Source organism: Gymnoscopelus microlampas, assembly GCF_963454915.1.
Source record: "Gymnoscopelus microlampas genome assembly, chromosome: 18".
NCBI classification, from domain to species: Eukaryota; Metazoa; Chordata; class Actinopteri; order Myctophiformes; family Myctophidae; genus Gymnoscopelus; species Gymnoscopelus microlampas.
In genome coordinates this window covers 551,908-623,996 of record NC_139955.1, presented here as the reverse complement: position 1 = coordinate 623,996, position 72,089 = coordinate 551,908, and positions in this window count along the sequence as shown.

Here is a 72,089-nt window from a genome sequence, read left to right as displayed (position 1 = left end):
TATGAACATGGCCCAGGCTGCGAAATATGAAAACTAAAAGTTTACATTTGTAGCCCAGTTGCGACATGGTCTGCTCTAGCAGTTGATACTTCAACACTTTAGTTATAAAGGCTTCTTCTAGGCTGTGGTCAAACGTACAGCCAATCTCTAGAATGAGAACCTCACACACACACACACACACACACACACACACACACACACACACACACACACACAACACACACACACACACACACACACACACACACACACACACACACACACAAGGAGATGTGTTTGTCCTATTCCTGAGCCAATAATTCAATATTTGACTGATTGAAGTTAATAGGAGACCAATCTTAAAAAGAGCTAAACTATATTTAAAGCTTTTAGTTTGAGTTTGAGTCCATACATTTGATATCTATATGGTATATATATGGTGACAGATTACAGTTTTTCACGATTGTTTTCACACGTTTCACAAGGCAGTAGCAGATTTCTCAATACTGCTCACACAAAACTGAAAACTATTCACACAAAATGCTAAACCTGTCACTCCCTTTGCAAGAAGACTCTTGCCATCAAATCTCTTAACTCTGTTCACAAAATAGAACTCATGTTTTCATTTGGTACACACATCCGTATTTTCCAATGACACATACCATTCATTGAGCACAAACAACTAAGCATGTGCTGCACACTACCAAGCATTTACAGCACACTATAGTGCAAAACTGAAAACTTTGTCGTAAAATGTAACACACCATATGAATGACAATTACTGAAAAATTAGCAATTTATGCTTTTTTAAAATGACTCAGTGTAGGCCAACTTTTTTTCATAGACTAACATAAAACAGCACAACAAATATCCAGCCAAAAAAAGGTTTTACATCATCATCATCATCATCATGCCTCGTCATGCCTCCGATTCCTGTCAGGCCAGAGGGCCTCGTCAACGTCACAGGCAATATTCTCCTTATCTAGGCACCGCTGGAAGAAGCGCTGACAGGCCTCAATGCTGACATCACCGCAGGCCTCTTCCATGGCCTGTAGAAGTGGGACCTAGGTGTGTGGGTTCCTTTCATAGACCTGAGGAGCAGAGGGAGAGAGAGACAAATGAAGAACAAGTTTCATATACAGTAATGTGCCTGACTACTGTAAAACAGTAAAGAATTATTACAATATTATAGTATTACCTTCCACCTCCAAGCAGAAAAAAACTCCTCTATTGGGTTGAGGAAGGGAGACCCAAGTGAAAAAAAATGTTTTTTTTTTTTGTGCTAAAGTATACTTTTAGCACAAAAAGTATGTTAACACATTAACCGCCAAGACCGTAGTCCTACGGTCCATTAAATCCAACTGTTAAGCGCCGAGACCGTAGTCCTACGGTCCAAGGTCTTTTTAATGGTTTACATTAGATTAACCCCTCAGGCACATTGTGGGTTAATCTCTTTAATGAAAATGACGTAGAAGTTGAAAAAAAAAATAATCTGAACAGTCTAAGTGGCTGCTGACTGTGTGACTTGGCTAAAAGTGGCCAAATAGAAGCCCAATCCACAATACATGAGCCCAAAGGCCTTCCTTATGACTAAACTGACACCCATTTCTTAAAAATATCATGGGTCTAAATAGCCTTTTCAGGCTGAGAGAAGCACTTTGGTGACATTTGGCTGTAACTTGTTCCCAGTACATTCTGAGTGGTTGGTGTGTTGTACCTAAAAGTGCCCAAATAGAATCCCAATGCACTATACATGGGCCCAAATGCCTTCCTTATGACAAAACTGGCACTCATTTTCTTAAAAAAATCATTGGTCAAAATAGCCTTTTCAGGCTGAGAGAAGCACTTTGGTGATGTTTCACTGTAACTTGTTCACAGTACAGTCTAAGTGGCTGCTGACTGTGCGACTTGGTTGAAAGTGGCCAAATAGAAGCCCAATCCACAACACATGAGCCCGGAGGCCTTCCTTATGACTAAACTGACACCCACTTTCTTAAAAATATCATGGGTCTAAATAGCCTTTTCAGGCTGAGAGAAGCACTTTGGTGACATTTGGCTTTAACTGGTTCCCAGTACATTCTGAATGGCTGCTGGCTGTGTGACTTGGCTAAAACAGGGCAAATAGAAGCCCAATCCACAATATATGAGCCCAGAGTCCTTCCTTGTGACTAAACTGACACACACTTTCTTAAAAATATCATGGGTCTAAATAGCCTTTTCAGGCTGAGAGAAGCACTTTGGTGACGTTTAACTGTAACTTGTTCCCAGTACATTCTTAGTGGCTGGTGACTGTGTGTTGTACCTAAAAGTTTCCAACAAGAATCCCAATGCACTATACATGGGCCCAAATGCCTTCCTTATGACAAAACTGGCACTCATTTTCTTAAAAAAATCATTGGTCAAAATAGCCTTTTCAGGCTGAGAGAAGCACTTTGGTGACGTTTCACTGTAACTTGTTCCCAGTACATTCTGAGTGGCTGCTGACTGTGTGACTTGGCTAAAAGTGGCCAAATAGAAGCCCAATCCATAATACATGAGCCCAGTGGTCTTCCTTATGACTAAACTGACACCCACTTTCTTAAATATATCATGGGTCTAAATAGCCTTTTCAGGCTGAGAGAAGCACTTTGGTGACGTTTAACTGTAACTTGTTCCCAGTACATTCTGAGTGGCTGGTGACTGTGTGTTGTACCTAAAAGTGCCCAAATAGAATCCCAATGCACTATACATTGGCCTAAATGCCTTCCTTATGCCAAAACTGACACCCATTTTCTTAAAAAATCATTGGTCAAAATAGCCTTTTCAGGCTGAGAGAAGTACTTTGATGACGTTGAACTGTAACTTGTTCCCAGTACAGTCTAAATGGCTGCTGACTGTGTGACTTGGTAAAAGTGGCCAAATAGAAGCCCAATCCACAATACATGAGCCCAAAGGCCTTCCTTATGACTAAACTGACACCCAATTTCTTAAAAATATCATGGGTCTAAATAGCCTTTTCAGGCTGAGAGAAGCACTTTGGTGACATTTGGCTTTAACTGGTTCACAGTACATTCTGAATGGCTGCTGGCTGTTTGACTTGGCTAAGACTGGGCAAATAGAAGCGCAATCCACAATATATGAGCCCAGAGTCCTTCCTTCTGACTAAACTGACACACACTTTCTTAAAAATATCATGGGTCTAAATAGCCTTTTCAGGCTGAGAGAAGCACTTTGGTGACGTTTAACTGTAACTTGTTCCCCAGTACATTCTGATTGGTTGGCTGGATGTGTGACTTGGCTGATAGTGCCCAAATAGAAGCCCAATCCACAATACATGAGCCCAGAGTTCTTCCTTATGACTAAATTGACACCCACTTTCTTAAAAGTATCATGGGTCTAAATAGCATTTTAAGGCTGAGAGAAGCACTTTGGTGACATTCGGCTTTAACTGGTTCCCAGTACATTCTGAATGGCTGCTGGCTGTGTGACTTGGCTACAACAGGGCAAATAGAAGCCCAATCCACAATATATGAGCCCAGAGTCCTTCCTTGTGACTAAACTGACACCCACTTTCTTAAAAATATCATGGGTCTAAATAGCCTTTTCAGGCTGAGAGAAGCACTTTGGTGACGTTTAACTGTAACTTGTTCCCAGTACATTCTGAGTGGCTGGTGACTGTGTTTTGTACCTAAAAGTGCCCAAATAGAATCCCAATGCACTATAGATGGGCCTAAATGCCTTCCTTATGCCAAAACTGACACTCATTTTCTTTAAAAAAATCATTGGTCAAAATAGCCTTTTCAGGCTGAGAGAAGCACTTTGGTGACGTTGAACTGTAACTTGTTCCCAGTACAGTCTAAATGGCTGCTGACTGTGTGACTTGGTAAAAGTGGCCAAATAGAAGCCCAATCCACAATACATGAGCCCAAAGGCCTTCCTTATGACTAAACTGACACCCAATTTCTTAAAAATATCATGGGTCTAAATAGCCTTTTCAGGCTGAGAGAAGCACTTTGGTGACATTTGGCTTTAACTGGTTCACAGTACATTCTGAATGGCTGCTGGCTGTTTGACTTGGCTAAGACTGGGCAAATAGAAGCGCAATCCACAATATATGAGCCCAGAGTCCTTCCTTCTGACTAAACTGACACACACTTTCTTAAAAATATCATGGGTCTAAATAGCCTTTTCAGGCTGAGAGAAGCACTTTGGTGACGTTTAACTATAACTTGTTCCCATTACATTCTGAGTGGCTGGTGACTGTGTGTTGTACCTAAAAGTGCCCAAATAGAATCCCAATGCACTATACATGGGCCCAAATGCCAATGCCTTCCTTATGCCAAAACTGACACCCATTTTCTTAAAAAATCATTGGTCAAAATAGCCTTTTCAGGCTGAGAGAAGCACTTTGGTGACGTTTCACTGTAACTTGTTCCCAGTACATTCTGAGTGGTTGCTGGATGTGTGACTTGGCTGATAGTGCCCAAATAGAAGCCCAATCCACAATACATGAGCCCAGAGTTCTTCCTTATGACTAAATTGACACCCACTTTCTTAAAAGTATCATGGGTCTAAATAGCCTTTTCAGGCTGAGAGAAGCACTTTGGTGACGTTTAACTGTAACTTGTTCCCAGTACATTCTTAGTGGCTGGTGACTGTATATTGTACCTAAAAGTGCCCAAATAGAATCCCAATGCACTATACATGGGCCCAAATGCCTTCCATATGACAAAACTGACACTCATTTCTTTAAAAAAATCATTGGTCAAAATAGCCTTTTCAGGCTGAGAGAAGCACTTTGGTGACGTTGAACTGTAACTTGTTCCCAGTACAGTCTAAATGGCTGCTGACTGTGTGACTTGGTAAAAGTGGCCAATTAGAAGCCCAATCCACAATACATGAGCCCAAAGGCCTTCCTTATGACTAAACTGACACCCACTTTCTTGAAAATATCATGGGTCTAAATAGCCTTTTCAGGCTGAGAGAAGCACTTTGGAGACATTTGGCTGTAACTTGTTCCCAGTACATTCTGAGTGGCTGCTGACTGTGTGACTTGGCTAAAAGTGGCCAAATAGAAGCCCAATCCACAATACATGAGCCCAGAGGTCTTCCTTATGACTAAACTGACACCCACTTTCTTAAATATATCATGGGTCTAAATAGCCTTTTCAGGCTGAGAGAAGCACTTTGGTGACATTTGGCTGTAACTGGTTCACAGTACATTCTGAATGGCTGCTGGCTGTTTGACTTGGCTCAGACTGGGCAAATAGAAGCGCAATCCACAATATATGAGCCCAGAGTCCTTCCTTCTGACTAAACTGACACCCACTTTCTTAAAAATATCATGGGTCTAAATAGCCTTTTCAGGCTGAGAGAAGCACTTTGGTGACGTTTAACTGTAACTTGTTCCCAGTACATTCTGAGTGGCTGGTGACTGTGTGTTGTACCTAAAAGTGCCCAAATAGAATCCCAATGCACTATACATGGGCCTAAATGCTTTCCTTATGCCAAAACTGACACCCATTTTCTTAAAAAAAAATTTGGTCAAAATAGCCTTTTCAGGCTGTGAAAAGCACTTTGGTGACGTTGAACTGTAACTTGTTCCCAGTACAGTCTAAATGGCTGCTGACTGTGTGACTTGGTAAAAGTGGCCAAATAGAAGCCCAATCTACAATACATGAGCCCAAAGGCCTTCCTTATGACTAAACTGACACCCAATTTCTTAAAAATATCATGGGTCTAAATAGCCTTTTCAGGCTGAGAGAAGCACTTTGGTGACATTTGGCTTTAACTGGTTCACAGTACATTCTGAATGGCTGCTGGCTGTTTGACTTGGCTAAGACTGGGCAAATAGAAGCGCAATCCACAATATATGAGCCCAGAGTCCTTCCTTCTGACTAAACTGACACACACTTTCTTAAAAATATCATGGGTCTAAATAGCTTTTTCAAGGCTGAGAAAAGTGCTTTGGTGACATTTGGCTGTAACTTGTTCCCAGTACATTCTGAGTGGCTGGTGACTGTGTTTTGTACCTAAAGGTGCCCAAATAGAATCAAAATGCACTAAAAATGGGTCCAAATGCCTTCCTTATGACAAAACTGAAACTCATTTTCTTTAAAAAAAATTATTGGTCAAAATAGCCTTTTCAGGCTGAGAGAAGCACTTTGGTGACGTTTAACTGTAACTTGTTCCCCAGTACATTCTGAGTGGTTGCTGGATGTGTGACTTGGCTGATAGTGCCCAAATAGAAGCCCAATCCACAATACATGAGCCCAGAGTTCTTCCTTATGACTAAATTGACACCCACTTTCTTAAAAGTATCATGGGTCTAAATAGCCTTTTCAGGCTGAGAGAAGCACTTTGGTGACGTTTAACTGTAACTTGTTCCCAGTACATTCTTAGTGGCTGGTGACTGTGTGTTGTACCTAAAAGTGCCCAAATAGAATCCCAATGCACTATACATGGGCCCAAATGCCTTCCATATGACAAAACTGACACTCATTTTCTTTAAAAAAATCATTGGTCAAAATAGCCTTTTCAGGCTGAGAGAAGCACTTTGGTGACGTTGAACTGTAACTTGTTCCCAGTACAGTCTAAATGGCTGCTGACTGTGTGACTTGGTAAAAGTGGCCAAATAGAAGCCCAATCCACAATACATGAGCCCAAAGGCCTTCCTTATGACTAAACTGACACCCAATTTCTTAAAAATATCATGGGTCTAAATAGCCTTTTCAGGCTGAGAGAAGCACTTTGGTGACATTTGGCTTTAACTGGTTCACAGTACATTCTGAATGGCTGCTGGCTGTTTGACTTGGCTAAGACTGGGCAAATAGAAGCGCAATCCACAATATATGAGCCCAGAGTCCTTCCTTCTGACTAAACTGACACACACTTTCTTAAAAATATCATGGGTCTAAATAGCCTTTTCAGGCTGAGAGAAGCACTTTGGTGACGTTTAACTGTAACTTGTTCCCAGTACATTCTGAGTGGCTGGTGACTGTGTGTTGTACCTAAAAGTGCCCAAATAGAATCCCAATGCACTATACATGGGCCTAAATGCCTTCCTTATGCCAAAACTGACACCCATTTTCTTAAAAAATCATTGGTCAAAATAGCCTTTTCAGGCTGAGAGAAGCACTTTGGTGACGTTTCACTGTAACTTGTTCCCAGTACATTCTGAGTGGTTGCTGGATGTGTGACTTGGCTGATAGTGCCCAAATAGAAGCCCAATCCACAATACATGAGCCCAGAGTTCTTCCTTATGACTAAATTGACACCCACTTTCTTAAAAGTATCATGGGTCTAAATAGCCTTTTCAGGCTGAGAGAAGCACTTTGGTGACGTTTAACTGTAACTTGTTCCCAGTACATTCTTAGTGGCTGGTGACTGTGTGTTGTACCTAAAAGTGCCCAAATAGAATCCCAATGCACTATACATGGGCCCAAATGCCTTCCATATGACAAAACTGACACTCATTTCTTTAAAAAGATCATTGGTCAAAATAGCCTTTTCAGGCTGAGAGAAGCACTTTAGTGACGTTGAACTGTAACTTGTTCCCAGTACAGTCTAAATGGCTGCTGACAGTGTGACTTGGTAAAAGTGGCCAAATAGAAGCCCAATCCACAATACATGAGCCCAAAGGCCTTCCTTATGACTAAACTGACACCCACTTTCTTGAAAATATCATGGGTCTAAATAGCCTTTTCAGGCTGAGAGAAGCACTTTGGAGACATTTGGCTGTAACTTGTTCCCAGTACATTCTGAGTGGCTGCTGACTGTGTGACTTGGCTAAAAGTGGCCAAATAGAAGCCCAATCCACAATACATGAGCCCAGAGGTCTTCCTTATGACTAAACTGACACCCACTTTCTTAAATATATCATGGGTCTAAATAGCCTTTTCAGGCTGAGAGAAGCACTTTGATGACATTTGGCTGTAACTGGTTCACAGTACATTCTGAATGGCTGCTGGCTGTTTGACTTGGCTAAGACTGGGCAAATAGAAGCGCAATCCACAATATATGAGCCCAGAGTCCTTCCTTCTGACTAAACTGACACCCACTTTCTTAAAAATATCATGGGTCTAAATAGCCTTTTCAGGCTGAGAGAAGCACTTTGGTGACGTTTAACTGTAACTTGTTCCCAGTACATTCTGAGTGGCTGGTGACTGTGTGTTGTACCTAAAAGTGCCCAAATAGAATCCCAATGCACTATACATGGGCCTAAATGCTTTCCTTATGCCAAAACTGACACCCATTTTCTTAAAAAAAAATTTGGTCAAAATAGCCTTTTCAGGCTGTGAGAAGCACTTTGGTGACGTTGAACTGTAACTTGTTCCCAGTACAGTCTAAATGGCTAAGTGTGCTAAGTTTGACTTGGTAAAAGTGGCCAAATAGAAGCCCAATCTACAATACATGAGCCCAAAGGCCTTCCTTATGACTAAACTGACACCCAATTTCTTAAAAATATCATGGGTCTAAATAGCCTTTTCAGGCTGAGAGAAGCACTTTGGTGACATTTCGCTTTAACTGGTTCACAGTACATTCTGAATGGCTGCTGGCTGTTTGACTTGGCTAAGACTGGGCAAATAGAAGCGCAATCCACAATATATGAGCCCAGAGTCCTTCCTTCTGACTAAACTGACACACACTTTCTTAAAAATATCATGGGTCTAAATAGCTTTTTCAAGGCTGAGAAAAGTGCTTTGGTGACATTTGGCTGTAACTTGTTCCCAGTACATTCTGAGTGGCTGGTGACTGTGTTTTGTACCTAAAGGTGCCCAAATAGAATCAAAATGCACTAAAAATGGGTCCAAATGCCTTCCTTATGACAAAACTGAAACTCATTTTCTTTAAAAAAAATCATTGGTCAAAATAGCCTTTTCAGGCTGAGAGAAGCACTTTGGTGACGTTTAACTGTAACTTGTTCCCCAGTACATTCTGAGTGGTTGCTGGATGTGTGACTTGGCTGATAGTGCCCAAATAGAAGCCCAATCCACAATACATGAGCCCAGAGTTCTTCCTTATGACTAAATTGACACCCACTTTCTTAAAAGTATCATGGGTCTAAATAGCCTTTTCAGGCTGAGAGAAGCACTTTGGTGACGTTTAACTGTAACTTGTTCCCAGTACATTCTTAGTGGCTGGTGACTGTGTGTTGTACCTAAAAGTGCCCAAATAGAATCCCAATGCACTATACATGGGCCCAAATGCCTTCCATATGACAAAACTGACACTCATTTTCTTTAAAAAAATCATTGGTCAAAATAGCCTTTTCAGGCTGAGAGAAGCACTTTGGTGACGTTGAACTGTAACTTGTTCCCAGTACAGTCTAAATGGCTGCTGACTGTGTGACTTGGTAAAAGTGGCCAAATAGAAGCCCAATTCACAATACATGAGCCCAAAGGCCTTCCTTATGACTAAACTGACACCCAATTTCTTGAAAATATCATGGGTCTAAATAGCCTTTTCAGGCTGAGAGAAGCACTTTGGAGACATTTGGCTGTAACTTGTTCCCAGTACATTCTGAGTGGCTGCTGACTGTGTGACTTGGCTAAAAGTGGCCAAATAGAAGCCCAATCCACAATACATGAGCCCAGAGATCTTCCTTATGACTAAACTGACACCCACTTTCTTAAAAATATCATGGGTCTAAATAGCCTTTTCAGGCTGAGAGAAGCACTTTGGTGACATTTGGCTGTAACTGGTTCCCAGTACATTCTGAGTGGCTGCTGGCTGTGTGACTTGGCAAAAAGTGCCCAAATAGAAGCCCAATCCACAATACATGAGCCCAGAGGTCTTCCTTATGACTAAACTGACACCCACTTTCTTAAAAATATCATGGGTCTAAATAGCCTTTTCAGGCTGAGAGAAGCACTTTGGTGACATTTGGCTTTAACTTGTTCCCAGTACATTCTGAGTGGCTGGTGACTGTTTGTTGTACCTAAAAGTTTCCAACAAGAATCCCAATGCACTATACATGGGCCCAAATGCCTTCCTTATGACTAAATTGACACCCACTTTCTTAAAAGTATCATGGGTCTAAATATCCTTTTCAGGCTGAGAGAAGCACTTTAGTGACGTTTAACTGTAACTTGTTCCCAGTACATTCTTAGTGGCTGGTGACTGTGTGTTGTACCTACAAGTGCCCAAATAGAATCCCAATGCACTATACATGGGCCCAAATGCCTTCCATATGACAAAACTGACACTCATTTTCTTTAAAAAAATCATTGGTCAAAATAGCCTTTTCAGGCTGAGAGAAGCACTTTGGTGACGTTGAACTGTAACTTGTTCCCAGTACAGTCTAAATGGCTGCTGACTGTGTGACTTGGTAAAAGTGGCCAAATAGTAGCCCAATCCACAATACATGAGCCCAAAGGCCTTCCTTATGACTAAACTGACACCCACTTTCTTGAAAATATCATGGGTCTAAATAGCCTTTTCAGGCTGAGAGAAGCACTTTGGTGACGTTTAACTGTAACTTGTTCCCAGTACATTCTTAGTGGCTGGTGACTGTGTGTTGTACCTAAAAGTGCCCAAATAGAATCCCAATGCACTATACATGGGCCTAAATGCCTTCCTTATGACAAACTGACACTCATTTTCTTTAAAAAATCATTGGTCAAAATAGCCTTTTTAGGCTGAGAGAAGCACTTTGGTGACGTTTAACTGTAACTTGTTCCCAGTACATTCTGAGTGGCTGGTGACTGTTTGTTGTACCTAAAAGTGCCCAAATAGAAGCCCAATCCACAATACATGAGCCCAGAGGCCTTCCTTATGACAAAACTGACACCCACTTTCTTAAAAGTATCATGGGTCTAAATAGGCTTTTCAGGCTGTGAGAAGCACTTTGGTGACATTTAACTGTAACTTGTTCCCAGTACATTCTGAGTGGCTGCTGACTGTTTGACTTGGCTAAAAGTGGCCAAATAGAAGCCCAATCCACAATACATGAGCCCAGAGGTCTTCCTTATGACTAAACTGACACCCACTTTCTTAAAAATATCATGGGTCTAAATAGCCTTTTCAGGCTGAGAGAAGCACTTTGCTGACATTTGGCTTTAACTTGTTCCCAGTACATTCTGAGTGGCTGGTGACTGTGTGTTGTACCTAAAAGTTTCCAACAAGAATCCCAATGCACTATACATGGGCCCAAATGCCTTCCTTATGACAAAACTGGCACTCATTTTCTTAAAAAAATCATTGGTCAAAATAGCCTTTTCAGGCTGAGAGAAGCACTTTGGTGACGTTTCACTGTAACTTGTTCCCAGTACAGTCTAAGTGGCTGCTGACTGTGTGACTTGGCTAAAAGTGGCCAAATAGAAGCCCAATCCACAATACATGAGCCCAGAGGTCTTCCTTATGACTAAACTGACACCCACTTTCTTAAAAATATCATGGGTCTAAATAGCCTTTTCAGGCTGAGAGAAGCACTTTGCTGACATTTGGCTTTAACTTGTTCCCAGTACATTCTGAGTGGCTGGTGACTGTGTGTTGTACCTAAAAGTTTCCAACAAGAATCCCAATGCACTATACATGGGCCCAAATGCCTTCCTTATGACAAAACTGGCACTCATTTTCTTAAAAAAATCATTGGTCAAAATAGCCTTTTCAGGCTGAGAGAAGCACTTTGGTGACGTTTCGCTGTAACTTGTTCCCAGTACAGTCTAAGTGGCTGCTGGCTGTGTGACTTGGCTAAAACAGGGCAAATAGAAGCTCAATCCACAATATATGAGCCCAGAGTCCTTCCTTATGACTAAACTGACACCCACTTTCTTAAAAATATCATGGGTCTCCATAGCCTTTTCAGGCTGAGAGAAGCACTTTGGTGACGTTTAACTGTAACTTGTTCCCAGTACATTCTTAGTGGCTGGTGACTGTGTGTTGTACCTAAAAGTGCCCATATAGAATCCCAATGCACTATACATGGGCCCAAATGCCTTCCTCATGACAAAACTGACACTCATTTTCTTTAAAAAAATCATTGGTCAAAATAGCCTTTTCAGGCTGAGAGAAGCACTTTGGTGACGTTGAACTGTAACTTGTTCCCAGTACATTCTGAGTGGCTGCTGACTGTGTGACTTGGCTAAAAGTGGCCAAATAGAAGCCCAATCCACAATACATGAGCCCAGAGGTCTTCCTTATGACTAAACTGACACCCACTTTCTTAAAAATATCATGGGTCTAAATAGCCTTTTCAGGCTGAGAGAAGCACTTTGCTGACATTTGGCTTTAACTTGTTCCCAGTACATTCTGAGTGGCTGGTGACTGTGTGTTGTACCTAAAAGTTTCCAACAAGAATCCCAATGCACTATACATGGGCCCAAATGCCTTCCTTATGACAAAACTGGCACTCATTTTCTTAAAAAAATCATTGGTCAAAATAGCCTTTTCAGGCTGAGAGAAGCACTTTGGTGACGTTTCACTGTAACTTGTTCCCAGTACAGTCTAAGTGGCTGCTGACTGTGTGACTTGGCTAAAAGTGGCCAAATAGAAGCCCAATCCACAATACATGAGCCCAGAGGTCTTCCTTATGACTAAACTGACACCCACTTTCTTAAAAATATCATGGGTCTAAATAGCCTTTTCAGGCTGAGAGAAGCACTTTGCTGACATTTGGCTTTAACTTGTTCCCAGTACATTCTGAGTGGTTGGTGACTGTGTGTTGTACCTAAAAGTTTCCAACAAGAATCCCAATGCACTATACATGGGCCCAAATGCTTTCCTTATGACAAAACTGGCACTCATTTTCTTAAAAAAATCATTGGTCAAAATAGCCTTTTCAGGCTGAGAGAAGCACTTTGGTGACGTTTCACTGTAACTTGTTCCCAGTACAGTCTAAGTGGCTGCTGGCTGTGTGACTTGGCTAAAACAGGGCAAATAGAAGCTCAATCCACAATATATGAGCCCAGAGTCCTTCCTTGTGACTAAACTGACACCCACTTTCTTAAAAATATCATGGGTCTCCATAGCCTTTTCAGGCTGAGAGAAGCACTTTGGTGACGTTTAACTGTAACTTGTTCCCAGTACATTCTTAGTGGCTGGTGACTGTGTGTTGTACCTAAAAGTGCCCAAATAGAATCCCAATGCACTATACATGGGCCCAAATGCCTTCCTCATGACAAAACTGACACTCATTTTCTTTAAAAAAATCATTGGTCAAAATAGCCTTTTCAGGCTGAGAGAAGCACTTTGGTGACGTTGATATGTAACTTGTTCCCAGTACAGTCTAAATGGCTGCTGACTGTGTGACTTGGTAAAAGTGGCCAAATAGAAGCCCAATCCACAATACATGAGCCCAAAGGCCTTCCTTTATGACTAAACTGACACCCACTTTCTTAAAATATCATTGGTCAAAATAGCCTTTTCAGGCTGAGAGAAGCACTTTGGTGACGTTTAACTGTAACTTGTTCCCAGTACATTCTGAGTGGCTGGTGACTGTTTGTTGTACCTAAAAGTGCCCAAATAGAAGCCCAATCCACAATACATGAGCCCATAGGCCTTCCTTATGACAAAACTGACACCCACTTTCTTAAAAATATCATGGGTCTAAATAGCCTTTTCAGGCTGAGAGAAGCACTTTGGTGACGTTTCACTGTAACTTGTTCCCAGTACTGCTGCTGATTGCTGACTGTGCGACTTGGTTAAAAGTGGCCAAATAGAAGCCCAATCCACAATACATGAGCCCAGAGGTCTTCCTTATGACTAAACTGACATTCTGAGTGGCTTGTGACTGTGTGTTGTACCTAAAAGTGGCCAAATAGAAAGGCCTCTGGGCTCATGTATTGTGGATTAGGCTTCTATTTGGGCACTATCAGCCAAGTCACACAGCCAGCTGCCACTCAGAATGTACTGGGAACAAGTTAAAGCCAAATGTCACCAAAGTGCTTCTCTCAGCCTGAAAAGGCTATTTAGACCCATGATATTTTTAAGAAAGTGGGTGTCAGTTTAGTCATAAGGAAGGCCTTTGGGCTCATGTATTGTGGATTGGGCTTCTATTTGGCCACTTTTACCAAGTCACACAGTCAACAGCCATTTAGACTGTACTGGGAACAAGTTACAGTTCAACGTCACCAAAGTGCTTCTCTCAGCCTGAAAAGGCTATTTTGACCAATGATTTTTTTTAAAGAAAATGAGTGTCAGTTTTGTCATAAGGAAGGCATTTGGGCCCATGTATAGTGCATTGGGATTCTATTTGGGCACTTTTAGGTACAACACACAGTCACCAGCCACTCAGAATGTACTGGGAACAAGTTACAGTTAAAAGTCACCAAAGTGCTTCTCTCAGCCTGAAAAGGCTATTTAGACCCATGATATTTTTAAGAAAGTGTGTGTCAGTTTAGTCACAAGGAAGGACTCTGGGCTCATATATTGTGGATTGCGCTTCTATTTGCCCAGTCTTAGCCAAGTCGAACAGCCAGCAGCCATTCAGAATGTACTGTGAACCAGTTAAAGCCAAATGTCACCAAAGTGCTTCTCTCAGCCTTAAAATGCTATTTAGACCCATGATACTTTTAAGAAAGTGGGTGTCAGTTTAGTCATAAGGAAGGCCTCTGGGCTCATGTATTGTGGATTGGGCTTCTATTTGGCCACTTTTAACCAAGTCGCACAGTCAGCAGCCACTTAGACTGTACTGGGAACAAGTTACAGTGAAACGTCACCAAAGTGCTTCTCTCAGCCTGAAAAGGCTATTTTGACCAATGATTTTTTTAAGAAAATGAGTGCCAGTTTTGTCATAAGGAAGGCATTTGGGCCCATGTATAGTGCATTGGGATTCTTGTTGGGCACTGTTAGGTACAACACACAGTCACCAGCCACTCAGAATGTACTGGGAACAAGTTACAGCCAAATGTCACCAAAGTGCTTCTCTCAGCCTGAAAAGGCTATTTAGACCCATGATATTTTTAAGAAAGTGGGTGTCAGTTTAGTCATAAGGAAGACCTCTGGGCTCATGTATTGTGGATTGGGCTTCTATTTGGGCACTTTTTGCCAAGTCACACAGCCAGCAGCCACTCAGAATGTACTGGGAACCAGTTACAGCCAAATGTCACCAAAGTGCTTCTCTCAGCCTGAAAAGGCTATTTTTGACCAATGAGTCAGTTTTGGCATAAGGAAGGCATTTAGGCCCATGTATTGTGGATTGGGCTTCTATTTGGGCACTATCAGCCAAGTCCTAAAATCTCTGACAAATTGGAACGATACAAAGAATTTTAGACAAACAGGAAAGATACAGAGATTTTACGTTAAATTGGAATGATACAGATAGTTTAGGGTTAAGTTTCACTTCACCACTAGGTGAAGTCTTTTTGTGGTTGTTATTTACACAGGGGCCCCCAAGTTTTGAGGGCCTCTCCCTTGGATAGGAGATCACATTGTAGAGCCCCATGCAAGTCCCACCTTTTGGTGGGAGGGGATTGTCCCTGATTGGTCTTGACCAAGGTCATGACACTGTCCTTCCCCGCTTAGGGTCTGGAGACAGGACTTGGTGGTTTCCCACGTACGCATTCAAATCACAGGGATCGAATCGCAATGCCAGATGTGAACTGAGCTAGGTCAGGTCCCTTCTGAGACTACACTTTACAATTGCGGTGCATATGATTGTGCTTCCACACAGACATTTTACATCAAGGTGAGGTTTCTTCTGGAACTACACTATACAATTGCGGTGCAGATAAGTGTGCTTCCAAACAGACATTTTACAAGCATTTATGTTTGCGACAACAATTGTAAGTTGTAGATAGGAACAAGTGTTTACAAATAAATAAAAAACTCAACCACAACTCTAAGTGTCAGAATGAAATTTTTGGTTGAAATAACTACATTACCCAGAGTGCAGCAGCAAAATGGCCAATTGTTCAAGACTTGACCACTAGGTGGCGTCTTTTAGAGGTTTTTCTTTACACAAGACCCCTCATAGGATGGGGGGTCTCTCCCTTGGATAGGAGGTCCCGTTGTCATTCCCAGCCAGGGAGCCCTATGCAAGTCCCACCTTTTGGTGGGATGGGCTTGCCCCTGATGGGTCGTGACCTTGGGGGGTCATAACCCTCTCCTTCCCCGGGTAAGGGTCAAGAGATGGGAGGTGGTGGTTTCCCACCTACGTATTCAATTCACAGGGAACGAATTGCAATGCCAGATGTGAACTGAGCTAGGTCAGGTCCCTTCTGAGACTACACTCTTCACTCACGGTTGGTATGCAAATGAGCTTCCAGTTTCCTCCAGCCAAAATGGCCACTCGTTCAAATAACTACACTTCCCAGAATGCAGCAGCAAAATGGCCGCACGCTCATTAGGAGCAGCTGTGATCCCAAACAAACACACTTCAGGCATTTCAGTGAGAGGAAGCACTTGGATTCAGTTCAAAGACACCAATGGTAAGTTAAATGTTTATGTACATTGTTCTATTTCCATGTACACGGCTTAAATGTTTATTCATTTAAAATGTTTGATTAGAAATGTTGACTTTAATCATTGAATGTTGTCTTACATGTACCTGACATTGGACGAGGCACAACATGCAGTACAGGACAGGTCCCGATGGAGGAAGAACGTTAATCCTGGAACAAGACGACTAATAAGTAAGTGACTTGATTAAAAGAATGTATTGTTTGAAACACAATGTTTAATATTTGAGTGGTAGCATGCAGTATGTAATAACAGTACAGTTATTGCAGTAAGTTAAAACTATAGTTATTACAGTATATGCACTTTGTAAAAACTATAGTAATTACAGTATGTAATGTATGTAATAACTATGTAATAACATGGTTATGAAATAGTTGTTAAAGTATGTTAAAACTATTGTTAACTGGTTCACAGTACATTCTGAATGGCTGCTGGCTGTGTGACCTGGCTGATAGTGCCCAAATAGAAGCCCAATCCACAATACATGAGCCCAGAGGCCTTCCTTATGACTAAACTGACACCCACTTTCTTAAAAATATCAAGGGTCTAAATAGCCTTTTCAGGCTGAGAGAAACACTTTGGTGACATTTGGCTGTAACTTGTTCCCAGTAAATTCTGAGTGGATGCTGACTGTGTGTTGTGGCTAAAAGTGCCCAAATAGAATCCCAATGCACTATACATGGGCCTAAATGCCTTCCTTATGACAAACTGACACTCATTTTCTTTAAAAAATCATTGGTCAAAATAGCCTTTTCAGGCTGAGAGAAGCACTTTGGTGACGTTTAACTGTAACTTGTTCCCAGTACATTCTGAGTGGCTGGTGACTGTTTGTTGTACCTAAAAGTGCCCAAATAGATGCCCAATCCACAATACATGAGCCCAGAGGCCTTCCTTATGACAAAACTGACACCCACTTTCTTAAAAGTATCATGGGTCTAAATAGCATTTTCAGGCTGAGAGAAGCACTTTGGTGACATTTGGCTCTAACTTGTTCCCAGTACATTCTGAGTGGCTTGTGACTGTGTGTTGTACCTAAAAGTGCCCAAATAGAATCCCAATGCACTATACATGGGCCTAAATGCTTTCCTTATGCCAAAACTGACACCCATTTTCTTAAAAAAAAATTTGGTCAAAATAGCCTTTTCAGGCTGTGAGAAGCACTTTGGTGACATTTAACTGTAACTTGTTCCCAGTACATTCTGAGTGGCTGCTGACTGTGTGACTTTGCTAAAAGTGGCCAAATAGAAAGGCCTCTGGGCTCATGTATTGTGGATTGGGCTTCTATTTGGGCACTATCAGCCAAGTCACACAGCCAGCTGCCACTCAGAATGTACTGGGAACAAGTTACAGCCAAATGTCACCAAAGTGCTTCTCTCAGCCTGAAAAGGCTATTTAGACCCATGATATTTTTAAGAAAGTGGGTGTCAGTTTAGTCATAAGGAAGGCCTTTGGGCTCATGTATTGTGGATTGGGCTTCTATTTGGCCACTTTTACCAAGTCACACAGTCAACAGCCATTTAGACTGTACTGGGAACAAGTTACAGTTCAACGTCACCAAAGTGCTTCTCTCAGCCTGAAAAGGCTATTTTGACCAATGATTTTTTTAAAGAAAATGAGTGTCAGTTTTGTCATAAGGAAGGCATTTGGGCCCATGTATAGTGCATTGGGATTCTATTTGGGCACTTTTAGGTACAACACACAGTCACCAGCCACTCAGAATGTACTGGGAACAAGTTACAGTTAAAAGTCACCAAAGTGCTTCTCTCAGCCTGAAAAGGCTATTTAGACCCATGATATTTTTAAGAAAGTGTGTGTCAGTTTAGTCACAAGGAAGGACTCTGGGCTCATATATTGTGGATTGCGCTTCTATTTGCCCAGTCTTAGCCAAGTCAAACAGCCAGCAGCCATTCAGAATGTACTGTGAACCAGTTAAAGCCAAATGTCACCAAAGTGCTTCTCTCAGCCTTAAAATGCTATTTAGACCCATGATACTTTTAAGAAAGTGGGTGTCAGTTTAGTCATAAGGAAGGCCTCTGGGCTCATGTATTGTGGATTGGGCTTCTATTTGGCCACTTTTAACCAAGTCGCACAGTCAGCAGCCACTTAGACTGTACTGGGAACAAGTTACAGTGAAACGTCACCAAAGTGCTTCTCTCAGCCTGAAAAGGCTATTTTGACCAATGATTTTTTTAAAGAAAATGAGTGCCAGTTTTGTCATAAGGAAGGCATTTGGGCCCATGTATAGTGCATTGGGATTCTATTTGGGCACTTTTAGGTACAACACACAGTCACCAGCCACTCAGAATGTACTGGGAACAAGTTACAGTTAAAAGTCACCAAAGTGCTTCTCTCAGCCTGAAAAGGCTATTTAGACCCATGATATTTTTAAGAAAGTGGGTGTCAGTTTAGTCACAAGGAAGGACTCTGGGCTCATATATTGTGGATTGCGCTTCTATTTGCCCAGTCTTAGCCAAGTCAAACAGCCAGCAGCCATTCAGAATGTACTGTGAACCAGTTAAAGCCAAATGTCACCAAAGTGCTTCTCTCAGCCTTAAAATGCTATTTAGACCAATGATACTTTTAAGAAAGTGGGTGTCAGTTTAGTCATAAGGAAGGCCTCTGGGCTCATGTATTGTGGATTGGGCTTCTATTTGGCCACTTTTAACCAAGTCGCACAGTCAGCAGCCACTTAGACTGTACTGGGAACAAGTTACAGTGAAACGTCACCAAAGTGCTTCTCTCAGCCTGAAAAGGCTATTTTGACCAATGATTTTTTTAAGAAAATGAGTGCCAGTTTTGTCATAAGGAAGGCATTTGGGCCCATGTATAGTGCATTGGGATTCTTGTTGGGCACTGTTAGGTACAACACACAGTCACCAGCCACTCAGAATGTACTGGGAACAAGTTACAGCCAAATGTCACCAAAGTGCTTCTCTCAGCCTGAAAAGGCTATTTAGACCCATGATATTTTTAAGAAAGTGGGTGTCAGTTTAGTCATAAGGAAGACCTCTGGGCTCATGTATTGTGGATTGGGCTTCTATTTGGGCACTTTTTGCCAAGTCACACAGCCAGCAGCCACTCAGAATGTACTGGGAACCAGTTACAGCCAAATGTCACCAAAGTGCTTCTCTCAGCCTGAAAAGGCTATTTTTGACCAATGAGTCAGTTTTGGCATAAGGAAGGCATTTAGGCCCATGTATTGTGGATTGGGCTTCTATTTGGGCACTATCAGCCAAGTCCTAAAATCTCTGACAAATTGGAACGATACAAAGAATTTTAGACAAACAGGAAAGATACAGAGATTTTACGTTAAATTGGAATGATACAGATAGTTTAGGGTTAAGTTTCACTTCATCACTAGGTGAAGTCTTTTTGTGGTTGTTATTTACACAGGGGCCCCCCAGTTTTGAGGGCCTCTCCCTTGGATAGGAGATCACATTGTAGAGCCCCATGCAAGTCCCACCTTTTGGTGGGAGGGGATTGTCCCTGATTGGTCTTGACCAAGGTCATGACACTGTCCTTCCCCGCTTAGGGTCTGGAGACAGGACTTGGTGGTTTCCCACGTACGCATTCAAATCACAGGGATTGAATCGCAATGCCAGATGTGAACTGAGCTAGGTCAGGTCCCTTCTGAGACTACACTTTACAATTGCGGTGCATATGATTGTGCTTCCACACAGACATTTTACATCAAGGTGAGGTTTCTTCTGGAACTACACTATACAATTGCGGTGCAGATAAGTGTGCTTCCAAACAGACATTTTACAAGCATTTATGTTTGCGACAACAATTGTAAGTTGTAGATAGGAACAAGTGTTTACAAATAAATAAAAAACTCAACCACAACTGTAAGTGTCAGAATGAAATCCTTGGTTGAAATAACTACATTACCTAGAGTGCAGCAGCAAAATGGCCAATTGTTCAAGACTTGACCACTAGGTGGCGTCTTTTAGAGGTTTTTCTTTACACAAGACCCCTCATAGGATGGGGGGTCTCTCCCTTGGATAGGAGGTCCCGTTGTCATTCCCAGCCAGGGAGCCCTATGCAAGTCCCACCTTTTGGTGGGATGGGCTTGCCCCTGATGGGTCGTGACCTTGGGGGGTCATAACCCTCTCCTTCCCCGGGTAAGGGTCAAGAGATGGGAGGTGGTGGTTTCCCACCTACGTATTCAATTCACAGGGAACGAATTGCAATGCCAGATGTGAACTGAGCTAGGTCAGGTCCCTTCTGAGACTACACTCTTCACTCACGGTTGGTATGCAAATGAGCTTCCAGTTTCCTCCAGCCAAAATGGCCACTCGTTCAAATAACTACACTTCCCAGAATGCAGCAGCAAAATGGCCGCACGCTCATTAGGAGTAGCTGTGATCCCAAACAAACACACTTCAGGCATTTCAGTGAGAGGAAGCACTTGGATTCAGTTCAAAGACACCAATGGTAAGTTAAATGTTTATGTACATTGTTCTATTTCCATGTACACGGCTTAAATGTTTATTCATTTAAAATGTTTGATTAGAAATGTTGACTTTAATCATTGAATGTTGTCTTACATGTACCTGACATTGGACGAGGCACAACATGCAGTACAGGACAGGTCCCGATGGAGGAAGAACGTTAATCCTGGAACAAGACGACTAATAAGTAAGTGACTTGATTAAAAGAATGTATTGTTTGAAACACAATGTTTAATATTTGAGTGGTAGCATGCAGTATGTAATAACAGTACAGTTATTGCAGTAAGTTAAAACTATAGTTATTACAGTATATGCACTTTGTAAAAACTATAGTAATTACAGTATGTAATGTATGTAATAACTATGTAATAACATGGTTATGAAATAGTTGTTAAAGTATGTTAAAACTATTGTTAACTGGTTCACAGTACATTCTGAATGGCTGCTGGCTGTGTGACCTGGCTGATAGTGCCCAAATAGTGCCCAAATAGAAGCCCAATCCACAATACATGAGCCCAGAGCCCTTATGACTAAACTGACACCCACTTTCTTAAAAATATCAAGGGTCTAAATAGCCTTTTCAGGCTGAGAGAAACACTTTGGTGACATTTGGCTGTAACTTGTTCCCAGTACATTCTGAGTGGCTGCTGACTGTTTGTTGTGGCTAAAAGTGCCCAAATAGAATCCCAATGCACTATACATGGGCCTAAATGCCTTCCTTATGACAAATTGACACTCATTTTCTTTACAAAATCATTTGTCAAAATAGCTTTTTCAGGCTGAGAGAAGCACTTTGGTGACGTTTAACTGTAACTTGTTCCCAGTACATTCTGAGTGGCTGGTGACTGTTTGTTGTACCTAAAAGTGCCCAAATAGAAGCCCAATCCACAATACACGAGCCCAGAGGCCTTCCTTATGACAAAACTGACACCCACTTTCTTAAAAGTATCATGGGTCTAAATAGCATTTTCAGGCTGAGAGAAGCACTTTGGTGACATTTGGCTGTAACTGGTTCCCAGTACATTTTGAGTGGCTGCTGGCTGTGTGACTTGGCAAAAAGTGCCCAAATAGAAGCCCAATCCACAATACATGAGCCCAGAGGTCTTCCTTATGACTAAACTGACACCCACTTTCTTAAAAATATCATGGGTCTAAATAGCCTTTTCAGGCTGAGAGAAGCACTTTGGTGACATTTGGCTATAACTTGTTCCCAGTAAATTCTGAGTGGATGCTGACTGTGTGTTGTGGCTAAAAGTGCCCAAATAGAATCCCAATGCACTATACATGGGCCTAAATGCCTTCCTTATGACAAACTGACACTCATTTTCTTTAAAAAATCATTGGTCAAAATAGCCTTTTCAGGCTGAGAGAAGCACTTTGGTGACGTTTAACTGTAACTTGTTCCCAGTACATTCTGAGTGGCTGGTGACTGTTTGTTGTACCTAAAAGTGCCCAAATAGATGCCCAATCCACAATACATGAGCCCAGAGGCCTTCCTTATGACAAAACTGACACCCACTTTCTTAAAAGTATCATGGGTCTAAATAGCATTTTCAGGCTGAGAGAAGCACTTTGGTGACATTTGGCTCTAACTTGTTCCCAGTACATTCTGAGTGGCTTGTGACTGTGTGTTGTACCTAAAAGTGCCCAAATAGAATCCCAATGCACTATACATGGGCCTAAATGCTTTCCTTATGCCAAAACTGACACCCATTTTCTTAAAAAAAAATTTGGTCAAAATAGCCTTTTCAGGCTGTGAGAAGCACTTTGGTGACATTTAACTGTAACTTGTTCCCAGTACATTCTGAGTGGCTGCTGACTGTGTGACTTTGCTAAAAGTGGCCAAATAGAAAGGCCTCTGGGCTCATGTATTGTGGATTGGGCTTCTATTTGGGCACTATCAGCCAAGTCACACAGCCAGCTGCCACTCAGAATGTACTGGGAACAAGTTACAGCCAAATGTCACCAAAGTGCTTCTCTCAGCCTGAAAAGGCTATTTAGACCCATGATATTTTTAAGAAAGTGGGTGTCAGTTTAGTCATAAGGAAGGCCTTTGGGCTCATGTATTGTGGATTGGGCTTCTATTTGGCCACTTTTACCAAGTCACACAGTCAACAGCCATTTAGACTGTACTGGGAACAAGTTACAGTTCAACGTCACCAAAGTGCTTCTCTCAGCCTGAAAAGGCTATTTTGACCAATGATTTTTTTAAAGAAAATGAGTGTCAGTTTTGTCATAAGGAAGGCATTTGGGCCCATGTATAGTGCATTGGGATTCTATTTGGGCACTTTTAGGTACAACACACAGTCACCAGCCACTCAGAATGTACTGGGAACAAGTTACAGTTAAAAGTCACCAAAGTGCTTCTCTCAGCCTGAAAAGGCTATTTAGACCCATGATATTTTTAAGAAAGTGTGTGTCAGTTTAGTCACAAGGAAGGACTCTGGGCTCATATATTGTGGATTGCGCTTCTATTTGCCCAGTCTTAGCCAAGTCAAACAGCCAGCAGCCATTCAGAATGTACTGTGAACCAGTTAAAGCCAAATGTCACCAAAGTGCTTCTCTCAGCCTTAAAATGCTATTTAGACCCATGATACTTTTAAGAAAGTGGGTGTCAGTTTAGTCATAAGGAAGGCCTCTGGGCTCATGTATTGTGGATTGGGCTTCTATTTGGCCACTTTTAACCAAGTCGCACAGTCAGCAGCCACTTAGACTGTACTGGGAACAAGTTACAGTGAAACGTCACCAAAGTGCTTCTCTCAGCCTGAAAAGGCTATTTTGACCAATGATTTTTTTAAGAAAATGAGTGCCAGTTTTGTCATAAGGAAGGCATTTGGGCCCATGTATAGTGCATTGGGATTCTTGTTGGGCACTGTTAGGTACAACACACAGTCACCAGCCACTCAGAATGTACTGGGAACAAGTTACAGCCAAATGTCACCAAAGTGCTTCTCTCAGCCTGAAAAGGCTATTTAGACCCATGATATTTTTAAGAAAGTGGGTGTCAGTTTAGTCATAAGGAAGACCTCTGGGCTCATGTATTGTGGATTGGGCTTCTATTTGGGCACTTTTTGCCAAGTCACACAGCCAGCAGCCACTCAGAATGTACTGGGAACCAGTTACAGCCAAATGTCACCAAAGTGCTTCTCTCAGCCTGAAAAGGCTATTTTTGACCAATGAGTCAGTTTTGGCATAAGGAAGGCATTTAGGCCCATGTATTGTGGATTGGGCTTCTATTTGGGCACTATCAGCCAAGTCCTAAAATCTCTGACAAATTGGAACGATACAAAGAATTTTAGACAAACAGGAAAGATACAGAGATTTTACGTTAAATTGGAATGATACAGATAGTTTAGGGTTAAGTTTCACTTCATCACTAGGTGAAGTCTTTTTGTGGTTGTTATTTACACAGGGGCCCCCCAGTTTTGAGGGCCTCTCCCTTGGATAGGAGATCACATTGTAGAGCCCCATGCAAGTCCCACCTTTTGGTGGGAGGGGATTGTCCCTGATTGGTCTTGACCAAGGTCATGACACTGTCCTTCCCCGCTTAGGGTCTGGAGACAGGACTTGGTGGTTTCCCACGTACGCATTCAAATCACAGGGATTGAATCGCAATGCCAGATGTGAACTGAGCTAGGTCAGGTCCCTTCTGAGACTACACTTTACAATTGCGGTGCATATGATTGTGCTTCCACACAGACATTTTACATCAAGGTGAGGTTTCTTCTGGAACTACACTATACAATTGCGGTGCAGATAAGTGTGCTTCCAAACAGACATTTTACAAGCATTTATGTTTGCGACAACAATTGTAAGTTGTAGATAGGAACAAGTGTTTACAAATAAATAAAAAACTCAACCACAACTGTAAGTGTCAGAATGAAATCCTTGGTTGAAATAACTACATTACCCAGAGTGCAGCAGCAAAATGGCCAATTGTTCAAGACTTGACCACTAGGTGGCGTCTTTTAGAGGTTTTTCTTTACACAAGACCCCTCATAGGATGGGGGGTCTCTCCCTTGGATAGGAGGTCCCGTTGTCATTCCCAGCCAGGGAGCCCTATGCAAGTCCCACCTTTTGGTGGGATGGGCTTGCCCCTGATGGGTCGTGACCTTGGGGGGTCATAACCCTCTCCTTCCCCGGGTAAGGGTCAAGAGATGGGAGGTGGTGGTTTCCCACCTACGTATTCAATTCACAGGGAACGAATTGCAATGCCAGATGTGAACTGAGCTAGGTCAGGTCCCTTCTGAGACTACACTCTTCACTCACGGTTGGTATGCAAATGAGCTTCCAGTTTCCTCCAGCCAAAATGGCCACTCGTTCAAATAACTACACTTCCCAGAATGCAGCAGCAAAATGGCCGCACGCTCATTAGGAGCAGCTGTGATCCCAAACAAACACACTTCAGGCATTTCAGTGAGAGGAAGCACTTGGATTCAGTTCAAAGACACCAATGGTAAGTTAAATGTTTATGTACATTGTTCTATTTCCATGTACACGGCTTAAATGTTTATTCATTTAAAATGTTTGATTAGAAATGTTGACTTTAATCATTGAATGTTGTCTTACATGTACCTGACATTGGACGAGGCACAACATGCAGTACAGGACAGGTCCCGATGGAGGAAGAACGTTAATCCTGGAACAAGACGACTAATAAGTAAGTGACTTGATTAAAAGAATGTATTGTTTGAAACACAATGTTTAATATTTGAGTGGTAGCATGCAGTATGTAATAACAGTACAGTTATTGCAGTAAGTTAAAACTATAGTTATTACAGTATATGCACTTTGTAAAAACTATAGTAATTACAGTATGTAATGTATGTAATAACTATGTAATAACATGGTTATGAAATAGTTGTTAAAGTATGTTAAAACTATTGTTAACTGGTTCACAGTACATTCTGAATGGCTGCTGGCTGTGTGACCTGGCTGATAGTGCCCAAATAGTGCCCAAATAGAAGCCCAATCCACAATACATGAGCCCAGAGCCCTTATGACTAAACTGACACCCACTTTCTTAAAAATATCAAGGGTCTAAATAGCCTTTTCAGGCTGAGAGAAACACTTTGGTGACATTTGGCTGTAACTTGTTCCCAGTACATTCTGAGTGGCTGCTGACTGTTTGTTGTGGCTAAAAGTGCCCAAATAGAATCCCAATGCACTATACATGGGCCTAAATGCCTTCCTTATGACAAATTGACACTCATTTTCTTTACAAAATCATTTGTCAAAATAGCTTTTTCAGGCTGAGAGAAGCACTTTGGTGACGTTTAACTGTAACTTGTTCCCAGTACATTCTGAGTGGCTGGTGACTGTTTGTTGTACCTAAAAGTGCCCAAATAGAAGCCCAATCCACAATACACGAGCCCAGAGGCCTTCCTTATGACAAAACTGACACCCACTTTCTTAAAAGTATCATGGGTCTAAATAGCATTTTCAGGCTGAGAGAAGCACTTTGGTGACATTTGGCTGTAACTGGTTCCCAGTACATTTTGAGTGGCTGCTGGCTGTGTGACTTGGCAAAAAGTGCCCAAATAGAAGCCCAATCCACAATACATGAGCCCAGAGGTCTTCCTTATGACTAAACTGACACCCACTTTCTTAAAAATATCATGGGTCTAAATAGCCTTTTCAGGCTGAGAGAAGCACTTTGGTGACATTTGGCTGTAACTTGTTCCCAGTAAATTCTGAGTGGATGCTGACTGTGTGTTGTGGCTAAAAGTGCCCAAATAGAATCCCAATGCACTATACATGGGCCTAAATGCCTTCCTTATGACAAACTGACACTCATTTTCTTTAAAAAATCATTGGTCAAAATAGCCTTTTCAGGCTGAGAGAAGCACTTTGGTGACGTTTAACTGTAACTTGTTCCCAGTACATTCTGAGTGGCTGGTGACTGTTTGTTGTACCTAAAAGTGCCCAAATAGATGCCCAATCCACAATACATGAGCCCAGAGGCCTTCCTTATGACAAAACTGACACCCACTTTCTTAAAAGTATCATGGGTCTAAATAGCATTTTCAGGCTGAGAGAAGCACTTTGGTGACATTTGGCTCTAACTTGTTCCCAGTACATTCTGAGTGGCTTGTGACTGTGTGTTGTACCTAAAAGTGCCCAAATAGAATCCCAATGCACTATACATGGGCCTAAATGCTTTCCTTATGCCAAAACTGACACCCATTTTCTTAAAAAAAAATTTGGTCAAAATAGCCTTTTCAGGCTGTGAGAAGCACTTTGGTGACATTTAACTGTAACTTGTTCCCAGTACATTCTGAGTGGCTGCTGACTGTGTGACTTTGCTAAAAGTGGCCAAATAGAAAGGCCTCTGGGCTCATGTATTGTGGATTGGGCTTCTATTTGGGCACTATCAGCCAAGTCACACAGCCAGCTGCCACTCAGAATGTACTGGGAACAAGTTACAGCCAAATGTCACCAAAGTGCTTTTCTCAGCCTGAAAAGGCTATTTAGACCCATGATATTTTTAAGAAAGTGTGTGTCAGTTTAGTCATAAGGAAGGCCTTTGGGCTCATGTATTGTGGATTGGGCTTCTATTTGGCCACTTTTAGCCAAGTCACACAGTCAGCAGCCACTTAGACTGTACTGGGAACAAGTTACAGTGAAACGTCACCAAAGTGCTTCTCTCAGCCTGAAAAGGCTATTTTGACCAATGATTTTTTTAAGAAAATGAGTGTCAGTTTTGTCATAAGGAAGGCATTTGGGCCCATGTATAGTGCATTGGGATTCTTGTTGGGCACTTTTAGGTACAACACACAGTCACCAGCCACTCAGAATGTACTGGGAACAAGTTAAAGCCAAATGTCACCAAAGTGCTTTTCTCAGCCTGAAAAGGCTATTTAGACCCATGATATTTTTAAGAAAGTGGGTGTCAGTTTAGTCATAAGGAAGGCCTTTGGGCTCATGTATTGTGGATTGGGCTTCTATTTGGCCACTTTTAGCCAAGTCACACAGTCAGCAGCCACTTAGACTGTACTGGGAACAAGTTACAGTGAAACGTCACCAAAGTGCTTCTCTCAGCCTGAAAAGGCTATTTTGACCAATGATTTTTTAAAGAAAATGAGTGTCAGTTTTGTCATAAGGAAGGCATTTGGGCCCATGTATAGTGCATTGGGATTCTTGTTGGGCACTTTTAGGTACAACACACAGTCACCAGCCACTCAGAATGTACTGGGAACAAGTTACAGCCAAATGTCACCAAAGTGCTTTTCTCAGCCAGAAAAGGCTATTTAGACCCATGATATTTTTAAGAAAGTGGGTGTCAGTTTAGTCATAAGGAAGGCCTTTGGGCTCATGTATTGTGGATTGGGCTTCTATTTGGCCACTTTTAGCCAAGTCACACAGTCAGCAGCCACTTAGACTGTACTGGGAACAAGTTACAGTGAAACGTCACCAAAGTGCTTCTCTCAGCCTGAAAAGGCTATTTTGACCAATGATTATTTTAAGAAAATGAGTGTCAGTTTTGTCATAAGGAAGGCATTTGGGCCCATGTATAGTGCATTGGGATTCTATTTGGGCACTTTTAGGTACAACACACAGTCACCAGCCACTCAAAATGTACTGGGAACAAGTTACAGCCAAATGTCACCAAAGTGCTTTTCTCAGCCTGAAAAGGCTATTTAGACCCATGATATTTTTAAGAAAGTGGGTGTCAGTTTGGTCATAAGGAAGGCCTTTGGGCTCATCTACTGTGGATTGGGCTTCTATTTGGCCACTTTTAACCAAGTCACACAGTCAGTAGCCACTTAGACTGTACTGGGAACAAGTTACAGTGAAACGTCACCAAAGTGCTTCTCTCAGCCTGAAAAGGCTATTTTGACCAATGATTTTTTAAAGAAAATGAGTGTCAGTTTTGTCATAAGGAAGGCCTTTGGGCTCATGTATTGTGGATTGGGCTTCTATTTGGCCACTTTTAGCCAAGTCACACAGTCAGCAGCCACTTAGACTGTACTGGGAACAAGTTACAGCCAAATGTCACCAAAGTGCTTTTCTCAGCCTGAAAAGGCTATTTAGACCCATGATATTTTTAAGAAAGTGGGTGTCAGTTTAGTCATAAGGAAGGCCTTTGGGCTCATGTATTGTGGATTGGGCTTCTATTTGGCCACTTTTAGCCAAGTCACACAGTCAGCAGCCACTTAGACTGTACTGGGAACAAGTTACAGTGAAACGTCACCAAAGTGCTTCTCTCAGCCTGAAAAGGCTATTTTGACCAATGATTTTTTTAAGAAAATGAGTGTCAGTTTTGTCATAAGGACGGCATTTGGGCCCATGTATAGTGCATTGGGATTCTATTTGGGCACTTTTAGGTACAACACACAGTCACCAGCCACTCAGAATGTACTGGGAACAAGTTACAGCCAAATGTCACCAAAGTACTTTTCTCAGCCTGAAAAGGCTATTTAGACCCATGATATTTTTAAGAAAGTGGGTGTCAGTTTGGTCATAAGGAAGGCCTTTGGGCTCATCTACTGTGGATTGGGCTTCTATTTGGCCACTTTTAACCAAGTCACACAGTCAGTAGCCACTTAGACTGTACTGGGAACAAGTTACAGTGAAACGTCACCAAAGTGCTTCTCTCAGCCTGAAAAGGCTATTTTGACCAATGATTTTTTAAAGAAAATGAGTGTCAGTTTTGTCATAAGGAAGGCCTTTGGGCTCATGTATTGTGGATTGGGCTTCTATTTGGCCACTTTTAGCCAAGTCACACAGTCAGCAGCCACTTAGACTGTACTGGGAACAAGTTACAGCCAAATGTCACCAAAGTGCTTTTCTCAGCCTGAAAAGGCTATTTAGACCCATGATATTTTTAAGAAAGTGGGTGTCAGTTTAGTCATAAGGAAGGCCTTTGGGCTCATGTATTGTGGATTGGGCTTCTATTTGGCCACTTTTAGCCAAGTCACACAGTCAGCAGCCACTTAGACTGTACTGGGAACAAGTTACAGTGAAACGTCACCAAAGTGCTTCTCTCAGCCTGAAAAGGCTATTTTGACCAATGATTTTTTTAAGAAAATGAGTGTCAGTTTTGTCATAAGGACGGCATTTGGGCCCATGTATAGTGCATTGGGATTCTATTTGGGCACTTTTAGGTACAACACACAGTCACCAGCCACTCAGAATGTACTGGGAACAAGTTACAGCCAAATGTCACCAAAGTACTTTTCTCAGCCTGAAAAGGCTATTTAGACCCATGATATTTTTAAGAAAGTGGGTGTCAGTTTAGTCATAAGGAAGGCCTTTGGGCTCATCTACTGTGGATTGGGCTTCTATTTGGCCACTTTTAACCAAGTCACACAGTCAGCAGCCACTTAGACTGTACTGGGAACAAGTTACAGTGAAACGTCACCAAAGTGCTTCTCTCAGCCTGAAAAGGCTATTTTGACCAATGATTTTTTAAAGAAAATGAGTGTCAGTTTTGTCATAAGGAAGGCATTTGGGCCCATGTATAGTGCATTGGGATTCTTGTTGGGTACTTTTAGGTACAACAAACAGTCACCAGCCACTCAGAATGTACTGGGAACAAGTTACAGCCAAATGTCACCAAAGTGCTTTTCTCAGCCTGAAAAGGCTATTTAGACCCATGATATTTTTAAGAAATTGGGTGTCAGTTTAGTCATAAGGAAGGCCTTTGGGCTCATGTATTGTGGATTGGGCTTCTATTTGGCCACTTTTAGCCAAGTCACACAGTCAGCAGCCACTTAGACTGTACTGGGAACAAGTTACAGCCAAATGTCACCAAAGTGCTTTTCTCAGCCTGAAAAGGCTATTTAGACCCATGATATTTTTAAGAAATTGGGTGTCAGTTTAGTCATAAGGAAGGCCTTTGGGCTCATGTATTGTGGATTGGGCTTCTATTTGGCCACTTTTAGCCAAGTCACACAGTCAGCAGCCACTCAGAATGTACTGGGAACAAGTTACAGTGAAACGTCACCAAAGTGCTTCTCTCAGCCTGAAAAGGCTATTTTGACCAATGATTTTTTTAAGAAAATGAGTGTCAGTTTAGTCATAAGGAAGGCATTTGGGCCCATGTATAGTGCATTGGGATTCTATTTGGGCACTTTTAGGTACAACACACAGTCACCAGCCACTCAGAATGTACTGGGAACAAGTTAAAGCCAAATGTCACCAAAGTGCTTTTCTCAGCCTGAAAAGGCTATTTAGACCCATGATATTTTTAAGAAAGTGGGTGTCAGTTTAGTCATAAGGAAGGCCTTTGGGCTCATGTATTGTGGATTGGGCTTCTATTTGGCCACTTTTAGCCAAGTCACACAGTCAGCAGCCACTTAGACTGTACTGGGAACAAGTTACAGCCAAATGTCACCAAAGTGCTTTTCTCAGCCTGAAAAGGCTATTTAGACCAATGATATTTTCAAGAAAGTGGGTGTCAGTTTAGTCATAAGGAAGGCCTTTGGGCTCATGTATTGTGGATTGGGCTTCTATTTGGCCACTTTTAGCCAAGTCACACAGTCAGCAGCCACTTAGACTGTACTGGGAACAAGTTACAATGAAATGTCACCAAAGTGCTTCTCTCAGCCTGAAAAGGCTATTTTGACCAATGATTTTTTTAAGAAAATGAGTGTCAGTTTTGTCATAAGGAAGGCATTTGGGCCCATGTATAGTGCATTGGGATTCTATTTGGGCACATTTAGGTACAACACACAGTCACCAGCCACTCAGAATGTACTGGGAACAAGTTACAGCCAAATGTCACCAAAGTGCTTTTCTCAGCCTGAAAAGGCTATTTAGACCCATGATATTTTTAAGAAAGTGGGTGTCAGTTTAGTCATAAGGAAGGCCTTTGGGCTCATATATTGTGGATTGGGCTTCTATTTGGCCACTTTTAGCCAAGTCACACAGTCAGCAGCCACTTAGACTGTACTGGGAACAAGTTACAATGAAATGTCACCAAAGTGCATCTCTCAGCCTGAAAAGGCTATTTTGACCAATGATTTTTTTAAGAAAATGAGTGTCAGTTTTGTCATAAGGAAGGCATTTGGGCCCATGTATAGTGCATTGGGATTCTATTTGGGCACATTTAGGTACAACACACAGTCACCAGCCACTCAGAATGTACTGGGAACAAGTTACAGCCAAATGTCACCAAAGTGCTTTTTTCAGCCTGAAAAGGCTATTTAGACCCATGATATTTTTAAGAAAGTGGGTGTCAGTTTAGTCATAAGGAAGGCCTTTGGGCTCATCTACTGTGGATTGGGCTTCTATTTGGCCACTTTTAGCCAAGTCACACAGTCAGCAGCCACTTAGACTGTACTGGGAACAAGTTACAGTGAAACGTCACCAAAGTGCTTCTCTCAGCCTGAAAAGGCTATTTTGACCAATGATTTTTTTAAGAAAATGAGTGTCAGTTTTGTCATAAGGAAGGCATTTGGGCCCATGTATAGTGCATTGGGATTCTTGTTGGGCACTTTTAGGTACAACACACAGTCACCAGCCACTCAGAATGTACTGGGAACAAGTTAAAGCCAAATGTCACCAAAGTGCTTTTCTCAGCCTGAAAAGGCTATTTAGACCCATGATATTTTTAAGAAAGTGGGTGTCAGTTTAGTCATAAGGAAGGCCTTTGGGCTCATGTATTGTGGATTGGGCTTCTATTTGGCCACTTTTAGCCAAGTCACACAGTCAGCAGCCACTTATACTGTACTGGGAACAAGTTACAGTGAAACGTCACCAAAGTGCTTCTCTCAGCCTGAAAAGGCTATTTTGACCAAGATTTTTTTAAGAAAATGAGTGTCAGTTTTGTCATAAGGAAGGCATTTGGGCCCATGTATAGTGCATTGGGATTCTTGTTGGGCACTTTTAGGTACAACACACAGTCACCAGCCACTCAGAATGTACTGGGAACAAGTTACAGCCAAATGTCACCAAAGTGCTTTTCTCAGCCAGAAAAGGCTATTTAGACCCATGATATTTTTAAGAAAGTGGGTGTCAGTTTAGTCATAAGGAAGGCCTTTGGGCTCATGTATTGTGGATTGGGCTTCTATTTGGCCACTTTTAGCCAAGTCACACAGTCAGCAGCCACTTAGACTGTACTGGGAACAAGTTACAGTGAAACGTCACCAAAGTGCTTCTCTCAGCCTGAAAAGCCTATTTTGACCAATGATTTTTTTAAGAAAATGAGTGTCAGTTTTGTCATAAGGAAGGCATTTGGGCCCATGTATAGTGCATTGGGATTCTATTTGGGCACTTTTAGGTACAACACACAGTCACCAGCCACTCAGAATGTACTGGGAACAAGTTACAGCCAAATGTCAACAAAGTGCTTTTCTCAGCCTGAAAAGGCTATTTAGACCCATGATATTTTTAAGAAATTGGGTGTCAGTTTAGTCATAAGGAAGGCCTTTGGGCTCATGTATTGTGGATTGGGCTTCTATTTGGCCACTTTTATCAAGTCACACAGTCAGCAGCCACATAGACTGTACTGGGAACAAGTTACAGCCAAATGTCACCAAAGTGCTTTTCTCAGCCTGAAAAGGCTATTTAGACCCATGATATTTTTAAGAAATTGGGTGTCAGTTTAGTCATAAGGAAGGCCTTTGGGCTCATGTATTGTGGATTGGGCTTCTATTTGGCCACTTTTAGCCAAGTCACACAGTCAGCAGCCACTTAGACTGTACTGGGAACAAGTTACAATGAAATGTCACCAAAGTGCTTCTCTCAGCCTGAAAAGGCTATTTTGACCAATGATTTTTTTAAGAAAATGAGTGTCAGTTTTGTCATAAGGAAGGCATTTGGGCCCATGTATAGTGCATTGGGATTCTATTTGGGCACATTTAGGTACAACACACAGTCACCAGCCACTCAGAATGTACTGGGAACAAGTTACAGCCAAATGTCACCAAAGTGCTTTTCTCAGCCTGAAAAGGCTATTTAGACCCATGATATTTTTAAGAAAGTGGGTGTCAGTTTAGTCATAAGGAAGGCCTTTGGGCTCATGTATTGTGGATTGGGCTTCTATTTGGCCACTTTTAGCCAAGTCACACAGTCAGCAGCCACTTAGACTGTACTGGGAACAAGTTACAGTGAAACGTCACCAAAGTGCTTCTCTCAGCCTGAAAAGGCTATTTTGACCAATGATTTTTTTAAGAAAATGAGTGTCAGTTTTGTCATAAAGAAGGCATTTGGGCCCATGTATAGTGCATTGGGATTCTTGTTGGGCACTTTTAGGTACAACACACAGTCACCAGCCACTCAGAATGTACTGGGAACAAGTTAAAGCCAAATGTCACCAAAGTGCTTTTCTCAGCCTGAAAAGGCTATTTAGACCCATGATATTTTTAAGAAAGTGGGTGTCAGTTTAGTCATAAGGAAGGCCTTTGGGCTCATGTATTGTGGATTGGGCTTCTATTTGGCCACTTTTAGCCAAGTCACACAGTCAGCAGCCACTTAGACTGTACTGGGAACAAGTTACAGCCAAATGTCACCAAAGTGCTTTTCTCAGCCTGAAAAGGCTATTTAGACCCATGATATTTTTAAGAAAGTGTGTGTCAGTTTAGTCATAAGGAAGGCCTTTGGGCTCATGTATTGTGGATTGGGCTTCTATTTGGCCACTTTTAGCCAAGTCACACAGTCAGCAGCCACTTAGACTGTACTGGGAACAAGTTACAATGAAATGTCACCAAAGTGCTTCTCTCAGCCTGAAAAGGCTATTTTGACCAATGATTTTTTTAAGAAAATGAGTGTCAGTTTTGTCATAAGGAAGGCATTTGGGCCCATGTATAGTGCATTGGGATTCTATTTGGGCACATTTAGGTACAACACACAGTCACCAGCCACTCAGAATGTACTGGGAACAAGTTACAGCCAAATGTCACCAAAGTGCTTTTCTCAGCCTGAAAAGGCTATTTAGACCCATGATATTTTTAAGAAAGTGGGTGTCAGTTTAGTCATAAGGAAGGCCTTTGGGCTCATGTATTGTGGATTGGGCTTCTATTTGGCCACTTTTAGCCAAGTCACACAGTCAGCAGCCACTTAGACTGTACTGGGAACAAGTTACAGTGAAACGTCACCAAAGTGCTTCTCTCAGCCTGAAAAGGCTATTTTGACCAATGATTTTTTTAAGAAAATGAGTGTCAGTTTTGTCATAAGGAAGGCATTTGGGCCCATGTATAGTGCATTGGGATTCTTGTTGGGCACTTTTAGGTACAACACACAGTCACCAGCCACTCAGAATGTACTGGGAACAAGTTAAAGCCAAATGTCACCAAAGTGCTTTTCTCAGCCTGAAAAGGCTATTTAGACCCATGATATTTTTAAGAAAGTGGGTGTCAGTTTAGTCATAAGGAAGGCCTTTGGGCTCATGTATTGTGGATTGGGCTTCTATTTGGCCACTTTTAGCCAAGTCACACAGTCAGCAGCCACTTAGACTGTACTGGGAACAAGTTACAGTGAAACGTCACCAAAGTGCTTCTCTCAGCCTGAAAAGGCTATTTTGACCAATGATTTTTTAAAGAAAATGAGTGTCAGTTTTGTCATAAGGAAGGCATTTGGGCCCATGTATAGTGCATTGGGATTCTTGTTGGGCACTTTTAGGTACAACACACAGTCACCAGCCACTCAGAATGTACTGGGAACAAGTTAAAGCCAAACGTCACCAAAGTGCTTCTCTCAGCCTGAAAAGGCTATTTTGACCAATGATTTTTTAAAGAAAATGAGTGTCAGTTTTGTCATAAGGAAGGCCTTTGGGCTCATGTATTGTGGATTGGGCTTCTATTTGGCCACTTTTAGCCAAGTCACACAGTCAGCAGCCACTTAGACTGTACTGGGAACAAGTTACAGCCAAATGTCACCAAAGTGCTTTTCTCAGCCTGAAAAGGCTATTTAGACCCATGATATTTTTAAGAAAGTGGGTGTCAGTTTAGTCATAAGGAAGGCCTTTGGGCTCATGTATTGTGGATTGGGCTTCTATTTGGCCACTTTTAGCCAAGTCACACAGTCAGCAGCCACTTAGACTGTACTGGGAACAAGTTACAGTGAAACGTCACCAAAGTGCTTCTCTCAGCCTGAAAAGGCTATTTTGACCAATGATTTTTTTAAGAAAATGAGTGTCAGTTTTGTCATAAGGACGGCATTTGGGCCCATGTATAGTGCATTGGGATTCTATTTGGGCACTTTTAGGTACAACACACAGTCACCAGCCACTCAGAATGTACTGGGAACAAGTTACAGCCAAATGTCACCAAAGTACTTTTCTCAGCCTGAAAAGGCTATTTAGACCCATGATATTTTTAAGAAAGTGGGTGTCAGTTTAGTCATAAGGAAGGCCTTTGGGCTCATCTACTGTGGATTGGGCTTCTATTTGGCCACTTTTAACCAAGTCACACAGTCAGCAGCCACTTAGACTGTACTGGGAACAAGTTACAGTGAAACGTCACCAAAGTGCTTCTCTCAGCCTGAAAAGGCTATTTTGACCAATGATTTTTTAAAGAAAATGAGTGTCAGTTTTGTCATAAGGAAGGCATTTGGGCCCATGTATAGTGCATTGGGATTCTTGTTGGGTACTTTTAGGTACAACAAACAGTCACCAGCCACTCAGAATGTACTGGGAACAAGTTACAGCCAAATGTCACCAAAGTGCTTTTCTCAGCCTGAAAAGGCTATTTAGACCCATGATATTTTTAAGAAATTGGGTGTCAGTTTAGTCATAAGGAAGGCCTTTGGGCTCATGTATTGTGGATTGGGCTTCTATTTGGCCACTTTTAGCCAAGTCACACAGTCAGCAGCCACTTAGACTGTACTGGGAACAAGTTACAGCCAAATGTCACCAAAGTGCTTTTCTCAGCCTGAAAAGGCTATTTAGACCCATGATATTTTTAAGAAATTGGGTGTCAGTTTAGTCATAAGGAAGGCCTTTGGGCTCATGTATTGTGGATTGGGCTTCTATTTGGCCACTTTTAGCCAAGTCACACAGTCAGCAGCCACTCAGAATGTACTGGGAACAAGTTACAGTGAAACGTCACCAAAGTGCTTCTCTCAGCCTGAAAAGGCTATTTTGACCAATGATTTTTTTAAGAAAATGAGTGTCAGTTTAGTCATAAGGAAGGCATTTGGGCCCATGTATAGTGCATTGGGATTCTATTTGGGCACTTTTAGGTACAACACACAGTCACCAGCCACTCAGAATGTACTGGGAACAAGTTAAAGCCAAATGTCACCAAAGTGCTTTTCTCAGCCTGAAAAGGCTATTTAGACCCATGATATTTTTAAGAAAGTGGGTGTCAGTTTAGTCATAAGGAAGGCCTTTGGGCTCATGTATTGTGGATTGGGCTTCTATTTGGCCACTTTTAGCCAAGTCACACAGTCAGCAGCCACTTAGACTGTACTGGGAACAAGTTACAGCCAAATGTCACCAAAGTGCTTTTCTCAGCCTGAAAAGGCTATTTAGACCAATGATATTTTCAAGAAAGTGGGTGTCAGTTTAGTCATAAGGAAGGCCTTTGGGCTCATGTATTGTGGATTGGGCTTCTATTTGGCCACTTTTAGCCAAGTCACACAGTCAGCAGCCACTTAGACTGTACTGGGAACAAGTTACAATGAAATGTCACCAAAGTGCTTCTCTCAGCCTGAAAAGGCTATTTTGACCAATGATTTTTTTAAGAAAATGAGTGTCAGTTTTGTCATAAGGAAGGCATTTGGGCCCATGTATAGTGCATTGGGATTCTATTTGGGCACATTTAGGTACAACACACAGTCACCAGCCACTCAGAATGTACTGGGAACAAGTTACAGCCAAATGTCACCAAAGTGCTTTTCTCAGCCTGAAAAGGCTATTTAGACCCATGATATTTTTAAGAAAGTGGGTGTCAGTTTAGTCATAAGGAAGGCCTTTGGGCTCATATATTGTGGATTGGGCTTCTATTTGGCCACTTTTAGCCAAGTCACACAGTCAGCAGCCACTTAGACTGTACTGGGAACAAGTTACAATGAAATGTCACCAAAGTGCATCTCTCAGCCTGAAAAGGCTATTTTGACCAATGATTTTTTTAAGAAAATGAGTGTCAGTTTTGTCATAAGGAAGGCATTTGGGCCCATGTATAGTGCATTGGGATTCTATTTGGGCACATTTAGGTACAACACACAGTCACCAGCCACTCAGAATGTACTGGGAACAAGTTACAGCCAAATGTCACCAAAGTGCTTTTTTCAGCCTGAAAAGGCTATTTAGACCCATGATATTTTTAAGAAAGTGGGTGTCAGTTTAGTCATAAGGAAGGCCTTTGGGCTCATCTACTGTGGATTGGGCTTCTATTTGGCCACTTTTAGCCAAGTCACACAGTCAGCAGCCACTTAGACTGTACTGGGAACAAGTTACAGTGAAACGTCACCAAAGTGCTTCTCTCAGCCTGAAAAGGCTATTTTGACCAATGATTTTTTTAAGAAAATGAGTGTCAGTTTTGTCATAAGGAAGGCATTTGGGCCCATGTATAGTGCATTGGGATTCTTGTTGGGCACTTTTAGGTACAACACACAGTCACCAGCCACTCAGAATGTACTGGGAACAAGTTAAAGCCAAATGTCACCAAAGTGCTTTTCTCAGCCTGAAAAGGCTATTTAGACCCATGATATTTTTAAGAAAGTGGGTGTCAGTTTAGTCATAAGGAAGGCCTTTGGGCTCATGTATTGTGGATTGGGCTTCTATTTGGCCACTTTTAGCCAAGTCACACAGTCAGCAGCCACTTATACTGTACTGGGAACAAGTTACAGTGAAACGTCACCAAAGTGCTTCTCTCAGCCTGAAAAGGCTATTTTGACCAAGATTTTTTTAAGAAAATGAGTGTCAGTTTTGTCATAAGGAAGGCATTTGGGCCCATGTATAGTGCATTGGGATTCTTGTTGGGCACTTTTAGGTACAACACACAGTCACCAGCCACTCAGAATGTACTGGGAACAAGTTACAGCCAAATGTCACCAAAGTGCTTTTCTCAGCCAGAAAAGGCTATTTAGACCCATGATATTTTTAAGAAAGTGGGTGTCAGTTTAGTCATAAGGAAGGCCTTTGGGCTCATGTATTGTGGATTGGGCTTCTATTTGGCCACTTTTAGCCAAGTCACACAGTCAGCAGCCACTTAGACTGTACTGGGAACAAGTTACAGTGAAACGTCACCAAAGTGCTTCTCTCAGCCTGAAAAGCCTATTTTGACCAATGATTTTTTTAAGAAAATGAGTGTCAGTTTTGTCATAAGGAAGGCATTTGGGCCCATGTATAGTGCATTGGGATTCTATTTGGGCACTTTTAGGTACAACACACAGTCACCAGCCACTCAGAATGTACTGGGAACAAGTTACAGCCAAATGTCAACAAAGTGCTTTTCTCAGCCTGAAAAGGCTATTTAGACCCATGATATTTTTAAGAAATTGGGTGTCAGTTTAGTCATAAGGAAGGCCTTTGGGCTCATGTATTGTGGATTGGGCTTCTATTTGGCCACTTTTATCAAGTCACACAGTCAGCAGCCACTTAGACTGTACTGGGAACAAGTTACAGCCAAATGTCACCAAAGTGCTTTTCTCAGCCTGAAAAGGCTATTTAGACCCATGATATTTTTAAGAAATTGGGTGTCAGTTTAGTCATAAGGAAGGCCTTTGGGCTCATGTATTGTGGATTGGGCTTCTATTTGGCCACTTTTAGCCAAGTCACACAGTCAGCAGCCACTTAGACTGTACTGGGAACAAGTTACAGTGAAACGTCACCAAAGTGCTTCTCTCAGCCTGAAAAGGCTATTTTGACCAATGATTTTTTTAAGAAAATGAGTGTCAGTTTTGTCATAAGGAAGGCATTTGGGCCCATGTATAGTGCATTGGGATTCTTGTTGGGCACTTTTAGGTACAACACACAGTCACCAGCCACTCAGAATGTACTGGGAACAAGTTAAAGCCAAATGTCACCAAAGTGCTTTTCTCAGCCTGAAAAGGCTATTTAGACCCATGATATTTTTAAGAAAGTGGGTGTCAGTTTAGTCATAAGGAAGGCCTTTGGGCTCATGTATTGTGGATTGGGCTTCTATTTGGCCACTTTTAGCCAAGTCACACAGTCAGCAGCCACTTAGACTGTACTGGGAACAAGTTACAGCCAAATGTCACCAAAGTGCTTTTCTCAGCCTGAAAAGGCTATCTAGACCCATGATATTTTTAAGAAAGTGTGTGTCAGTTTAGTCATAAGGAAGGCCTTTGGGCTCATGTATTGTGGATTGGGCTTCTATTTGGCCACTTTTAGCCAAGTCACACAGTCAGCAGCCACTTAGACTGTACTGGGAACAAGTTACAATGAAATGTCACCAAAGTGCTTCTCTCAGCCTGAAAAGGCTATTTTGACCAATGATTTTTTTAAGAAAATGAGTGTCAGTTTTGTCATAAGGAAGGCATTTGGGCCCATGTATAGTGCATTGGGATTCTATTTGGGCACATTTAGGTACAACACACAGTCACCAGCCACTCAGAATGTACTGGGAACAAGTTACAGCCAAATGTCACCAAAGTGCTTTTTTCAGCCTGAAAAGGCTATTTAGACCCATGATATTTTTAAGAAAGTGGGTGTCAGTTTAGTCATAAGGAAGGCCTTTGGGCTCATCTACTGTGGATTGGGCTTCTATTTGGCCACTTTTAGCCAAGTCACACAGTCAGCAGCCACTTAGACTGTACTGGGAACAAGTTACAGTGAAACGTCACCAAAGTGCTTCTCTCAGCCTGAAAAGGCTATTTTGACCAATGATTTTTTTAAGAAAATGAGTGTCAGTTTTGTCATAAGGAAGGCATTTGGGCCCATGTATAGTGCATTGGGATTCTTGTTGGGCACTTTTAGGTACAACACACAGTCACCAGCCACTCAGAATGTACTGGGAACAAGTTAAAGCCAAATGTCACCAAAGTGCTTTTCTCAGCCTGAAAAGGCTATTTAGACCCATGATATTTTTAAGAAAGTGGGTGTCAGTTTAGTCATAAGGAAGGCCTTTGGGCTCATGTATTGTGGATTGGGCTTCTATTTGGCCACTTTTAGCCAAGTCACACAGTCAGCAGCCACTTATACTGTACTGGGAACAAGTTACAGTGAAACGTCACCAAAGTGCTTCTCTCAGCCTGAAAAGGCTATTTTGACCAAGATTTTTTTAAGAAAATGAGTGTCAGTTTTGTCATAAGGAAGGCATTTGGGCCCATGTATAGTGCATTGGGATTCTTGTTGGGCACTTTTAGGTACAACACACAGTCACCAGCCACTCAGAATGTACTGGGAACAAGTTACAGCCAAATGTCACCAAAGTGCTTTTCTCAGCCAGAAAAGGCTATTTAGACCCATGATATTTTTAAGAAAGTGGGTGTCAGTTTAGTCATAAGGAAGGCCTTTGGGCTCATGTATTGTGGATTGGGCTTCTATTTGGCCACTTTTAGCCAAGTCACACAGTCAGCAGCCACTTAGACTGTACTGGGAACAAGTTACAGTGAAACGTCACCAAAGTGCTTCTCTCAGCCTGAAAAGCCTATTTTGACCAATGATTTTTTTAAGAAAATGAGTGTCAGTTTTGTCATAAGGAAGGCATTTGGGCCCATGTATAGTGCATTGGGATTCTATTTGGGCACTTTTAGGTACAACACACAGTCACCAGCCACTCAGAATGTACTGGGAACAAGTTACAGCCAAATGTCAACAAAGTGCTTTTCTCAGCCTGAAAAGGCTATTTAGACCCATGATATTTTTAAGAAATTGGGTGTCAGTTTAGTCATAAGGAAGGCCTTTGGGCTCATGTATTGTGGATTGGGCTTCTATTTGGCCACTTTTATCAAGTCACACAGTCAGCAGCCACTTAGACTGTACTGGGAACAAGTTACAGCCAAATGTCACCAAAGTGCTTTTCTCAGCCTGAAAAGGCTATTTAGACCCATGATATTTTTAAGAAATTGGGTGTCAGTTTAGTCATAAGGAAGGCCTTTGGGCTCATGTATTGTGGATTGGGCTTCTATTTGGCCACTTTTAGCCAAGTCACACAGTCAGCAGCCACTTAGACTGTACTGGGAACAAGTTACAATGAAATGTCACCAAAGTGCTTCTCTCAGCCTGAAAAGGCTATTTTGACCAATGATTTTTTTAAGAAAATGAGTGTCAGTTTTGTCATAAGGAAGGCATTTGGGCCCATGTATAGTGCATTGGGATTCTATTTGGGCACATTTAGGTACAACACACAGTCACCAGCCACTCAGAATGTACTGGGAACAAGTTACAGCCAAATGTCACCAAAGTGCTTTTCTCAGCCTGAAAAGGCTATTTAGACCCATGATATTTTTAAGAAAGTGGGTGTCAGTTTAGTCATAAGGAAGGCCTTTGGGCTCATGTATTGTGGATTGGGCTTCTATTTGGCCACTTTTAGCCAAGTCACACAGTCAGCAGCCACTTAGACTGTACTGGGAACAAGTTACAGTGAAACGTCACCAAAGTGCTTCTCTCAGCCTGAAAAGGCTATTTTGACCAATGATTTTTTTAAGAAAATGAGTGTCAGTTTTGTCATAAGGAAGGCATTTGGGCCCATGTATAGTGCATTGGGATTCTTGTTGGGCACTTTTAGGTACAACACACAGTCACCAGCCACTCAGAATGTACTGGGAACAAGTTAAAGCCAAATGTCACCAAAGTGCTTTTCTCAGCCTGAAAAGGCTATTTAGACCCATGATATTTTTAAGAAAGTGGGTGTCAGTTTAGTCATAAGGAAGGCCTTTGGGCTCATGTATTGTGGATTGGGCTTCTATTTGGCCACTTTTAGCCAAGTCACACAGTCAGCAGCCACTTAGACTGTACTGGGAACAAGTTACAGCCAAATGTCACCAAAGTGCTTTTCTCAGCCTGAAAAGGCTATCTAGACCCATGATATTTTTAAGAAAGTGTGTGTCAGTTTAGTCATAAGGAAGGCCTTTGGGCTCATGTATTGTGGATTGGGCTTCTATTTGGCCACTTTTAGCCAAGTCACACAGTCAGCAGCCACTTAGACTGTACTGGGAACAAGTTACAATGAAATGTCACCAAAGTGCTTCTCTCAGCCTGAAAAGGCTATTTTGACCAATGATTTTTTTAAGAAAATGAGTGTCAGTTTTGTCATAAGGAAGGCATTTGGGCCCATGTATAGTGCATTGGGATTCTATTTGGGCACATTTAGGTACAACACACAGTCACCAGCCACTCAGAATGTACTGGGAACAAGTTACAGCCAAATGTCACCAAAGTGCTTTTCTCAGCCTGAAAAGGCTATTTAGACCCATGATATTTTTAAGAAAGTGGGTGTCAGTTTAGTCATAAGGAAGGCCTTTGGGCTCATGTATTGTGGATTGGGCTTCTATTTGGCCACTTTTAGCCAAGTCACACAGTCAGCAGCCACTTAGACTGTACTGGGAACAAGTTACAGTGAAACGTCACCAAAGTGCTTCTCTCAGCCTGAAAAGGCTATTTTGACCAATGATTTTTTTAAGAAAATGAGTGTCAGTTTTGTCATAAGGAAGGCATTTGGGCCCATGTATAGTGCATTGGGATTCTTGTTGGGCACTTTTAGGTACAACACACAGTCACCAGCCACTCAGAATGTACTGGGAACAAGTTAAAGCCAAATGTCACCAAAGTGCTTTTCTCAGCCTGAAAAGGCTATTTAGACCCATGATATTTTTAAGAAAGTGGGTGTCAGTTTAGTCATAAGGAAGGCCTTTGGGCTCATGTATTGTGGATTGGGCTTCTATTTGGCCACTTTTAGCCAAGTCACACAGTCAGCAGCCACTTAGACTGTACTGGGAACAAGTTACAGTGAAACGTCACCAAAGTGCTTCTCTCAGCCTGAAAAGGCTATTTTGACCAATGATTTTTTAAAGAAAATGAGTGTCAGTTTTGTCATAAGGAAGGCATTTGGGCCCATGTATAGTGCATTGGGATTCTTGTTGGGCACTTTTAGGTACAACACACAGTCACCAGCCACTCAGAATGTACTGGGAACAAGTTACAGCCAAATGTCACCAAAGTGCTTTTCTCAGCCAGAAAAGGCTATTTAGACCCATGATATTTTTAAGAAAGTGGGTGTCAGTTTAGTCATAAGGAAGGCCTTTGGGCTCATGTATTGTGGATTGGGCTTCTATTTGGCCACTTTTAGCCAAGTCACACAGTCAGCAGCCACTTAGACTGTACTGGGAACAAGTTACAGTGAAACGTCACCAAAGTGCTTCTCTCAGCCTGAAAAGGCTATTTTGACCAATGATTATTTTAAGAAAATGAGTGTCAGTTTTGTCATAAGGAAGGCATTTGGGCCCATGTATAGTGCATTGGGATTCTATTTGGGCACTTTTAGGTACAACACACAGTCACCAGCCACTCAAAATGTACTGGGAACAAGTTACAGCCAAATGTCACCAAAGTGCTTTTTTCAGCCTGAAAAGGCTATTTAGACCCATGATATTTTTAAGAAAGTGGGTGTCAGTTTAGTCATAAGGAAGGCCTTTGGGCTCATGTATTGTGGATTGGGCTTCTATTTGGCCACTTTTAGCCAAGTCACACAGTCAGCAGCCACTTAGACTGTACTGGGAACAAGTTACAGCCAAATGTCACCAAAGTGCTTTTCTCAGCCTGAAAAGGCTATTTAGACCCATGATATTTTTAAGAAATTGGGTGTCAGTTTAGTCATAAGGAAGGCCTTTGGGCTCATGTATTGTGGATTGGGCTTCTATTTGGCCACTTTTAGCCAAGTCACACAGTCAGCAGCCACTTAGACTGTACTGGGAACAAGTTACAATGAAATGTCACCAAAGTGCTTCTCTCAGCCTGAAAAGGCTATTTTGACCAATGATTTTTTTAAGAAAATGAGTGTCAGTTTTGTCATAAGGAAGGCATTTGGGCCCATGTATAGTGCATTGGGATTCTATTTGGGCACATTTAGGTACAACACACAGTCACCAGCCACTCAGAATGTACTGGGAACAAGTTACAGCCAAATGTCACCAAAGTGCTTTTCTCAGCCTGAAAAGGCTATTTAGACCCATGATATTTTTAAGAAAGTGGGTGTCAGTTTAGTCATAAGGAAGGCCTTTGGGCTCATATATTGTGGATTGGGCTTCTATTTGGCCACTTTTAGCCAAGTCACACAGTCAGCAGCCACTTAGACTGTACTGGGAACAAGTTACAATGAAATGTCACCAAAGTGCATCTCTCAGCCTGAAAAGGCTATTTTGACCAATGATTTTTTTAAGAAAATGAGTGTCAGTTTTGTCATAAGGAAGGCATTTGGGCCCATGTATAGTGCATTGGGATTCTATTTGGGCACATTTAGGTACAACACACAGTCACCAGCCACTCAGAATGTACTGGGAACAAGTTACAGCCAAATGTCACCAAAGTGCTTTTTTCAGCCTGAAAAGGCTATTTAGACCCATGATATTTTTAAGAAAGTGGGTGTCAGTTTAGTCATAAGGAAGGCCTTTGGGCTCATCTACTGTGGATTGGGCTTCTATTTGGCCACTTTTAGCCAAGTCACACAGTCAGCAGCCACTTAGACTGTACTGGGAACAAGTTACAGTGAAACGTCACCAAAGTGCTTCTCTCAGCCTGAAAAGGCTATTTTGACCAATGATTTTTTTAAGAAAATGAGTGTCAGTTTTGTCATAAGGAAGGCATTTGGGCCCATGTATAGTGCATTGGGATTCTTGTTGGGTACTTTTAGGTACAACAAACAGTCACCAGCCACTCAGAATGTACTGGGAACAAGTTACAGCCAAATGTCACCAAAGTGCTTTTCTCAGCCTGAAAAGGCTATTTAGACCCATGATATTTTTAAGAAATTGGGTGTCAGTTTAGTCATAAGGAAGGCCTTTGGGCTCATGTATTGTGGATTGGGCTTCTATTTGGCCACTTTTAGCCAAGTCACACAGTCAGCAGCCACTTAGACTGTACTGGGAACAAGTTACAGTGAAACGTCACCAAAGTGCTTCTCTCAGCCTGAAAAGGCTATTTTGACCAATGATTTTTTTAAGAAAATGAGTGTCAGTTTTGTCATAAGGAAGGCATTTGGGCCCATGTATAGTGCATTGGGATTCTTGTTGGGCACTTTTAGGTACAACACACAGTCACCAGCCACTCAGAATGTACTGGGAACAAGTTAAAGCCAAATGTCACCAAAGTGCTTTTCTCAGCCTGAAAAGGCTATTTAGACCCATGATATTTTTAAGAAATTGGGTGTCAGTTTAGTCATAAGGAAGGCCTTTGGGCTCATGTATTGTGGATTGGGCTTCTATTTGGCCACTTTTAGCCAAGTCACACAGTCAGCAGCCACTCAGAATGTACTGGGAACAAGTTACAGTGAAACGTCACCAAAGTGCTTCTCTCAGCCTGAAAAGGCTATTTTGACCAATGATTTTTTTAAGAAAATGAGTGTCAGTTTTGTCATAAGGAAGGCATTTGGGCCCATGTATAGTGCATTGGGATTCTATTTGGGCACTTTTAGGTACAACACACAGTCACCAGCCACTCAGAATGTACTGGGAACAAGTTACAGCCAAATGTCACCAAAGTGCTTTTCTCAGCCTGAAAAGGCTATTTAGACCCATGATATTTTTAAGAAATTGGGTGTCAGTTTAGTCATAAGGAAGGCCTTTGGGCTCATGTATTGTGGATTGGGCTTCTATTTGGCCACTTTTATCAAGTCACACAGTCAGCAGCCACTTAGACTGTACTGGGAACAAGTTACAGCCAAATGTCACCAAAGTGCTTTTCTCAGCCTGAAAAGGCTATTTAGACCCATGATATTTTTAAGAAATTGGGTGTCAGTTTAGTCATAAGGAAGGCCTTTGGGCTCATGTATTGTGGATTGGGCTTCTATTTGGCCACTTTTAGCCAAGTCACACAGTCAGCAGCCACTTAGACTGTACTGGGAACAAGTTACAGTGAAACGTCACCAAAGTGCTTCTCTCAGCCTGAAAAGGCTATTTTGACCAATGATTTTTTTAAGAAAATGAGTGTCAGTTTTGTCATAAGGAAGGCATTTGGGCCCATGTATAGTGCATTGGGATTCTTGTTGGGCACTTTTAGGTACAACACACAGTCACCAGCCACTCAGAATGTACTGGGAACAAGTTAAAGCCAAATGTCACCAAAGTGCTTTTCTCAGCCTGAAAAGGCTATTTAGACCCATGATATTTTTAAGAAAGTGGGTGTCAGTTTAGTCATAAGGAAGGCCTTTGGGCTCATGTATTGTGGATTGGGCTTCTATTTGGCCACTTTTAGCCAAGTCACACAGTCAGCAGCCACTTAGACTGTACTGGGAACAAGTTACAGCCAAATGTCACCAAAGTGCTTTTCTCAGCCTGAAAAGGCTATTTAGACCCATGTTATTTTTAAGAAAGTGTGTGTCAGTTTAGTCATAAGGAAGGCCTTTGGGCTCATGTATTGTGGATTGGGCTTCTATTTGGCCACTTTTAGCCAAGTCACACAGTCAGCAGCCACTTAGACTGTACTGGGAACAAGTTACAATGAAATGTCACCAAAGTGCTTCTCTCAGCCTGAAAAGGCTATTTTGACCAATGATTTTTTTAAGAAAATGAGTGTCAGTTTTGTCATAAGGAAGGCATTTGGGCCCATGTATACTGCCCTGCCAAGGCAGAGTGCAGTAACTACGAAAACAAAAATCACTGAAAAATGGGTTTAAAAGTGATTCAACTGGTCAGCCAAATGAGATATTGGCATATAAGTGATATTACACTAATTGTACATCTGTTCTTGAGGTAATTGTTTATCCCCCAACATCACAAAGGCTAATTTGACCTTTGGGCAACCCAAATAAGTCGGTGTGTCCAAAAACGTAGTTACTGCTTTTTGGCTTGGCAGGGCAGTATAGTGCATTGGGATTCTATTTGGGCACATTTAGGTACAACACACAGTCACCAGCCACTCAGAATGTACTGGGAACAAGTTACAGCCAAATGTCACCAAAGTGCTTTTCTCAGCCTGAAAAGGCTATTTAGACCCATGATATTTTTAAGAAAGTGGGTGTCAGTTTAGTCATAAGGAAGGCCTTTGGGCTCATGTATTGTGGATTGGGCTTCTATTTGGCCACTTTTAGCCAAGTCACACAGTCAGCAGCCACTTAGACTGTACTGGGAACAAGTTACAGTGAAACGTCACCAAAGTGCTTCTCTCAGCCTGAAAAGGCTATTTTGACCAATGATTTTTTTAAGAAAATGAGTGTCAGTTTTGTCATAAGGAAGGCATTTGGGCCCATGTATAGTGCATTGGGATTCTTGTTGGGCACTTTTAGGTACAACACACAGTCACCAGCCACTCAGAATGTACTGGGAACAAGTTAAAGCCAAATGTCACCAAAGTGCTTTTCTCAGCCTGAAAAGGCTATTTAGACCCATGATATTTTTAAGAAAGTGGGTGTCAGTTTAGTCATAAGGAAGGCCTTTGGGCTCATGTATTGTGGATTGGGCTTCTATTTGGCCACTTTTAGCCAAGTCACACAGTCAGCAGCCACTTAGACTGTACTGGGAACAAGTTACAGTGAAACGTCACCAAAGTGCTTCTCTCAGCCTGAAAAGGCTATTTTGACCAATGATTTTTTTAAGAAAATGAGTGTCAGTTTTGTCATAAGGAAGGCATTTGGGCCCATGTATAGTGCATTGGGATTCTTGTTGGGCACTTTTAGGTACAACACACAGTCACCAGCCACTCAGAATGTACTGGGAACAAGTTAAAGCCAAATGTCACCAAAGTGCTTTTCTCAGCCTGAAAAGGCTATTTAGACCCATGATATTTTTAAGAAAGTGGGTGTCAGTTTAGTCATAAGGAAGGCCTTTGGGCTCATGTATTGTGGATTGGGCTTCTATTTGGCCACTTTTAGCCAAGTCACACAGTCAGCAGCCACTTAGACTGTACTGGGAACAAGTTACAGTGAAACGTCACCAAAGTGCTTCTCTCAGCCTGAAAAGGCTATTTTGACCAATGATTGTTTTAAGAAAAAGAGTGTCAGTTTTGTCATAAGGAAGGCCTTTGGGCTCATGTATTGTGGATTGGGCTTCTATTTGGCCACTTTTAGCCAAGTCACACAGTCAGCAGCCACTTAGACTGTACTGGGAACAAGTTACAGTGAAACGTCACCAAAGTGCTTCTCTCAGCCTGAAAAGGCTATTTTGACCAATGATTTTTTAAAGAAAATGAGTGTCAGTTTTGTCATAAGGAAGGCATTTGGGCCCATGTATAGTGCATTGGGATTCTTGTTGGGCACTTTTAGGTACAACACACAGTCACCAGCCACTCAGAATGTACTGGGAACAAGTTACAGCCAAATGTCACCAAAGTGCTTTTCTCAGCCTGAAAAGGCTATTTAGACCCATGATATTTTTAAGAAAGTGGGTGTCAGTTTGGTCATAAGGAAGGCCTTTGGGCTCATCTACTGTGGATTGGGCTTCTATTTGGCCACTTTTAACCAAGTCACACAGTCAGTAGCCACTTAGACTGTACTGGGAACAAGTTACAGTGAAACGTCACCAAAGTGCTTCTCTCAGCCTGAAAAGGCTATTTTGACCAATGATTTTTTAAAGAAAATGAGTGTCAGTTTTGTCATAAGGAAGGCATTTGGGCCCATGTATAGTGCATTGGGATTCTATTTGGGCACTTTTAGGTACAACACACAGTCACCAGCCACTCAGAATGTACTGGGAGCAAGTTACAGCCAAATGTCACCAAAGTGCTTTTCTCAGCCTGAAAAGGCTATTTAGACCCATGATATTTTTAAGAAATTGGGTGTCAGTTTAGTCATAAGGAAGGCCTTTGGGCTCATGTATTGTGGATTGGGCTTCTATTTGGCCACTTTTAGCCAAGTCACACAGTCAGCAGCCACTTAGACTGTACTGGGAACAAGTTACAGTGAAACGTCACCAAAGTGCTTCTCTCAGCCTGAAAAGGCTATTTTGACCAATGATTATTTTAAGAAAATGAGTGTCAGTTTTGTCATAAGGAAGGCATTTGGGCCCATGTATAGTGCATTGGGATTCTATTTGGGCACTTTTAGGTACAACACACAGTCACCAGCCACTCAAAATGTACTGGGAACAAGTTACAGCCAAATGTCACCAAAGTGCTTTTCTCAGCCTGAAAAGGCTATTTAGACCCATGATATTTTTAAGAAAGTGGGTGTCAGTTTGGTCATAAGGAAGGCCTTTGGGCTCATCTACTGTGGATTGGGCTTCTATTTGGCCACTTTTAACCAAGTCACACAGTCAGTAGCCACTTAGACTGTACTGGGAACAAGTTACAGTGAAACGTCACCAAAGTGCTTCTCTCAGCCTGAAAAGGCTATTTTGACCAATGATTTTTTAAAGAAAATGAGTGTCAGTTTTGTCATAAGGAAGGCCTTTGGGCTCATGTATTGTGGATTGGGCTTCTATTTGGCCACTTTTAGCCAAGTCACACAGTCAGCAGCCACTTAGACTGTACTGGGAACAAGTTACAGCCAAATGTCACCAAAGTGCTTTTCTCAGCCTGAAAAGGCTATTTAGACCCATGATATTTTTAAGAAAGTGGGTGTCAGTTTAGTCATAAGGAAGGCCTTTGGGCTCATGTATTGTGGATTGGGCTTCTATTTGGCCACTTTTAGCCAAGTCACACAGTCAGCAGCCACTTAGACTGTACTGGGAACAAGTTACAGTGAAACGTCACCAAAGTGCTTCTCTCAGCCTGAAAAGGCTATTTTGACCAATGATTTTTTTAAGAAAATGAGTGTCAGTTTTGTCATAAGGACGGCATTTGGGCCCATGTATAGTGCATTGGGATTCTATTTGGGCACTTTTAGGTACAACACACAGTCACCAGCCACTCAGAATGTACTGGGAACAAGTTACAGCCAAATGTCACCAAAGTACTTTTCTCAGCCTGAAAAGGCTATTTAGACCCATGATATTTTTAAGAAAGTGGGTGTCAGTTTAGTCATAAGGAAGGCCTTTGGGCTCATCTACTGTGGATTGGGCTTCTATTTGGCCACTTTTAACCAAGTCACACAGTCAGCAGCCACTTAGACTGTACTGGGAACAAGTTACAGTGAAACGTCACCAAAGTGCTTCTCTCAGCCTGAAAAGGCTATTTTGACCAATGATTTTTTAAAGAAAATGAGTGTCAGTTTTGTCATAAGGAAGGCATTTGGGCCCATGTATAGTGCATTGGGATTCTTGTTGGGTACTTTTAGGTACAACAAACAGTCACCAGCCACTCAGAATGTACTGGGAACAAGTTACAGCCAAATGTCACCAAAGTGCTTTTCTCAGCCTGAAAAGGCTATTTAGACCCATGATATTTTTAAGAAATTGGGTGTCAGTTTAGTCATAAGGAAGGCCTTTGGGCTCATGTATTGTGGATTGGGCTTCTATTTGGCCACTTTTAGCCAAGTCACACAGTCAGCAGCCACTTAGACTGTACTGGGAACAAGTTACAGCCAAATGTCACCAAAGTGCTTTTCTCAGCCTGAAAAGGCTATTTAGACCCATGATATTTTTAAGAAATTGGGTGTCAGTTTAGTCATAAGGAAGGCCTTTGGGCTCATGTATTGTGGATTGGGCTTCTATTTGGCCACTTTTAGCCAAGTCACACAGTCAGCAGCCACTCAGAATGTACTGGGAACAAGTTACAGTGAAACGTCACCAAAGTGCTTCTCTCAGCCTGAAAAGGCTATTTTGACCAATGATTTTTTTAAGAAAATGAGTGTCAGTTTAGTCATAAGGAAGGCATTTGGGCCCATGTATAGTGCATTGGGATTCTATTTGGGCACTTTTAGGTACAACACACAGTCACCAGCCACTCAGAATGTACTGGGAACAAGTTAAAGCCAAATGTCACCAAAGTGCTTTTCTCAGCCTGAAAAGGCTATTTAGACCCATGATATTTTTAAGAAAGTGGGTGTCAGTTTAGTCATAAGGAAGGCCTTTGGGCTCATGTATTGTGGATTGGGCTTCTATTTGGCCACTTTTAGCCAAGTCACACAGTCAGCAGCCACTTAGACTGTACTGGGAACAAGTTACAGCCAAATGTCACCAAAGTGCTTTTCTCAGCCTGAAAAGGCTATTTAGACCAATGATATTTTCAAGAAAGTGGGTGTCAGTTTAGTCATAAGGAAGGCCTTTGGGCTCATGTATTGTGGATTGGGCTTCTATTTGGCCACTTTTAGCCAAGTCACACAGTCAGCAGCCACTTAGACTGTACTGGGAACAAGTTACAATGAAATGTCACCAAAGTGCTTCTCTCAGCCTGAAAAGGCTATTTTGACCAATGATTTTTTTAAGAAAATGAGTGTCAGTTTTGTCATAAGGAAGGCATTTGGGCCCATGTATAGTGCATTGGGATTCTATTTGGGCACATTTAGGTACAACACACAGTCACCAGCCACTCAGAATGTACTGGGAACAAGTTACAGCCAAATGTCACCAAAGTGCTTTTCTCAGCCTGAAAAGGCTATTTAGACCCATGATATTTTTAAGAAAGTGGGTGTCAGTTTAGTCATAAGGAAGGCCTTTGGGCTCATATATTGTGGATTGGGCTTCTATTTGGCCACTTTTAGCCAAGTCACACAGTCAGCAGCCACTTAGACTGTACTGGGAACAAGTTACAATGAAATGTCACCAAAGTGCATCTCTCAGCCTGAAAAGGCTATTTTGACCAATGATTTTTTTAAGAAAATGAGTGTCAGTTTTGTCATAAGGAAGGCATTTGGGCCCATGTATAGTGCATTGGGATTCTATTTGGGCACATTTAGGTACAACACACAGTCACCAGCCACTCAGAATGTACTGGGAACAAGTTACAGCCAAATGTCACCAAAGTGCTTTTTTCAGCCTGAAAAGGCTATTTAGACCCATGATATTTTTAAGAAAGTGGGTGTCAGTTTAGTCATAAGGAAGGCCTTTGGGCTCATCTACTGTGGATTGGGCTTCTATTTGGCCACTTTTAGCCAAGTCACACAGTCAGCAGCCACTTAGACTGTACTGGGAACAAGTTACAGTGAAACGTCACCAAAGTGCTTCTCTCAGCCTGAAAAGGCTATTTTGACCAATGATTTTTTTAAGAAAATGAGTGTCAGTTTTGTCATAAGGAAGGCATTTGGGCCCATGTATAGTGCATTGGGATTCTTGTTGGGCACTTTTAGGTACAACACACAGTCACCAGCCACTCAGAATGTACTGGGAACAAGTTAAAGCCAAATGTCACCAAAGTGCTTTTCTCAGCCTGAAAAGGCTATTTAGACCCATGATATTTTTAAGAAAGTGGGTGTCAGTTTAGTCATAAGGAAGGCCTTTGGGCTCATGTATTGTGGATTGGGCTTCTATTTGGCCACTTTTAGCCAAGTCACACAGTCAGCAGCCACTTATACTGTACTGGGAACAAGTTACAGTGAAACGTCACCAAAGTGCTTCTCTCAGCCTGAAAAGGCTATTTTGACCAAGATTTTTTTAAGAAAATGAGTGTCAGTTTTGTCATAAGGAAGGCATTTGGGCCCATGTATAGTGCATTGGGATTCTTGTTGGGCACTTTTAGGTACAACACACAGTCACCAGCCACTCAGAATGTACTGGGAACAAGTTACAGCCAAATGTCACCAAAGTGCTTTTCTCAGCCAGAAAAGGCTATTTAGACCCATGATATTTTTAAGAAAGTGGGTGTCAGTTTAGTCATAAGGAAGGCCTTTGGGCTCATGTATTGTGGATTGGGCTTCTATTTGGCCACTTTTAGCCAAGTCACACAGTCAGCAGCCACTTAGACTGTACTGGGAACAAGTTACAGTGAAACGTCACCAAAGTGCTTCTCTCAGCCTGAAAAGCCTATTTTGACCAATGATTTTTTTAAGAAAATGAGTGTCAGTTTTGTCATAAGGAAGGCATTTGGGCCCATGTATAGTGCATTGGGATTCTATTTGGGCACTTTTAGGTACAACACACAGTCACCAGCCACTCAGAATGTACTGGGAACAAGTTACAGCCAAATGTCAACAAAGTGCTTTTCTCAGCCTGAAAAGGCTATTTAGACCCATGATATTTTTAAGAAATTGGGTGTCAGTTTAGTCATAAGGAAGGCCTTTGGGCTCATGTATTGTGGATTGGGCTTCTATTTGGCCACTTTTATCAAGTCACACAGTCAGCAGCCACTTAGACTGTACTGGGAACAAGTTACAGCCAAATGTCACCAAAGTGCTTTTCTCAGCCTGAAAAGGCTATTTAGACCCATGATATTTTTAAGAAATTGGGTGTCAGTTTAGTCATAAGGAAGGCCTTTGGGCTCATGTATTGTGGATTGGGCTTCTATTTGGCCACTTTTAGCCAAGTCACACAGTCAGCAGCCACTTAGACTGTACTGGGAACAAGTTACAATGAAATGTCACCAAAGTGCTTCTCTCAGCCTGAAAAGGCTATTTTGACCAATGATTTTTTTAAGAAAATGAGTGTCAGTTTTGTCATAAGGAAGGCATTTGGGCCCATGTATAGTGCATTGGGATTCTATTTGGGCACATTTAGGTACAACACACAGTCACCAGCCACTCAGAATGTACTGGGAACAAGTTACAGCCAAATGTCACCAAAGTGCTTTTCTCAGCCTGAAAAGGCTATTTAGACCCATGATATTTTTAAGAAAGTGGGTGTCAGTTTAGTCATAAGGAAGGCCTTTGGGCTCATGTATTGTGGATTGGGCTTCTATTTGGCCACTTTTAGCCAAGTCACACAGTCAGCAGCCACTTAGACTGTACTGGGAACAAGTTACAGTGAAACGTCACCAAAGTGCTTCTCTCAGCCTGAAAAGGCTATTTTGACCAATGATTTTTTTAAGAAAATGAGTGTCAGTTTTGTCATAAGGAAGGCATTTGGGCCCATGTATAGTGCATTGGGATTCTTGTTGGGCACTTTTAGGTACAACACACAGTCACCAGCCACTCAGAATGTACTGGGAACAAGTTAAAGCCAAATGTCACCAAAGTGCTTTTCTCAGCCTGAAAAGGCTATTTAGACCCATGATATTTTTAAGAAAGTGGGTGTCAGTTTAGTCATAAGGAAGGCCTTTGGGCTCATGTATTGTGGATTGGGCTTCTATTTGGCCACTTTTAGCCAAGTCACACAGTCAGCAGCCACTTAGACTGTACTGGGAACAAGTTACAGCCAAATGTCACCAAAGTGCTTTTCTCAGCCTGAAAAGGCTATCTAGACCCATGATATTTTTAAGAAAGTGTGTGTCAGTTTAGTCATAAGGAAGGCCTTTGGGCTCATGTATTGTGGATTGGGCTTCTATTTGGCCACTTTTAGCCAAGTCACACAGTCAGCAGCCACTTAGACTGTACTGGGAACAAGTTACAATGAAATGTCACCAAAGTGCTTCTCTCAGCCTGAAAAGGCTATTTTGACCAATGATTTTTTTAAGAAAATGAGTGTCAGTTTTGTCATAAGGAAGGCATTTGGGCCCATGTATAGTGCATTGGGATTCTATTTGGGCACATTTAGGTACAACACACAGTCACCAGCCACTCAGAATGTACTGGGAACAAGTTACAGCCAAATGTCACCAAAGTGCTTTTTTCAGCCTGAAAAGGCTATTTAGACCCATGATATTTTTAAGAAAGTGGGTGTCAGTTTAGTCATAAGGAAGGCCTTTGGGCTCATCTACTGTGGATTGGGCTTCTATTTGGCCACTTTTAGCCAAGTCACACAGTCAGCAGCCACTTAGACTGTACTGGGAACAAGTTACAGTGAAACGTCACCAAAGTGCTTCTCTCAGCCTGAAAAGGCTATTTTGACCAATGATTTTTTTAAGAAAATGAGTGTCAGTTTTGTCATAAGGAAGGCATTTGGGCCCATGTATAGTGCATTGGGATTCTTGTTGGGCACTTTTAGGTACAACACACAGTCACCAGCCACTCAGAATGTACTGGGAACAAGTTAAAGCCAAATGTCACCAAAGTGCTTTTCTCAGCCTGAAAAGGCTATTTAGACCCATGATATTTTTAAGAAAGTGGGTGTCAGTTTAGTCATAAGGAAGGCCTTTGGGCTCATGTATTGTGGATTGGGCTTCTATTTGGCCACTTTTAGCCAAGTCACACAGTCAGCAGCCACTTATACTGTACTGGGAACAAGTTACAGTGAAACGTCACCAAAGTGCTTCTCTCAGCCTGAAAAGGCTATTTTGACCAAGATTTTTTTAAGAAAATGAGTGTCAGTTTTGTCATAAGGAAGGCATTTGGGCCCATGTATAGTGCATTGGGATTCTTGTTGGGCACTTTTAGGTACAACACACAGTCACCAGCCACTCAGAATGTACTGGGAACAAGTTACAGCCAAATGTCACCAAAGTGCTTTTCTCAGCCAGAAAAGGCTATTTAGACCCATGATATTTTTAAGAAAGTGGGTGTCAGTTTAGTCATAAGGAAGGCCTTTGGGCTCATGTATTGTGGATTGGGCTTCTATTTGGCCACTTTTAGCCAAGTCACACAGTCAGCAGCCACTTAGACTGTACTGGGAACAAGTTACAGTGAAACGTCACCAAAGTGCTTCTCTCAGCCTGAAAAGGCTATTTTGACCAATGATTGTTTTAAGAAAAAGAGTGTCAGTTTTGTCATAAGGAAGGCCTTTGGGCTCATGTATTGTGGATTGGGCTTCTATTTGGCCACTTTTAGCCAAGTCACACAGTCAGCAGCCACTTAGACTGTACTGGGAACAAGTTACAGTGAAACGTCACCAAAGTGCTTCTCTCAGCCTGAAAAGGCTATTTTGACCAATGATTTTTTAAAGAAAATGAGTGTCAGTTTTGTCATAAGGAAGGCATTTGGGCCCATGTATAGTGCATTGGGATTCTTGTTGGGCACTTTTAGGTACAACACACAGTCACCAGCCACTCAGAATGTACTGGGAACAAGTTACAGCCAAATGTCACCAAAGTGCTTTTCTCAGCCTGAAAAGGCTATTTAGACCCATGATATTTTTAAGAAAGTGGGTGTCAGTTTGGTCATAAGGAAGGCCTTTGGGCTCATCTACTGTGGATTGGGCTTCTATTTGGCCACTTTTAACCAAGTCACACAGTCAGTAGCCACTTAGACTGTACTGGGAACAAGTTACAGTGAAACGTCACCAAAGTGCTTCTCTCAGCCTGAAAAGGCTATTTTGACCAATGATTTTTTAAAGAAAATGAGTGTCAGTTTTGTCATAAGGAAGGCATTTGGGCCCATGTATAGTGCATTGGGATTCTATTTGGGCACTTTTAGGTACAACACACAGTCACCAGCCACTCAGAATGTACTGGGAGCAAGTTACAGCCAAATGTCACCAAAGTGCTTTTCTCAGCCTGAAAAGGCTATTTAGACCCATGATATTTTTAAGAAATTGGGTGTCAGTTTAGTCATAAGGAAGGCCTTTGGGCTCATGTATTGTGGATTGGGCTTCTATTTGGCCACTTTTAGCCAAGTCACACAGTCAGCAGCCACTTAGACTGTACTGGGAACAAGTTACAGTGAAACGTCACCAAAGTGCTTCTCTCAGCCTGAAAAGGCTATTTTGACCAATGATTTTTTAAAGAAAATGAGTGTCAGTTTTGTCATAAGGAAGGCATTTGGGCCCATGTATAGTGCATTGGGATTCTTGTTGGGTACTTTTAGGTACAACAAACAGTCACCAGCCACTCAGAATGTACTGGGAACAAGTTACAGCCAAATGTCACCAAAGTGCTTTTCTCAGCCTGAAAAGGCTATTTAGACCCATGATATTTTTAAGAAATTGGGTGTCAGTTTAGTCATAAGGAAGGCCTTTGGGCTCATGTATTGTGGATTGGGCTTCTATTTGGCCACTTTTAGCCAAGTCACACAGTCAGCAGCCACTTAGACTGTACTGGGAACAAGTTACAGCCAAATGTCACCAAAGTGCTTTTCTCAGCCTGAAAAGGCTATTTAGACCCATGATATTTTTAAGAAATTGGGTGTCAGTTTAGTCATAAGGAAGGCCTTTGGGCTCATGTATTGTGGATTGGGCTTCTATTTGGCCACTTTTATCAAGTCACACAGTCAGCAGCCACTTAGACTGTACTGGGAACAAGTTACAGCCAAATGTCACCAAAGTGCTTTTCTCAGCCTGAAAAGGCTATTTAGACCCATGATATTTTTAAGAAATTGGGTGTCAGTTTAGTCATAAGGAAGGCCTTTGGGCTCATGTATTGTGGATTGGGCTTCTATTTGGCCACTTTTAGCCAAGTCACACAGTCAGCAGCCACTTAGACTGTACTGGGAACAAGTTACAATGAAATGTCACCAAAGTGCTTCTCTCAGCCTGAAAAGGCTATTTTGACCAATGATTTTTTTAAGAAAATGAGTGTCAGTTTTGTCATAAGGAAGGCATTTGGGCCCATGTATAGTGCATTGGGATTCTATTTGGGCACATTTAGGTACAACACACAGTCACCAGCCACTCAGAATGTACTGGGAACAAGTTACAGCCAAATGTCACCAAAGTGCTTTTCTCAGCCTGAAAAGGCTATTTAGACCCATGATATTTTTAAGAAAGTGGGTGTCAGTTTAGTCATAAGGAAGGCCTTTGGGCTCATCTACTGTGGATTGGGCTTCTATTTGGCCACTTTTAACCAAGTCACACAGTCAGAAGCCACTTAGACTGTACTGGGAACAAGTTACAGTGAAACGTCACCAAAGTGCTTCTCTCAGCCTGAAAAGGCTATTTTGACCAATGATTTTTTAAAGAAAATGAGTGTCAGTTTTGTCATAAGGAAGGCATTTGGGCCCATGTATAGTGCATTGGGATTCTTGTTGGGTACTTTTAGGTACAACAAACAGTCACCAGCCACTCAGAATGTACTGGGAACAAGTTACAGCCAAATGTCACCAAAGTGCTTTTCTCAGCCTGAAAAGGCTATTTAGACCCATGATATTTTTAAGAAATTGGGTGTCAGTTTAGTCATAAGGAAGGCCTTTGGGCTCATGTATTGTGGATTGGGCTTCTATTTGGCCACTTTTAGCCAAGTCACACAGTCAGCAGCCACTTAGACTGTACTGGGAACAAGTTACAGCCAAATGTCACCAAAGTGCTTTTCTCAGCCTGAAAAGGCTATTTAGACCCATGATATTTTTAAGAAATTGGGTGTCAGTTTAGTCATAAGGAAGGCCTTTGGGCTCATGTATTGTGGATTGGGCTTCTATTTGGCCACTTTTAGCCAAGTCACACAGTCAGCAGCCACTCAGAATGTACTGGGAACAAGTTACAGTGAAACGTCACCAAAGTGCTTCTCTCAGCCTGAAAAGGCTATTTTGACCAATGATTTTTTTAAGAAAATGAGTGTCAGTTTTGTCATAAGGAAGGCATTTGGGCCCATGTATAGTGCATTGGGATTCTATTTGGGCACTTTTAGGTACAACACACAGTCACCAGCCACTCAGAATGTACTGGGAACAAGTTACAGCCAAATGTCACCAAAGTGCTTTTCTCAGCCTGAAAAGGCTATTTAGACCCATGATATTTTTAAGAAATTGGGTGTCAGTTTAGTCATAAGGAAGGCCTTTGGGCTCATGTATTGTGGATTGGGCTTCTATTTGGCCACTTTTAGCCAAGTCACACAGTCAGCAGCCACTTAGACTGTACTGGGAACAAGTTACAATGAAATGTCACCAAAGTGCTTCTCTCAGCCTGAAAAGGCTATTTTGACCAATGATTTTTTTAAGAAAATGAGTGTCAGTTTTGTCATAAGGAAGGCATTTGGGCCCATGTATAGTGCATTGGGATTCTATTTGGGCACATTTAGGTACAACACACAGTCACCAGCCACTCAGAATGTACTGGGAACAAGTTACAGCCAAATGTCACCAAAGTGCTTTTCTCAGCCTGAAAAGGCTATTTAGACCCATGATATTTTTAAGAAAGTGGGTGTCAGTTTAGTCATAAGGAAGTTCTTTGGGCTCATGTATTGTGGATTGGGCTTCTATTTGGCCACTTTTAGCCAAGTCACACAGTCAGCAGCCACTTAGACTGTACTGGGAACAAGTTACAGTGAAACGTCACCAAAGTGCTTCTCTCAGCCTGAAAAGGCTATTTTGACCAATGATTTTTTTAAGAAAATGAGTGTCAGTTTTGTCATAAGGAAGGCATTTGGGCCCATGTATAGTGCATTGGGATTCTTGTTGGGCACTTTTAGGTACAACACACAGTCACCAGCCACTCAGAATGTACTGGGAACAAGTTAAAGCCAAATGTCACCAAAGTGCTTTTCTCAGCCTGAAAAGGCTATTTAGACCCATGATATTTTTAAGAAAGTGGGTGTCAGTTTAGTCATAAGGAAGGCCTTTGGGCTCATGTATTGTGGATTGGGCTTCTATTTGGCCACTTTTAGCCAAGTCACACAGTCAGCAGCCACTTAGACTGTACTGGGAACAAGTTACAGTGAAACGTCACCAAAGTGCTTCTCTCAGCCTGAAAAGGCTATTTTGACCAATGATTGTTTTAAGAAAAAGAGTGTCAGTTTTGTCATAAGGAAGGCCTTTGGGCTCATGTATTGTGGATTGGGCTTCTATTTGGCCACTTTTAGCCAAGTCACACAGTCAGCAGCCACTTAGACTGTACTGGGAACAAGTTACAGTGAAACGTCACCAAAGTGCTTCTCTCAGCCTGAAAAGGCTATTTTGACCAATGATTTTTTTAAGAAAATGAGTGTCAGTTTTGTCATAAGGAAGGCATTTGGGCCCATGTATAGTGCATTGGGATTCTTGTTGGGCACTTTTAGGTACAACACACAGTCACCAGCCACTCAGAATGTACTGGGAACAAGTTACAGCCAAATGTCACCAAAGTGCTTTTCTCAGCCAGAAAAGGCTATTTAGACCCATGATATTTTTAAGAAAGTGGGTGTCAGTTTAGTCATAAGGAAGGCCTTTGGGCTCATGTATTGTGGATTGGTCTTCTATTTGGCCACTTTTAGCCAAGTCACACAGTCAGCAGCCACTTAGACTGTACTGGGAACAAGTTACAGTGAAACGTCACCAAAGTGCTTCTCTCAGCCTGAAAAGGCTATTTTGACCAATGATTTTTTTAAGAAAATGAGTGTCAGTTTTGTCATAAGGAAGGCATTTGGGCCCATGTATAGTGCATTGGGATTCTATTTGGGCACTTTTAGGTACAACACACAGTCACCAGCCACTCAAAATGTACTGGGAACAAGTTACAGCCAAATGTCACCAAAGTGCTTTTCTCAGCCTGAAAAGGCTATTTAGACCCATGATATTTTTAAGAAAGTGGGTGTCAGTTTGGTCATAAGGAAGGCCTTTGGGCTCATCTACTGTGGATTGGGCTTCTATTTGGCCACTTTTAACCAAGTCACACAGTCAGTAGCCACTTAGACTGTACTGGGAACAAGTTACAGTGAAACGTCACCAAAGTGCTTCTCTCAGCCTGAAAAGGCTATTTTGACCAATGATTTTTTAAAGAAAATGAGTGTCAGTTTTGTCATAAGGAAGGCATTTGGGCCCATGTATAGTGCATTGGGATTCTATTTGGGCACTTTTAGGTACAACACACAGTCACCAGCCACTCAGAATGTACTGGGAGCAAGTTACAGCCAAATGTCACCAAAGTGCTTTTCTCAGCCTGAAAAGGCTATTTAGACCCATGATATTTTTAAGAAATTGGGTGTCAGTTTAGTCATAAGGAAGGCCTTTGGGCTCATGTATTGTGGATTGGGCTTCTATTTGGCCACTTTTAGCCAAGTCACACAGTCAGCAGCCACTTAGACTGTACTGGGAACAAGTTACAGTGAAACGTCACCAAAGTGCTTCTCTCAGCCTGAAAAGGCTATTTTGACCAATGATTTTTTTAAGAAAATGAGTGTCAGTTTTGTCATAAGGAAGGCATTTGGGCCCATGTATAGTGCATTGGGATTCTTGTTGGGCACTTTTAGGTACAACACACAGTCACCAGCCACTCAGAATGTACTGGGAACAAGTTACAGCCAAATGTCACCAAAGTGCTTTTCTCAGCCAGAAAAGGCTATTTAGACCCATGATATTTTTAAGAAAGTGGGTGTCAGTTTAGTCATAAGGAAGGCCTTTGGGCTCATGTATTGTGGATTGGGCTTCTATTTGGCCACTTTTAGCCAAGTCACACAGTCAGCAGCCACTTAGACTGTACTGGGAACAAGTTACAGTGAAACGTCACCAAAGTGCTTCTCTCAGCCTGAAAAGGCTATTTTGACCAATGATTTTTTAAAGAAAATGAGTGTCAGTTTTGTCATAAGGAAGGCATTTGGGCCCATGTATAGTGCATTGGGATTCTTGTTGGGTACTTTTAGGTACAACAAACAGTCACCAGCCACTCAGAATGTACTGGGAACAAGTTACAGCCAAATGTCACCAAAGTGCTTTTCTCAGCCTGAAAAGGCTATTTAGACCCATGATATTTTTAAGAAATTGGGTGTCAGTTTAGTCATAAGGAAGGCCTTTGGGCTCATGTATTGTGGATTGGGCTTCTATTTGGCCACTTTTAGCCAAGTCACACAGTCAGCAGCCACTTAGACTGTACTGGGAACAAGTTACAGCCAAATGTCACCAAAGTGCTTTTCTCAGCCTGAAAAGGCTATTTAGACCCATGATATTTTTAAGAAATTGGGTGTCAGTTTAGTCATAAGGAAGGCCTTTGGGCTCATGTATTGTGGATTGGGCTTCTATTTGGCCACTTTTAGCCAAGTCACACAGTCAGCAGCCACTCAGAATGTACTGGGAACAAGTTACAGTGAAACGTCACCAAAGTGCTTCTCTCAGCCTGAAAAGGCTATTTTGACCAATGATTTTTTTAAGAAAATGAGTGTCAGTTTTGTCATAAGGAAGGCATTTGGGCCCATGTATAGTGCATTGGGATTCTATTTGGGCACTTTTAGGTACAACACACAGTCACCAGCCACTCAGAATGTACTGGGAACAAGTTACAGCCAAATGTCACCAAAGTGCTTTTCTCAGCCTGAAAAGGCTATTTAGACCCATGATATTTTTAAGAAATTGGGTGTCAGTTTAGTCATAAGGAAGGCCTTTGGGCTCATGTATTGTGGATTGGGCTTCTATTTGGCCACTTTTATCAAGTCACACAGTCAGCAGCCACTTAGACTGTACTGGGAACAAGTTACAGCCAAATGTCACCAAAGTGCTTTTCTCAGCCTGAAAAGGCTATTTAGACCCATGATATTTTTAAGAAATTGGGTGTCAGTTTAGTCATAAGGAAGGCCTTTGGGCTCATGTATTGTGGATTGGGCTTCTATTTGGCCACTTTTAGCCAAGTCACACAGTCAGCAGCCACTTAGACTGTACTGGGAACAAGTTACAATGAAATGTCACCAAAGTGCTTCTCTCAGCCTGAAAAGGCTATTTTGACCAATGATTTTTTTAAGAAAATGAGTGTCAGTTTTGTCATAAGGAAGGCATTTGGGCCCATGTATAGTGCATTGGGATTCTATTTGGGCACATTTAGGTACAACACACAGTCACCAGCCACTCAGAATGTACTGGGAACAAGTTACAGCCAAATGTCACCAAAGTGCTTTTCTCAGCCTGAAAAGGCTATTTAGACCCATGATATTTTTAAGAAAGTGGGTGTCAGTTTAGTCATAAGGAAGGCCTTTGGGCTCATCTACTGTGGATTGGGCTTCTATTTGGCCACTTTTAACCAAGTCACACAGTCAGCAGCCACTTAGACTGTACTGGGAACAAGTTACAGTGAAACGTCACCAAAGTGCTTCTCTCAGCCTGAAAAGGCTATTTTGACCAATGATTTTTTAAAGAAAATGAGTGTCAGTTTTGTCATAAGGAAGGCATTTGGGCCCATGTATAGTGCATTGGGATTCTTGTTGGGTACTTTTAGGTACAACAAACAGTCACCAGCCACTCAGAATGTACTGGGAACAAGTTACAGCCAAATGTCACCAAAGTGCTTTTCTCAGCCTGAAAAGGCTATTTAGACCCATGATATTTTTAAGAAATTGGGTGTCAGTTTAGTCATAAGGAAGGCCTTTGGGCTCATGTATTGTGGATTGGGCTTCTATTTGGCCACTTTTAGCCAAGTCACACAGTCAGCAGCCACTTAGACTGTACTGGGAACAAGTTACAGCCAAATGTCACCAAAGTGCTTTTCTCAGCCTGAAAAGGCTATTTAGACCCATGATATTTTTAAGAAATTGGGTGTCAGTTTAGTCATAAGGAAGGCCTTTGGGCTCATGTATTGTGGATTGGGCTTCTATTTGGCCACTTTTAGCCAAGTCACACAGTCAGCAGCCACTCAGAATGTACTGGGAACAAGTTACAGTGAAACGTCACCAAAGTGCTTCTCTCAGCCTGAAAAGGCTATTTTGACCAATGATTTTTTTAAGAAAATGAGTGTCAGTTTTGTCATAAGGAAGGCATTTGGGCCCATGTATAGTGCATTGGGATTCTATTTGGGCACTTTTAGGTACAACACACAGTCACCAGCCACTCAGAATGTACTGGGAACAAGTTACAGCCAAATGTCACCAAAGTGCTTTTCTCAGCCTGAAAAGGCTATTTAGACCCATGATATTTTTAAGAAATTGGGTGTCAGTTTAGTCATAAGGAAGGCCTTTGGGCTCATGTATTGTGGATTGGGCTTCTATTTGGCCACTTTTATCAAGTCACACAGTCAGCAGCCACTTAGACTGTACTGGGAACAAGTTACAGCCAAATGTCACCAAAGTGCTTTTCTCAGCCTGAAAAGGCTATTTAGACCCATGATATTTTTAAGAAATTGGGTGTCAGTTTAGTCATAAGGAAGGCCTTTGGGCTCATGTATTGTGGATTGGGCTTCTATTTGGCCACTTTTAGCCAAGTCACACAGTCAGCAGCCACTTAGACTGTACTGGGAACAAGTTACAATGAAATGTCACCAAAGTGCTTCTCTCAGCCTGAAAAGGCTATTTTGACCAATGATTTTTTTAAGAAAATGAGTGTCAGTTTTGTCATAAGGAAGGCATTTGGGCCCATGTATAGTGCATTGGGATTCTATTTGGGCACATTTAGGTACAACACACAGTCACCAGCCACTCAGAATGTACTGGGAACAAGTTACAGCCAAATGTCACCAAAGTGCTTTTCTCAGCCTGAAAAGGCTATTTAGACCCATGATATTTTTAAGAAATTGGGTGTCAGTTTAGTCATAAGGAAGGCCTTTGGGCTCATGTATTGTGGATTGGGCTTCTATTTGGCCACTTTTAGCCAAGTCACACAGTCAGCAGCCACTTAGACTGTACTGGGAACAAGTTACAGCCAAATGTCACCAAAGTGCTTTTCTCAGCCTGAAAAGGCTATTTAGACCCATGATATTTTTAAGAAATTGGGTGTCAGTTTAGTCATAAGGAAGGCCTTTGGGCTCATGTATTGTGGATTGGGCTTCTATTTGGCCACTTTTAGCCAAGTCACACAGTCAGCAGCCACTCAGAATGTACTGGGAACAAGTTACAGCCAAATGTCACCAAAGTGCTTTTCTCAGCCTGAAAAGGCTATTTAGACCCATGATATTTTTAAGAAATTGGGTGTCAGTTTAGTCATAAGGAAGGCCTTTGGGCTCATGTATTGTGGATTGGGCTTCTATTTGGCCACTTTTAGCCAAGTCACACAGTCAGCAGCCACTTAGACTGTACTGGGAACAAGTTACAGCCAAATGTCACCAAAGTGCTTTTCTCAGCCTGAAAAGGCTATTTAGACCCATGATATTTTTAAGAAATTGGGTGTCAGTTTAGTCATAAGGAAGGCCTTTGGGCTCATGTATTGTGGATTGGGCTTCTATTTGGCCACTTTTAGCCAAGTCACACAGTCAGCAGCCACTTAGACTGTACTGGGAACAAGTTACAATGAAATGTCACCAAAGTGCTTCTCTCAGCCTGAAAAGGCTATTTTGACCAATGATTTTTTTAAGAAAATGAGTGTCAGTTTTGTCATAAGGAAGGCATTTGGGCCCATGTATAGTGCATTGGGATTCTTGTTGGGCACTTTTAGGTACAACACACAGTCACCAGCCACTCAGAATGTACTGGGAACAAGTTAAAGCCAAATGTCACCAAAGTGCTTTTCTCAGCCTGAAAAGGCTATTTAGACCCATGATATTTTTAAGAAATTGGGTGTCAGTTTAGTCATAAGGAAGGCCTTTGGGCTCATGTATTGTGGATTGGGCTTCTATTTGGCCACTTTTAGCCAAGTCACACAGTCAGCAGCCACTCAGAATGTACTGGGAACAAGTTACAGTGAAACGTCACCAAAGTGCTTCTCTCAGCCTGAAAAGGCTATTTTGACCAATGATTTTTTTAAGAAAATGAGTGTCAGTTTTGTCATAAGGAAGGCATTTGGGCCCATGTATAGTGCATTGGGATTCTATTTGGGCACTTTTAGGTACAACACACAGTCACCAGCCACTCAGAATGTACTGGGAACAAGTTACAGCCAAATGTCACCAAAGTGCTTTTCTCAGCCTGAAAAGGCTATTTAGACCCATGATATTTTTAAGAAATTGGGTGTCAGTTTAGTCATAAGGAAGGCCTTTGGGCTCATGTATTGTGGATTGGGCTTCTATTTGGCCACTTTTATCAAGTCACACAGTCAGCAGCCACTTAGACTGTACTGGGAACAAGTTACAGCCAAATGTCACCAAAGTGCTTTTCTCAGCCTGAAAAGGCTATTTAGACCCATGATATTTTTAAGAAATTGGGTGTCAGTTTAGTCATAAGGAAGGCCTTTGGGCTCATGTATTGTGGATTGGGCTTCTATTTGGCCACTTTTAGCCAAGTCACACAGTCAGCAGCCACTTAGACTGTACTGGGAACAAGTTACAGTGAAACGTCACCAAAGTGCTTCTCTCAGCCTGAAAAGGCTATTTTGACCAATGATTTTTTTAAGAAAATGAGTGTCAGTTTTGTCATAAGGAAGGCATTTGGGCCCATGTATAGTGCATTGGGATTCTTGTTGGGCACTTTTAGGTACAACACACAGTCACCAGCCACTCAGAATGTACTGGGAACAAGTTAAAGCCAAATGTCACCAAAGTGCTTTTCTCAGCCTGAAAAGGCTATTTAGACCCATGATATTTTTAAGAAAGTGGGTGTCAGTTTAGTCATAAGGAAGGCCTTTGGGCTCATGTATTGTGGATTGGGCTTCTATTTGGCCACTTTTAGCCAAGTCACACAGTCAGCAGCCACTTAGACTGTACTGGGAACAAGTTACAGCCAAATGTCACCAAAGTGCTTTTCTCAGCCTGAAAAGGCTATTTAGACCCATGTTATTTTTAAGAAAGTGTGTGTCAGTTTAGTCATAAGGAAGGCCTTTGGGCTCATGTATTGTGGATTGGGCTTCTATTTGGCCACTTTTAGCCAAGTCACACAGTCAGCAGCCACTTAGACTGTACTGGGAACAAGTTACAATGAAATGTCACCAAAGTGCTTCTCTCAGCCTGAAAAGGCTATTTTGACCAATGATTTTTTTAAGAAAATGAGTGTCAGTTTTGTCATAAGGAAGGCATTTGGGCCCATGTATAGTGCATTGGGATTCTATTTGGGCACATTTAGGTACAACACACAGTCACCAGCCACTCAGAATGTACTGGGAACAAGTTACAGCCAAATGTCACCAAAGTGCTTTTCTCAGCCTGAAAAGGCTATTTAGACCCATGATATTTTTAAGAAAGTGGGTGTCAGTTTAGTCATAAGGAAGGCCTTTGGGCTCATGTATTGTGGATTGGGCTTCTATTTGGCCACTTTTAGCCAAGTCACACAGTCAGCAGCCACTTAGACTGTACTGGGAACAAGTTACAGTGAAACGTCACCAAAGTGCTTCTCTCAGCCTGAAAAGGCTATTTTGACCAATGATTTTTTTAAGAAAATGAGTGTCAGTTTTGTCATAAGGAAGGCATTTGGGCCCATGTATAGTGCATTGGGATTCTTGTTGGGCACTTTTAGGTACAACACACAGTCACCAGCCACTCAGAATGTACTGGGAACAAGTTAAAGCCAAATGTCACCAAAGTGCTTTTCTCAGCCTGAAAAGGCTATTTAGACCCATGATATTTTTAAGAAAGTGGGTGTCAGTTTAGTCATAAGGAAGGCCTTTGGGCTCATGTATTGTGGATTGGGCTTCTATTTGGCCACTTTTAGCCAAGTCACACAGTCAGCAGCCACTTAGACTGTACTGGGAACAAGTTACAGTGAAACGTCACCAAAGTGCTTCTCTCAGCCTGAAAAGGCTATTTTGACCAATGATTTTTTTAAGAAAATGAGTGTCAGTTTTGTCATAAGGAAGGCATTTGGGCCCATGTATAGTGCATTGGGATTCTTGTTGGGCACTTTTAGGTACAACACACAGTCACCAGCCACTCAGAATGTACTGGGAACAAGTTAAAGCCAAATGTCACCAAAGTGCTTTTCTCAGCCTGAAAAGGCTATTTAGACCCATGATATTTTTAAGAAAGTGGGTGTCAGTTTAGTCATAAGGAAGGCCTTTGGGCTCATGTATTGTGGATTGGGCTTCTATTTGGCCACTTTTAGCCAAGTCACACAGTCAGCAGCCACTTAGACTGTACTGGGAACAAGTTACAGTGAAACGTCACCAAAGTGCTTCTCTCAGCCTGAAAAGGCTATTTTGACCAATGATTGTTTTAAGAAAAAGAGTGTCAGTTTTGTCATAAGGAAGGCCTTTGGGCTCATGTATTGTGGATTGGGCTTCTATTTGGCCACTTTTAGCCAAGTCACACAGTCAGCAGCCACTTAGACTGTACTGGGAACAAGTTACAGTGAAACGTCACCAAAGTGCTTCTCTCAGCCTGAAAAGGCTATTTTGACCAATGATTTTTTAAAGAAAATGAGTGTCAGTTTTGTCATAAGGAAGGCATTTGGGCCCATGTATAGTGCATTGGGATTCTTGTTGGGCACTTTTAGGTACAACACACAGTCACCAGCCACTCAGAATGTACTGGGAACAAGTTACAGCCAAATGTCACCAAAGTGCTTTTCTCAGCCTGAAAAGGCTATTTAGACCCATGATATTTTTAAGAAAGTGGGTGTCAGTTTGGTCATAAGGAAGGCCTTTGGGCTCATCTACTGTGGATTGGGCTTCTATTTGGCCACTTTTAACCAAGTCACACAGTCAGTAGCCACTTAGACTGTACTGGGAACAAGTTACAGTGAAACGTCACCAAAGTGCTTCTCTCAGCCTGAAAAGGCTATTTTGACCAATGATTTTTTAAAGAAAATGAGTGTCAGTTTTGTCATAAGGAAGGCATTTGGGCCCATGTATAGTGCATTGGGATTCTATTTGGGCACTTTTAGGTACAACACACAGTCACCAGCCACTCAGAATGTACTGGGAGCAAGTTACAGCCAAATGTCACCAAAGTGCTTTTCTCAGCCTGAAAAGGCTATTTAGACCCATGATATTTTTAAGAAATTGGGTGTCAGTTTAGTCATAAGGAAGGCCTTTGGGCTCATGTATTGTGGATTGGGCTTCTATTTGGCCACTTTTAGCCAAGTCACACAGTCAGCAGCCACTTAGACTGTACTGGGAACAAGTTACAGTGAAACGTCACCAAAGTGCTTCTCTCAGCCTGAAAAGGCTATTTTGACCAATGATTTTTTTAAGAAAATGAGTGTCAGTTTTGTCATAAGGAAGGCATTTGGGCCCATGTATAGTGCATTGGGATTCTTGTTGGGCACTTTTAGGTACAACACACAGTCACCAGCCACTCAGAATGTACTGGGAACAAGTTACAGCCAAATGTCACCAAAGTGCTTTTCTCAGCCTGAAAAGGCTATTTAGACCCATGATATTTTTAAGAAATTGGGTGTCAGTTTAGTCATAAGGAAGGCCTTTGGGCTCATGTATTGTGGATTGGGCTTCTATTTGGCCACTTTTAGCCAAGTCACACAGTCAGCAGCCACTTAGACTGTACTGGGAACAAGTTACAGCCAAATGTCACCAAAGTGCTTTTCTCAGCCTGAAAAGGCTATTTAGACCCATGATATTTTTAAGAAATTGGGTGTCAGTTTAGTCATAAGGAAGGCCTTTGGGCTCATGTATTGTGGATTGGGCTTCTATTTGGCCACTTTTATCAAGTCACACAGTCAGCAGCCACTTAGACTGTACTGGGAACAAGTTACAGCCAAATGTCACCAAAGTGCTTTTCTCAGCCTGAAAAGGCTATTTAGACCCATGATATTTTTAAGAAATTGTGTGTCAGTTTAGTCATAAGGAAGGCCTTTGGGCTCATGTATTGTGGATTGGGCTTCTATTTGGCCACTTTTAGCCAAGTCACACAGTCAGCAGCCACTTAGACTGTACTGGGAACAAGTTACAATGAAATGTCACCAAAGTGCTTCTCTCAGCCTGAAAAGGCTATTTTGACCAATGATTTTTTTAAGAAAATGAGTGTCAGTTTTGTCATAAGGAAGGCATTTGGGCCCATGTATAGTGCATTGGGATTCTATTTGGGCACATTTAGGTACAACACACAGTCACCAGCCACTCAGAATGTACTGGGAACAAGTTACAGCCAAATGTCACCAAAGTGCTTTTCTCAGCCTGAAAAGGCTATTTAGACCCATGATATTTTTAAGAAAGTGGGTGTCAGTTTAGTCATAAGGAAGGCCTTTGGGCTCATCTACTGTGGATTGGGCTTCTATTTGGCCACTTTTAACCAAGTCACACAGTCAGAAGCCACTTAGACTGTACTGGGAACAAGTTACAGTGAAACGTCACCAAAGTGCTTCTCTCAGCCTGAAAAGGCTATTTTGACCAATGATTTTTTAAAGAAAATGAGTGTCAGTTTTGTCATAAGGAAGGCATTTGGGCCCATGTATAGTGCATTGGGATTCTTGTTGGGTACTTTTAGGTACAACAAACAGTCACCAGCCACTCAGAATGTACTGGGAACAAGTTACAGCCAAATGTCACCAAAGTGCTTTTCTCAGCCTGAAAAGGCTATTTAGACCCATGATATTTTTAAGAAATTGGGTGTCAGTTTAGTCATAAGGAAGGCCTTTGGGCTCATGTATTGTGGATTGGGCTTCTATTTGGCCACTTTTAGCCAAGTCACACAGTCAGCAGCCACTTAGACTGTACTGGGAACAAGTTACAGCCAAATGTCACCAAAGTGCTTTTCTCAGCCTGAAAAGGCTATTTAGACCCATGATATTTTTAAGAAATTGGGTGTCAGTTTAGTCATAAGGAAGGCCTTTGGGCTCATGTATTGTGGATTGGGCTTCTATTTGGCCACTTTTAGCCAAGTCACACAGTCAGCAGCCACTCAGAATGTACTGGGAACAAGTTACAGTGAAACGTCACCAAAGTGCTTCTCTCAGCCTGAAAAGGCTATTTTGACCAATGATTTTTTTAAGAAAATGAGTGTCAGTTTTGTCATAAGGAAGGCATTTGGGCCCATGTATAGTGCATTGGGATTCTATTTGGGCACATTTAGGTACAACACACAGTCACCAGCCACTCAGAATGTACTGGGAACAAGTTACAGCCAAATGTCACCAAAGTGCTTTTCTCAGCCTGAAAAGGCTATTTAGACCCATGATATTTTTAAGAAATTGGGTGTCAGTTTAGTCATAAGGAAGGCCTTTGGGCTCATGTATTGTGGATTGGGCTTCTATTTGGCCACTTTTAGCCAAGTCACACAGTCAGCAGCCACTTAGACTGTACTGGGAACAAGTTACAATGAAATGTCACCAAAGTGCTTCTCTCAGCCTGAAAAGGCTATTTTGACCAATGATTTTTTTAAGAAAATGAGTGTCAGTTTTGTCATAAGGAAGGCATTTGGGCCCATGTATAGTGCATTGGGATTCTATTTGGGCACATTTAGGTACAACACACAGTCACCAGCCACTCAGAATGTACTGGGAACAAGTTACAGCCAAATGTCACCAAAGTGCTTTTCTCAGCCTGAAAAGGCTATTTAGACCCATGATATTTTTAAGAAAGTGGGTGTCAGTTTAGTCATAAGGAAGTTCTTTGGGCTCATGTATTGTGGATTGGGCTTCTATTTGGCCACTTTTAGCCAAGTCACACAGTCAGCAGCCACTTAGACTGTACTGGGAACAAGTTACAGTGAAACGTCACCAAAGTGCTTCTCTCAGCCTGAAAAGGCTATTTTGACCAATGATTTTTTTAAGAAAATGAGTGTCAGTTTTGTCATAAGGAAGGCATTTGGGCCCATGTATAGTGCATTGGGATTCTTGTTGGGCACTTTTAGGTACAACAC